The sequence below is a fragment of the Silene latifolia genome, chromosome X, assembly GCF_048544455.1.
Source record: "Silene latifolia isolate original U9 population chromosome X, ASM4854445v1, whole genome shotgun sequence".
NCBI lineage: Eukaryota > Viridiplantae > Streptophyta > Magnoliopsida > Caryophyllales > Caryophyllaceae > Silene > Silene latifolia.
In genome coordinates, this window is record NC_133537.1 from 16432612 (window position 1) to 16504700 (window position 72089).

The 72089-nt window shown below is 42.6% G+C and overlaps 1 non-coding gene across 1 annotated transcript; it reads right to left on the minus strand.

Annotated features, from left to right (window-relative positions):
* Positions 1 to 37543: 37543 nt before the first annotated feature.
* On the minus strand, positions 37544 to 37650 carry LOC141625606 (small nucleolar RNA R71). The gene has a single exon (XR_012535377.1). It is a non-coding gene; the product is annotated as a small nucleolar RNA R71 (small nucleolar RNA).
* Between the last annotated feature and the right edge of the window lie 34439 nt (positions 37651 to 72089).

Here is a 72089-nt window from a genome sequence, read left to right on the forward strand (position 1 = left end):
TTTTCCTACTCAGTATTAGTTACATGATATGTGTGGTGATTTGTGCTGTAGTTAGTGTTTGTGATTGTTTCAGACGATTGTTGAGTTGTATTGTGATTGTTGATTGTCTGTCAGTGTTCTTCGGGGTGTGTCCCTGGCTGAGTGGAGTCACTTGAGGGAGTGGCTTCACGCCCATGATTCGCCTTCTGTGGAACCCGCCACAGAAGGGATGTGCACATTAATGGACGTGGGTTATCGCTCGATGGAGATGAGCGGGAATTTGGTGGGTACGACTGCGGTCCCCCACTGGCGGTGTGGAGTATCTGTTGCGATGGGTACTTTTTGTGGCTACACACTTTAGTGTGTAGTCAGTTATGTGGAGATTGTTCATGGAGACCGGGGTTTGATGTGACGATTGTGCTATTTGGTAATTGTTGTATTGTACCTTGTTTTGTGTAATTAGTACTGACCCCGTTTAATTGTTTTAAAAACTGTGGTGATCCATTCGGGGATGGTGAGCAGTTATTGAGCAGGTTTGACTAGAGGCATTTGGGCTAGCTGGGATGTGTCACCACGAGCTGATTAGAGTCTTCCGCTGTCATACTTTAGTTGTTTGGACCTTTGGTTTTGAGAACATGTATTGTACCTTTTATCAGTTTGGTTTTGGACTTGTAATCGCTTTAAACAGTTTGGCTATTTAAATTATGTTTCTTTATTGTCATTTGATTATCATTGCCTCGGGAAACCGAGATGGTGACGTTCTTATACCTGAGTGGTCCTGGTAAGACACTTGGAGTATGGGGGTGTCACAAAGTGGTATAAGAGCGACGATCCTGAAACCTGTAACCAATGAATCTAATGAACATAGGGAGTCAATTAAAATGAACCCGGGGTAAAGGTTGTAGGAGCTCATGCAAAGGCTTGGGAGACGTCCTAAAGTCGCGAACTCGCCCTGCAATTTTGAACCGGTCACATGGGGATGTGTGTCAGGGTCGTATGTGTTGTCTTTTGGTTTGTATGTGCACATAACGGTATATGTCGTGAATTGTTGGATGTTGGATGTGGAGAATTGAAAGTATGGTTAAAAGTTGAAGAGATATGTTTTATATGTGAATTGAATGAGAAGTATGTTGGGTGATTATAATGTGGCATTTTGGTAACATGAATAGATCTTTTTAATGATTGTATAAGGAGTTGTGCGCATTTGCATGTATAGTTACGTTTATTTGGTTAAACTTATAAAACCTGTATATTATGTTGGGAAGGTGAGATGAACATGCGGGTAGTTTATACGAGTCAGCATGACTCGATCGAGTGGGGGGCACTCGATCGAGTGGGTGAGGTACTCGATCGAGTGAGTGTGACTCGGTCGAGTAGGTAGTTGGTTGTTTTCTGGACAGAATCGTATTTTTGGGTACTCGATCGAGTACATAGGGGCACTCGATTGAGTAGAGGTCACTCGATCGAGTGGCTGATCAGCTCAGTCGAGTATGTTTGAGATCAGAAGGTCTGTTTGGGGTCTGGAGTCGAGGCACTCGATCGAGTATGTTGGGCACTCGATCGAGTAGCCTCAACTCGATCGAGTAGGTTATGGTACTCGATCGAGTGGGGTCTGTGCAGGCTATATACGTGTTCTGGGTTATAGTATGTATGTTTATGTCTACCTTTTCTTATATAGTTTCAAGATGCTGCCTAAGAGAAACGCCTTGTACGCTAGAGCTGAGAGCATGACCACAGATGACATAGTTAAGATGTTGGAGCACCAAGATGCTCTTACGGAAGCTTTAAAGAGAGTGGGGAAAGATAAGGAGGTCGATCACTCAAAGATTAGTCTTTACATAGCAAGGTTCAACCCGAAAGAGTATAAGGGAACTGGGGAGCCAATTCTTCTGGATAATTGGCATAGAGAGATGGAGAACATCCTGGATTTGGTGCACTGCCCGGATGAGATGAAAGTGGAACAAGCTGCGTTCTACTTGAGGGAGGCGGCATGTGAGTGGTGGGACAAGGTAAAGGTGAACGCTAGAGATATGTATGCAAGGCAGGGGTTACCTGCTATTCCTTTGGAAGAGTTTAGAAAGGCTATGAGGCGAGAGTTCGTACCGGAGCATGTGAGGAGTAAGTTGAGAGAGGAGTTCGATGGGTTTAAGATGACAACTGACATGACGGTGGCTGAGTACTACCGACAGTTTAATGAGAAGGTTAGGTATGCTGAGGATATGGGATTGAGTGATGAGAACCTAGCTCTGAGATTTGAGAAGGAGGTTACCCCAGAGATCATGGAGAAGTTACCTGTGGGAGTCCTTACGGATGTTAAGGAAACTTATGAGAGAGCTGGGAGGGCTGAGCGACTAGTAGAGATGGTCCGAGAGAGAGGTGCTGAGAAAGGAAAGGCCGAGAGTGAGGGAGGTGGCCAATCCAACTATAAGAAGGGTAACCACACTCAGGCGAGAGCATATTTATCGGGCTCGGGGTTTAGTGCTGGGGCTTCTTTCGGGAGAGGCCGTGGTAGTAGTGGAGGTAGCTGGGGTTTGACCTGCTACAACTGTGGCGGTACGGGCCACAAGAGATATGAATGCACAGTGCGGTGAGTGGAGGTTTACAGAGGCCGGGATAGGGGAGCTTTTCTCAGGGTCCTGCACAGAGTTATGCGAGCAACAGACCATATGGGTCATGGAACAACAGGGGAGGTCAGAGCAACAACGGTGGGGCAACCGCAATGGCGGTAACTCTTATCAGAAATCTACTACGAACACCAACAACAACCAGGGTCGGTTGCTGACACGTCTGTCGCGTACCTGTCAAAAATACCAACTGGCTCTAACTAATATAGCTAGGGAAGTCGGGTCGAATCCACAGAGAGGTAGGAAATTGTAGCTTAATCTAAGTTCGTCAAGGTAACCAAATGGGGGGTTTTAAATGTGATATTCTAAACTAACAAGAACAAGAAAAAGAAAATAAAAGGAAGGAGTTAATCAGATAAGAGGAAACAACAAAGACAGACGGTTCACCATAATCATTTAGTCAAGTAATCTAGGTCTCAGGTCAATGCAAATACGGTCTGAAGGGTAACGAACGTCACCTTTCGGTCCTTAATTCACCCTAGAGCGTAAATAGCTTAACTTTCGCCCTCACTACAATACCCTATTGTTCGCTACTAGTCTCGCCTTTTCCAACCTTTCGGTCCAGGTCAAGGATCACTGAGAATTAAAGGTCTAATTGCGTCGACTCAATTAGACGGATACAGTTAATTGCAGCATTTAACCAACAAAGACTATACTAGCATTTACCCAATAAATCGATTACTATTACCTCATGATTATGGATCCCCTATAGTCTTAGCTTAAGAGAATTAGCTACTCATTACCATTGAATTAACAATAACAACAAATAGATAATTAAAACTTAACATGATGATAAAACTAATAAAGATTCAATTAAGCAATTATGATAACAATTAAAGGAGGGAAGAAAGAACTAGAGCAATGATTAAGAATTGAGAGATTAAAATAGAATGATAATACCAATCGTATCCCAAATCCGAGTAGCAAAGAGTAAAAGAAGCAAAATCCAAAGAACAGTAGCCAGAACTAGAGTAAAAACGAACGTGGTGAGAAGAGAGGAGTAACGTAGTTCACTCCTTCAGTCTTATATTAAAAATCCATCCTATAACCTAATCTATGGACTAATTACAAAAGCCCATAAATTAATTAGGCGGAAAAAAAGGCTGTAGAAGGGTAAACCACTCGATCGAGTGGAAATAACCCACTCGATCGAGCAACTGTGCATCAATCTCCTCGATCGAGTAGAAATAAACTACTCGATCGAGTATTCCTTGCTTTGCTTCCTCTTGCGTGTACTCAAAGTGGTCGATCGCGTAACTTAGGCAAATAAAAGCATTCGATCGAGCAATAAATCACTCGATCGAGCTGTTTAAGCTCGATAGACCTTGAATTACTTCCCGAACCCAGCTCACGCGTCTTCCGAGTGTTAGATTTCCAAGCTCCGGCTCCTTATTCTCCATGAATGCATGCAATTGGGACAAATTAGGCTCGATTTAGCTCCTCTTCGGTTAATTCCTGCAAATTACATAAAACGAACCAAAGTAGAATATTCGGGGGTATTTGTAGCCAGATGCTACATAAAAAGTACAGAAATGCGTGTAAAAATGAGGTAGAAACCTTATATAAAAGACACGCATCAAATCTCCCCAAACCAGACCTTTGCTTGTCCCCAAGCAAAAATGAATGCAACTAAGAAATAACAGTGGAACGGGACCAACGCATCAGCTACAAATCACCCACTAAAACCAATTTAATGCAACAAAATGACAAAGTGGCAAATGAGAAGTGCAAACGGGTTAAATCAATGTTTCAAACTTACTGAACCGTCGACCTTGCAAGACTCAAAAGATATCGGACTCTCACGGGTCGCTCGTCACTCAAAATTAGGCATAAGGTGAGTATATATGTGAAAGATAGGAAGAAGTAAGACACTCACCTAACTCGACCTATAAGAACATGCATGCAGTTAACATGAATAAAGTCTCTATAACCGTACATATGCATTCCAACCATACTAGTGACCAAGACACATGCCGAGGACTTACATTTGGGCAAGTGAGGTAATGGGTAAGAAGGGGCTAAGATGAATTTGGATATGTGGAGTTAATAGCCAGGCTAGCAACAACGGATCCAAAATTAAACTGCATCCCAACTTCGTACTCAATATAACAAGATGAAACGGTGCAAACTATGCACTAAACTCACTAAACACCAATGCTTGTCAACTCCCCATAAAGTATAGATAGAACATGGGAGTGAAAATCATTATCCAATTCTCATTTTTTTTTCTCATAAATGAATTTTCTTTCTTTTTCTTCTTTTCTTTTTCTTTTCGCTTTTTTTTCATTCTCTCTCTTTTTTTTTTTTCTTTCTTACACGCTTTCAGCCTTCTTTTCTTTTTCATTTTTTTTTTCTTTCCCTTCAATTCTTCCACCATCTTTTGACATCAGATAAAATAACCATATTGCAATGAAACATTCCAAGAACTACTCGTCACTAGCTCAGCTAGGGTAGGAAGTATTATAGGCAGTAGTTAATAGGACAAAAAGGCAATTTGGTTATGTGGGGCTCATGGGTAGAATGAAATAAAGGGAATTGCCTCTCCTAACATGTGTCACCATCCACAGACCGAATGCATACAGGTATTAAGAAGACTAGACCCATGCTTATGCAATTTGATGTTACATGCCTTAAAGAGAGTACTACTCACATCCTAAATGAAACCGGTCATGAATGTCACCAGTTTAAAAAGCTCTAACCTCAGAATGTAATGTAGCTTGCCGACATATTGAATCAAGTCTATTCGTTCAGATAAGAAAGAAACAAAAGCTCGTAGATTATGCACATAATCATGCCAACTAAATGTCAAGAATATGCAGGGCTCGAGTAAAGATTCAATGTAGCGTCAGTGTTCAAACGTTCCGACTCAATTTAAACGTGAAATTTTTTTTTTGAATTTTTATGATTTTTTTTTTGAATTAATAAAGCAACAATGCATGCGGAAATCAATTAAACGTGAAAGCAAAAATGCAAGAAAACAAGCAGACACAGATATGGATGCATAGCTCCCCAAACAAAACCGTACAATGCCCTCATTGTACCAAAAATAGGGAAAGAAATGCAAACTGAAGAGAAAAGGATACGTGGGGTCGGAAAACTTACAAAACGTCATAAGGAGGGACCTCCCCAAACCGACCATGAACATGGGAGGTCAAAGAAAGTCAAACAGTAGCTCCATAGACGGAAAACATCAGCTGGGAGTCAAAACTACTCGATCGAGCACTTAGAACAGCTCGATCAAGTGAACTGATGCATGGAAGGACTCGATCGAGTATAAAACCGCTCGATCGAGTGAACGTGATTTTGGAAATGGTCGATCGAGGACAATTATCACTCGATCGAGTGAAAACTATCCCAAAAAGTGCTCGATCGACCTGAAAATTGCTCGATCGAGTACTTAGACCTGCAAAACACGCAATTAAAACAAGGAAATACATAGGGAGTTCGTAAAACAGCGTATAAAGTTCAACAGTAAGCTAAGGAAAAATAAAATGTTTAACAAAAGTACAAGTAAAAAGTCGGGCTGCCTCCGGAGAGCTGGTTTATGAGGTCCCGCACGACCTTTTTGGCATCAATTAACTGGCGCGTCAAGCTCGTCGAAGCGCAAGACTTCAACACGATTGTCTGCTTCATTCGCCTCGTGGTAATGCTTCACATATTGGCCATTCACCTTGAATCTATGACCCTCGGAATCTTCGAGCTCCACGGATCCAAATTTGTAACAATTTGTCACCGTATAAGGACCACTCCACGGACTTGACTTGCCAGAAATAATCTCAACCGGGCATTAAACAGCAAAGCACCTTTTGCCCAACATGAAACTCCCGAGGTAAAATTCTCTTGTCATGCCATCTCTTCGTCTTTTCTTTGTAAATGCGCGAGCTATCATAGGCATTAAGCCTAAATTCTTCCAACTCATCTAGCTGCAAAAGACGATTCTGACCACACAACTTAGGATCATAATTAAGCTCACGAATTGCCCACCAAGCCTTACATTCCAATTCGACAGGTAAGTGACACGATTTCCCATAAACTAACCTATAAGGTGATGCACCAATTGGTGTCTTAAAGGCAGTTCTGTAAGCCCATAATGTGTCATCTAGCTTAAGACTCCAGTCTTTCCGTGATTTAGAAACTACCGTAGACAAGATCTCTTTCAACTCTCGATTAGAGACTCTACTCGACCACTAGTTTGGGGATGATACCCCAAACCACGCGTGTTGGACACCAACTTTAGACAAAGATGGAAGTTAGTTTCTTTTCTTTAAAATGCATTCCCCCATCACTAATGACGACCCTAGGGACACCAAATCGGGGGAATATGATCTTTTTAAACATCTTTATCATGGTCTTAGCATCACAATGAGGTGAGGCAATTGCCTCAACCCATTTCGACACATAGTCTACAACCACTAAGATATACCTGTTACCTTTACTGGATGGGAACGGTCCTTGGAAATCAATGCCCCAGACATCGAAGACCTCAACCTCTAAGATGCCGTTTTGTGGCATCTCATGTCTATTTGAAATGTTCCCTGATCGTTGGCAAGCATCACAAGCTGAAACAAAAGACCTAGCATCAAAGAAACAAAGAAGGCCAGAAAAACCAGATGAAGTACCTTAGCCACGGTGCGCGATGGACCGTGGTGACCACCATATGAAGAGGAGTGACAGCCCTCCAGGACTATTTTGGTCTCCCACTGCGAAATACACCGTCTGTAGAGACCGTCTGCACATTCCTTAAACAAGTAAGGATCATCCCAGAAGTACCGCTTAGCGTTATACGTAAAACGCTTCTCATTGATGAGAAAGGTCGGGCGGCGACTTGCCACCGACAACGAAGTTAGCTATATCTGCATACCAAGGTTCTTGGTTAACAATAGACGATATAACAACAATTAAAGTATCGTCAGGAAAAGAATCATCTATAGGTAGAGAATCTTCCCCTTCTTGTCGCATCAGTCGCGACAAGTGATCGCCTACAACGTTCTCGGCTCCTTTCTTATCCTTAATCGCAAATCAAACTCCGAAGGAGGAGTATCCATCTCGAAGAGCTGTGGTTTAGCCTCCTTCTTAGCAAGGAGATGCCTCAAAGCCGCATGGTCAGAAAAACAAAGTGACTTCGACCCAACTAAATAAGTACGAAACTTCTCTAAGGCATAAACTACGACTAGCGGCTCTTTTCGGTGGTAGTGTACTTCACTTGAGCCTCATCCAGAGTTCGGCTCGCATAGTAGATAGCACTCAAAGCCTTGTCTTTCCTTTGTCCTAGCACCGCTCCTAGTGCATAGTCACTCGCATCACACATGATCTCAAACGGCAAGTCCCAATCGGGAGGTCGATGATCGGTGCAGAGACTAAAGCCCGCTTTAACTCGTTAAAAGCGAAAGACAATCATCAAGAAACACAAAAGGAGCATCCTTAAGTAGCAACTGTGTAAGTGGTTTAGCAATCTTTGAGAAGTCCTTGATGAACCGGCGATAAAAGCCAGCGTGACCAAGGAAACTCCTCACCCCCTTAACATTAACAGGAGGTGGTAATTGCTGAATCACTTCCATTTTTGCTTTATCAACTTCTATTCCCCTATCAGAAACTAAGTGCCCTAAGACAACTCCCTCGTTGACCATAAAGTGGCACTTCTCCCAGTTCAGTACAAGATTAACCTCAATGCAAAGATCGCAACACTTTCTCAAGGTTAGGCAGACGGTTGGAAAAATCACTTGATACACACCGAAATCGTCCATAAAAACTTCCATGATAGACTCAATATACTCGAAAATATCCCCATCATACACCTTTGAAAGGTGGCGGGGGCATTACACAAACCAAAAGGCATCCTGCGATAAGCAAAAACGCCCTGAGGACAAGTAAATGTAGTCTTAGCCGATCGTGCGGGTGGATAGGGATCCGAAAGAACCACGAATACCCGTCTAAATAGCAGAAAAATTTATGTGAAGCTAACCTTTCTACCATTTGATCAATAAAGGAAGGGGAAAGTGATCTTTCTTGGTGGCGGTATTGAGCTGTCTGTAATCTATGCACATCCGCCAACCAGTCACTACTCGAGTAGGTATTAATTCATTCTTTTCATTCTTAACTACAGTTGTCCCTTCTTTCTTCGGGACCACCTGTACTGGACTTACCCATTTGGAATTACCAACAGAATAAATAATACCTGCATCCAGCAGCTTCATTACCTCAGCCATCACAACATCCTGCATCTTTCGGTTGTTGCGCCGACCCCGCTCGCAAGGTTTGTGATCTTCCTCCGATTCTATCCTGTGCATACAAATATCGGGACTAATCCCCTTGATATCGTCCAGTGAATAGCCCATTGCTTTCTTGTTTTTCTTAAGTATGACTAACAAAGAGGTCGGTGATCATCATTAAGCTTGGCACTAACAATGACTAGATATTGCTCTGTATCGTCTAAGAAAACATATTTAAGATGAGAAGGGAGAGGCTTACGTTCCGGTACCTTTACCTCAATGGAGCAAAGAGTGCTAATCATTTGTTCCACTTGCTCTCCCTCAGCTTCGGTAAGTTCAGGCTCATCTAAATCATCAACAAGCAAATCCAACACAGCGTCATCGTCGTTTGGGCTATCTGCTCACTCATCAAAAAGCATAAGAGCTTCTAGTGGGTCCTTCATAAAAGAACCCGACCAGAAGTCATAAATAGACTCGTCAATAATATCAACTGAATAACAAGTATCCTCTATCATTGGGCGAGCCAAAGTACTAGGCAGATCGAAAGTGATAGCGTCATCCCTATCGCAAGAGTCAGACGCCCTTGTCTGACATCAATAATGGCCCCAGCTGTACAAAGGAATGGTCTTCCTAAGATAATTTGGGTCCGGGTGTCCTCAGCTATATCTAGAACAATGAAATCTACTGGGATATAAAGCTTGCCTATTTTCACAGGCACATCCTCTAAGACACCTAAGGGCTTCCTAATGATCTATCACCATCCGTAGGGTAATGTTAGTCACTTTAAAATGACTCATGTTCAGTTTCTTGCAGACAGGAAGGGGCATGACACTGACACTGGCACCTAAATCGCAAAGGGCCTTATCAATGACCATGTTGCCTATAATACAGGTAATAGAAAAGTTGCCCGGGTCCTTCATTTTAGGCGGACTCTTATTCAAAAGCAAATTACTAGACTCTTCCATAAATGAAATCGTCTCAAATTCACTTAAATTTCTCTTACGCGTCACAATATCTTTCATAAACTTAGCGTAAGTGGGTACCTGAGTAACAAGTTCGGAAAAAGGGACAGTTACCTGGAGGTTCTTCACAACGTCCACAAACTTACCGTACTGTCGCTCGATCTTTGCGTCCTTCAGACGGCCTGGAAAGGGTACCCTAGCGGCAACGAGTGAACCCGCAACTTTTCCTTTACCCTTATCAATGCGTGACGTCTCCACAGCAGGGGAAGATGACACGGTAGCGGTATTAGATAGTAAAATAGGATCTCCGCCATTTAAAGTACTCGATCGAGTACTTATATCACTCGATCGACCATTCTCTTCTTCTGTTTCACTCGATCGACCAATTTTGTCACTCGATCGAGTGATTTCTGCAGCAAAGTCATTCGATCGAGTAATAATATCACTCGATCGACCAACAGTAAATTGTGCACCACTCGATCGACCAGTAATTTCACTCGATCGAGTGATAGGATGAATTGATTCACTCGATCGAGTAGAAAAATCACTCGATCGAGTATCTTGATTACACGCTGCAAGTATTTCGGTCAAGAATTCATCTAGATCGTCCTCCTGGGTATCTTCAGCTATCAAAACCTCGTCTTCTTCATGGGTAAGGTCATTTTGAAAATTCATTGCACTGACTGGATCGCATATTGGAAGAAGCTTGGTTTGGTCTTTCGCGAGTGTTAACTGCGCGACTTGTCCTTTCAATTACGATATGACCGTTTCAGATTGTCGTGATATACTCATCATAATAGATTTTAATTCGGTAATTTCTTCACTTGCAGAAGTAGAGGCCGGCTGCGGTACCGGCGTAGAAGGGGTAGAGACATTCTTTATTTCTTCATATAACTGAGAAAAAGGAACCCCTTGCTTATTGTAGATACCCGTATCCGTCGATATTGGAATTTATAGAGAACCCGACAAACACCCGATGATGATAGGACACATGTATTTATTTAGTTGTCATTGTCATTATTTGGGTTCGTTTTACGATGTAGAATGAGCGTTGCCGACGGAGTATTTTAATTTAAATGATATTTAAATTAAAGTTTTTTCTAGGTGATTTCAATTTATTTTATTTTATTTTGAATTTATTTTCTTGAGTTTATTTTATTGAAAATAAAATAAATATTTGATTTGAAAAATCATTTTATGAGTATATTTGATTTGAAAAATCATTTATTTTAATGTGTTAATTGATTTGAAAAATCGATTTAAAAATCGAGAAAAAACTCGTTTCAACCACGCGTTTTGGAGCGCGATTTTAGCTCGGTTTTTTAGCCCGTTTTCTTTACGAGTTGGCACGAATCTCGAGTACACTAACCAACCTAAGCCTCTACCCATCCAACCCCAGTTCAAACCCCATAACCACGGCCCAAATCATGCCCCAAATCACCCCCAAACAGCCCGCAAAAGCACGAGCAGCCCCCTGTTTTGCGTGCCAAATCCCGAGCCCAAAACCCGCTCCAAATACCACCAAAACCCGTGCCCATTAACCCTAACCCATACCCTAATATCCTACCCATATTACCTTACCTTAACCACCAAGAAAACCCCCCATACGAACCCTAGAAGACCCCCCAAAAGCTGCTGGACAGCAGCTATGCTCAGGGGAGCCCGTCTGCCTCTCCTCCCTTTTACCCTACTTTAACTCCTTATAAATACCCACCCTTCACCATACATTCATGGCTCTAAGTTCTCCACACATCCTACCATCACTTACAAGCTTTAAACTCCAGAAACAAACCCTAATTGCCTCTCAAAAACCCTTCACAAAACCGACTTGCAAACTGGAACAGTTTGTGTGTCCTCTTCGAAATACAATTCGTTCCTCCTTCAAACATCCATTAAAATTCGAGTTTCTTGTTCCTAATTAACCATACAACATCCATCTACACATTAGACAAAGATTTACGAGCCAAATTGCCCTTGAGAGTACACGAATTCCCTCGAAAAACAGAGTGTTATACACTCTGTTTTCGCGGCTTTTTCCTGTCTGTCCAGTTCTGTTTGTGCTCGTTTTTCGTGCCCAATAACTCAAAACGAGCAGGGATTGCTTTAATATTTCTGTTCTCCTCTCTTTCTAGTTTTCAAAACATCTTTTAAATCGAATTTTCACCGTGAAACGAGAGAGAAATCGCTGTTTGAAAGTTGCTGTCCAGATTTGCCAAAAACGTGTTGTTTGCTTTGTTTCTTCGTCGACGACGGCCTCTCGAGATAAAATCTACCATCGATTACGACCCAAGACGGTGTCAACGATACATGTAGGTTGAGGGTGCATCAAATCCTCCTCTTTCTCTCTTTTATTTCGGTTTTTATGTTTGTTTTTTATAGTTTGTTTTTATTTGTTTATCGTTTTTGTTTATCGATTGTTATAATTAACTACGAAACTAGTTTAGTCCGAGTATGAGTTAAAGTACCACCATGAACACCCGCGTTGACTTGAGATGGGAAAGAAACCGCTACATCAGTCGGTCGTACACCCCCGTCTCATTTACATATCCTCGTGTTCAAGGTAGGGCATTAATAAAACGAATTCTGACTTCGCTCTTCGCTTTTGACCTACCCCTGGACCATTTACATGTTAATATGACCTCTTATTGTTAACATACAACTCATTTAGATGACATTAGATCAATTTAATAACCTAATTAGACACTTTAGGGTACATCGACATAGCTTTAAAAATCAACTGACAATTCTGTAACTTAATTGAATGCATCTCTCTCTCTTTCACCTAATTTCTCGCTAGTATAAGAGTGCGTGATTAACACCTTCTTATTAACACTCGATGAGTAGCTTTAATATCGTAACTCCTTGACCTAATTTGACCCCTTTAGGCCGTGTAGAATACGCATTTGCAAGACCTCTTTTCAATCGATCAACGTCGTTTCTAACTTGTTTTCTAGCCCGCTTTCGAACTTGTTTCGCAATCAATCGATCTAACTAATGAACCCGACCTAGGACTTAGGGTTGGACGTGGCTTTAGGCCGTGAGGCTTGGCCGTGTCCTTTGGTTTTTTTCTTGTTTCGTTTGTTTTGCAACGTTCGTTCTTTATTTGTTTTGTCGCTTGTAATTTATCGTTTGTTATCGAGTTGTAATTTTCGAGTTAGCTTTCTTTTATCGAGTCAAAACCTCTTTCAAAACCTTAGTCTTGTTTGGTTAGATGGTTGTGCCCCAATGCATGTAGGAGCGTAGTAAATCGCATGTTGTTTAAAGCAACATGGCCCGATTTATGCTACTGCATGCTTTGGTGTGTGACTCAATGTCTAATTCGATAAGATTAAGTGAAAGCACACATTACGAGGAGTGACCCAAGGCCGTGAGTCATGTAAGCCGTGGGCCACCCCTTTGTGCACGTTTTTTTCTAGGTCGAATGGCCGTGTAATGTGTCATGTACGGTGTTGTATATAGCGATTGTATTTAGATCGAGTTGTATCTTTAATTCCTCGTTGTGTCGGCATGAAATGCCTGGGTTATAATAGGGTAGATCCCAACGGCTCCCCCATTCCCCCTAAGCCTTGTTTGCTTCGTTTATATGTTGTTAGATCAGTCAACCCACATGCTAAATTACAACTTTGACAAAGTTAGTTTAGTTGCATCTAAATCGACATAGAAACTTCACATGCTAGGGTTTTGAAAACGATGTTTGCATATCATATATCGTAGTAGCTATGACCTTGTTTGAAATCCAACACTTGACTTAGTAGAGGCCGTTATTGACGGGCGGGGTTAGGTGTCCTTATGGGCTTCCTAACACGTACCCTCACCCCTTACTCAAGATCTATGGTTTGTGGATCCGTCTAAATACCATTGGATTACGAGAGTCATTCAAATCGAGTGATATAGGGTACAAGTCTTTATCTTTAATCACTCGTAGTCGATTGGCTTTATGCTTTTCGATGAAAGGTGTAAAGTTGACTTGAACGGTTCCAAGTTCCCAAAAAACTTGGTGGTGACTCTAATTTGTCTTAATTCGATTCGAAAGAACCTCGAGTCGATTATGACTAGTGTGGATCCCGCGGACGCAGTTCCCGAGGGCCTTGTCCACACTTATAATCCCGATAAGCAAGGGCACGCTCTACACTCGCCATGCATTCAATAGGACCATGCCCTTCCTCGCCACATCTACCACATGGCTCTATATGCTCAGTAATCGTAGGCATCTTGGCAAATAGACTTACAAAGCAACGAACAATCTGCAAAACTTATCAAAACTTTGCAGAAATTAGATCAGCCTCAAGGAATAAATCCTTGAGACAAGGGACAAACTTAACTAAAGCAACAAAATTACGCCACCTCTCCGGCAACGGCACCAAAATTTGACACGTCTGTCGCGTACCTGTCAAAAATACCAACTGGCTCTAACTAATATAGCTAGGGAAGTCGGGTCGAATCCACAGAGAGGTAGGAAATTGTAGCTTAATCTAAGTTCGTCAAGGTAACCAAATGGGGGGTTTTAAATGTGATATTCTAAACTAACAAGAACAAGAAAAAGAAAATAAAAGGAAGGAGTTAATCAGATAAGAGGAAACAGCTAAGACAGACGGTTCACCATAATCATTTAGTCAAGTAATCTAGGTCTCAGGTCAATGCAAATACGGTCTGAAGGGTAACGAACGTCACCTTTCGGTCCTTAATTCACCCTAGAGCGTAAATAGCTTAACTTTCGCCCTCACTATAATACCCTATTGTTCGCTTCTAGTCTCGCCTTTTCCAACCTTTCGGTCCAGGTCAAGGATCACTGAGAATTAAAGGTCTAATTGCGTCGACTCAATTAGACGGATACAGTTAATTGCAGCATTTAACCAACAAAGACTATACTAGCATTTACCCAATAAATCGATTACTATTCCATCATGATTATGGATCCCCTATAGTCTTAGCTTAAGAGAATTATCTACTCATTACCATTGAATTAACAATAACAACAAATAGATAATTAAAACTTAACATGATGATAAAACTAATAAAGATTCAATTAAGCAATAATGATAACAACTAAAAGAGGGAAGAAAGAACTAGAGCAATGATTAAGAATTGAGAGATTAAAATAGAATGATAATACCAATCGTATCCCAAATCCGAGTAGCAAAGAGTAAAAGAAGCAAAATCCAAAGAACAGTAGCCAGAAGTAGAGTAAAAACGAACGTGGTGAGAAGAGAGGAGTAACGTAGTTCACTCCTTCAGTCTTATACTAAAAATCCATCCTATAACCTAATCTATGGACTAATTACAAAAGCCCATAAATTAATTAGGCGGAAAAAAAGGCTGTAGAAGGGTAAACCACTCGATCGAGTGGAAATAACCCACTCGATCGAGCAACTGTGCATCAATCTCCTCGATCGAGTAGAAATAAACTACTCGATCGAGTAGTTCCTTGCTTTGCTTCCTCTTGCGTGTACTCAAAGTGGTCGATCGCGTAACTTAGGCAAATAAAAGCATTCGATCGAGCAATAAATCACTCGATCGAGCTGTTTAAGCTCGATAGACCTTGAATTACTTCCCGAACCCAGCTCACGCGTCTTCCGAGTGTTAGATTTCCAAGCTCCGGCTCCTTATTCTCCATGAATGCATGCAATTGGGACAAATTAGGCTCGATTTAGCTCCTCTTCGGTTAATTCCTGCAAATTACATAAAACGAACCAAAGTAGAATATTCGGGGGTATTTGTAGCCAGATGCTACATAAAAAGTACAGAAATGCGTGTAAAAATGAGGTAGAAACCTTATATAAAAGACACGCATCAGGTGCTAAACCGGCTACTTCAGCTAGTACTGTCCAGGGAAGTGGGCAGAAGACCAGTGGCAAGCTGTTCATGATGGAGAAGAAAGCAGCTGAGGACGACGCTCATGTTATCACTGGTACTTTTCTTGTTAACGGTGTTTATACCTTTGTTTTGTTTGATTCGGGGCATCACGAATCGTTTGTATCTTCGAGTCATGTTAAACAGTTGGGTCTGAGAGAGTATGAGTCTGTAAGAGAGGAAGTTTTTATACCTTCGGGTGAGTCTGTATCGTGTGGGAGGTTGTATAGAAATGTATCCATGATAGTTGGGCAAGTTGATCTACCTGTAGACTTGCTAGAGTTTCCTTTAGATGGTTTTGAGATGATAGTCGGGATGGATTGGTTAAGAAATTACAAAGCTAAGATAGACTGTCATCAAAAGAAAGTATCTCTGAGAGGTCCTAAGGGCATTAGTGTGTCTTATCGTGGGTTTGTTGTCAAACCCAAAGTTAAGTTGATTGCAGCTGTGACCTTGAAGTCCTATCTAAGAAAGGGGTGTCCGATGATCTTGTGCCATGTGAGAGATGACAGGATGGAGAATCCAACAGTTGATCAGATACCAGTTGTGGGGGAGTTTTCAGATGTCTTTCCAGATGAGATTCCGGGGTTGCCACCGAAGAGGGAGATAGATTTCAGTGTTGAGCTGAAACCGGGGATGGGGCCAATCTCTAAGGCACCTACCGGATGGGTCCTAAGGAGTTGGAGGAGCTCAGGAAGCAGTTAGATGATCTGATAGAGAAGGGATATATTAGACCTAGTCTATCACCGTGGGGAGCACCGGTTCTTTTTGTGAAGAAGAAAGATGGGAGCCTAAGGTTGTGCATAGATTACAGAGAGTTGAATCGAGTGACGGTGAAGAACAAGTATCCTTTGCCAAGGATAGACGACCTGTTTGATCAGTTGAGTGGTGCAACAGTCTTTTCCAAGATTGATCTGAGATCGGGGTACCATCAGGTGAAGATTAGAGAGGAGGACATACCAAAGACAGCTTTCACGTCGAGGTATGGCCATTATGAGTATGTGGTGATGCCGTTTGGGTTATCTAATGCACCTGCTGTGTTTTTGGATTTGATGAACAGAGTCTTCAGTCAGTTTTTGGACAAGTTTGTAGTGGTTTTCATCGATGACATCTTAGTCTATTCTAAGACTAAGGAGGAGCATGAGGAGCATCTCAGGATTGTGTTTCAGACTTTGAGGGAGCATGAGTTGTATGTCAAGTTGTCCAAGTGTGAGTTCTGGTTAGAGAAAGTTGCCATTCTGGGGCATGTGATTTCAAAGGAAGGGGTAGCTGTGGATCCTGCAAAGATTGAGGCAGTTACCATGTTGGAAGCACCAAAGAATGTAGCTGAGATCAGGAGTTTCTTGGGTTTAGCTGGATATTACAGACGGTTTGTGAAAGATTTCTCCAAGATTGCTAGACCTATGACAGCTTTGATGAGGAAAGAGAACAGGTTTTGTTGGGATGAAAGTTGTGAGACGGCGTTCCAGACATTAAAGGAGCGTTTGACCACAGCTCCAATCTTAGCATTGCCTGAAGGGAGTGAGAAGTTTGAGGTTTATACAGATGCCGCAAAGAATGGGTTGGGATGTGTGTTAATGCAGAACGGTAAAGTGATTGCCTATGCTTCTAGGCAATTGAAGCCTTATGAGGAGAACTATCCTACACACGATTTGGAGTTGGGTGCAGTTGTGTTTGCTCTCAAGATTTGGAGACATTACCTTTATGGGGCGACCTTTAAGGTATTTTCTAATCACAAGAGTCTCAAGTACATCTTCACTCAAAAAGAGTTGAACATGAGACAGAGGAGGTGGATGGAGTTGATTGGCGATTATGACATGGATATTATCTACCATGAAGGGAAAGCCAATGTGGTTGCAAATGCTTTGAGCAGGAAGAGTGTACATTCTTTGTGCACAACTATATCCTTGATGAGGTTGAGAGATGAGGTTGGGAAGTTTGGGATACATATGATCCAGAAAGGGGATGCCATGGGAGATTTGACAGTGCAGCCTGATCTATATGATGATATTCGAGGAAAACAGGTGTTAGATCCCAAGATGGTGGAGTGGAGAGCTGGAGTAGAGAAAGGGACAACGTCTAGATTCTCTATTCATACAGACGGTAGTTTGAGGTTTGATGGGAGGTGGTGTGTCCTTAATGATGAGGAGCTGAAAAAGACAATCATGACAGAGGCACATAGTACACCGTATTCGGTACATCCAGGTGGTGACAAGCTGTACAAGGATTTAAAGAAGACTTTCTGGTGGCCTGGGATGAAGAAAGAAACAGCTGAGTTTGTGGCTCGTTGTTTGACATGTCAGAGAGTTAAAGGGGAGCAACGACGACTACAAGGTAAGATTCAATCTTTAGAGGTACCTGAGTGGAAGTGGGAATCCATTTCCATGGATTTTATCGTGGGTTTGCCCAAGAGCCAGCAGGGTAACAACATGATATGGGTTATAGTGGATCGACTGATCGACCAAGTCAGCTCATTTTGTGCCAGTGAAAGATACATGGACTAAGGCATAATTAGCTATGGCTTATCAGAAGAATGTGCTAAGGTTACATGGGGGGCCTTAAGACATAGTATCTGACAGAGATGCGAGGTTTATCTCAAGGTTTTGGAAAGAGTTACAGGAGTCTTTGGGAACAACATTGAAGATGAGTACAGCATTTCATCCTGCAACAGATGGTCAGACAGAGAGAACGATCAAGACTTTTGAGGATATGTTACGAGCTTGTGTGATGAATTTTGGTGGTAGCTGGGAACATAGGTTAGATTTGATTGAGTTTTCCTACAACAACAGCTATCACACTAGTATTGGCATGGCGCCATTTGAGGCCTTATATGGGAGGAGATGTAGGAGCCCGATTTGCTGGGACGACAGTGCTGAGGCAGTGGTTTTAGGACGAGAGATGGTACATGAGATGGTTGAGCAGATTAAGATGATCAGAGAGAGGATGAGAGCAGCTCAGGATAGACAAAAGAGTTATGCAGATCTACATCGCCGGGATATAGAGTTTCAGGTTGGGGACAAGGTTCTTCTGAAAGTGTCTCTAATGCGTGGGGTTATGAGATTTGGGAAGAAAGGCAAGCTGAGTCAGAAGTTCATAGGACCATATGAGATCCTAGACCGGGTTGGAGAGGTTGCTTATCATTTGGCTTTACCGTCTTCTTTGGATAGGGTACATAACGTGTTTTATGTATCTCAGCTGTGCAAGTATGTGAGTAATCCGTCACATGTGTGTGGACGCGGGCCACGGGGGCGCTTGGGAAACAAGCGTTTGCATTTGTGGAGTCGCTACCAATTTATTGTGGAAAATTGAAAACCGTTCGAATACCTCGTGCCATGTCAAGACACAAAGTAGTGACATGAACACCAAGAACTCGTTACCCTTAGGATTCTATGTCTAGAATGACTCTCGTGGATGCCAATGAACACGGATGTTCACAGAGATCTGGATTAAGGGGTGAGGGTACGTATTAGGAAGCTCTTTTGATCGAACACCTAATCCCGCCCGCCTCGATAGCGGCCTCTACTAATGATTAGGGAAGTTATTTATACTCGATGTATCATCGATTATATGCATGCAATGCAACATCCAAGTTTTAATCCTAACATGTGAAGAATTAACTAAGTCGGTGAACACGTAATTTAGCATACAATTGAGTCGAAATAGGGATTTAGATCCAATTACATGTGAAGGCATACAAATGGTACAATAAAAGAAATACAATAATGCAATAATGAAAATTACAATAATTACATCGGATTCAATGATTTATGTCGAAAATACTTTCAAAACGGATAATTTGAGAAAGAATAAACAAACGAATTAACGAACAGGAATCAGGCGATAATACGATTAATAGTTAATTACATACGCAAACTAATTAAACTAGGTCAAAGCAGAACGGAAGTTCAGAGACAGAAGTCAACCTGGAACAGGCGCAGCAGAACTGCGCCCTCTGGAAGAGGCGCAGCAGTTGCTGCGTCTGTTCCAAGGCTGAGTTCTGGCTGTGAAGCCGGAACTGCAAATCGTTAATATTCTTGGGCGAATTTAATGATTGATTATGATATTCGGCTCGGATGGAAGTGATTTAATACATTAATTACATGCGAATGAGTCATAAAAACGATAAAACATGGATGAAACGAACGTGGATGAATTAATTACATGAATGAAAGATTGATTAGTGACATGGGTGAACTAAATAGGTTAAATATGACGAATTAATGGAGAACTAATGATGAACATGACAATAGACAGATGGAAATATACCAAAGATCGAATTCCAGAGACTCAATATGAATGAATCGAATCTCTATAACCCGGATTGATTTTAGTGACGAAAACCCGCAAATATTAGTTATAAAGGATTTAAGTTGGGATTTAATGATGAATTAAATACTAATGATGATAAATAATATGTTAAAGTTATTATACTTAAAATTATCGTGTCAAAGAAACAATGAACAATTGATAACGAAACAAAACAATCGAATTATCAAAAGACGAAGGAAGAAGAAAGGAAGCAGGAACTGCGGCAGTCTCACGAAGAGGCGTAGCAGGTACTGCATCCCTTCGAAGAGGCGCAGCAGTTGCTGCGTCCTTTCTCGACGGTTGTCCTTTGATAATCCGTAAAAAGGGTTTTAAACATGGTTTTGTAAATCGGCTTTAAGAATACTTTCGACATAAATCTTACATTAATGATACAAAAAGTAAATAACAATAAATAAATAGGGATTATACACCCTCAGACTTACATGTTTGACGAAACGAGATGAACTAAGTTTATGATTAGCGATGCTCGACTCGAATGTAACGAAAGTGCCCTCGTAAGAGGAAAACGATTAAGATTAATTAAGTTGATTATGGTGTAGTTGGTCAAATTGGTCGGTCATGCAAAACGAGGCTGGTACTCAGAATGATCCGAGCTTACGTGGTCGAATGTTCAAGCACGTAGACGCCAAAAAGTAAGAACGTGGTCTAGAATGCAAAGGGAGAAGAGAAGGGCGGACACTCGCGTGAGAAATATGAGGAGCGAAGGCTCCTATTTATACTAATCTAGTGAAGGAATTAGGGTTTTCGGAGAAACTTTGGAAGTGAATCTCGAAAAGATATGAAAAGATACAAAAAATACGCAGAAAAGGACTTGGGAAGAGGCGCAGCAGGCACTGCGTCCCTTGGAAGAGGCGTAGCACCTGCTGCGTCTGTTCCCAGGTGGTTTCCTCCTGCGGAAGAAAGATTTCCGTGTTTAGTTTATGGAATAACGGATTAATCTTATTTTCCTTAATATTTTGTGTGAATATTACGGGAAATCCTTTACCAAAGATTAAAAGATTGTGAAATATGGAATAGAAACATCCGGAACATTCCAGAACATTCTGACTCGGGTTTTAGCGGTTATCAGAAAATGAAGACGGTTTTAGGCCCGGACTCCAAATGTACTCTAATTACTGTCAAAACGACCGTATCGGCGCGTAGATGACAACTAAGAGGTAGACATCAGTGTTTGAGCAATCACTTGACGATAAACTTACGAACTGTCACAAATCGTTCCGCGTACCAAACATGCGGCCCAATCATCACCGGGTGGTAGGGGTGAGCAAAACCGGGTACCCGATACGGTTTCGATACGGTTTTCGGGTACCCGGTTTTTTGAACATCAATTTTTTGCTTCCGGATACGATACGGTTTTTAACGTGTATACGGTTTTCGGGTACCCGATTAAACCGTGTACAAAATCCGGGTACCCGAATACGGTTTTCTGAAATTCAACAAAGACCAGAAATTCAACAAAGACCTGCCAATAACCAGAAATTCAACAAAGACCAAAATCATTTAGTGAACACTCTGAAGTCTGAACAGTGAACAGCATCGAATTTTAGAAAAATGAAGGTATAGAATATTACGAAATCAACAGTGAACATTAGAAAATTAAAAAATGAAGGTATAGAATATTACGAAATCAAAAATGAAGGTATAGAATATTAGAAAAAGTGAACAGCATCGAATTTTAGAAAAATGAAGGTATAAAATGAAGGTATCGAATTCAACAGTGAACAGCATCGAAACTATTACGAAATCGAATTGAACATACAAAATCAGCATCGAAACATACAAAATCAACATACAAAACGATTAAACATACAAAATCAGCATCGAAACTATTAGGAAATCGAATTGAACATACAAAATCAGCAGCGAAACTATTACGAAATCGAATTGGGGACATGAATTTTAATTAGGGTTTAAATTGGGAGAAATGGGAAATTGGGGATCTGAAAAAGGAGTGAAGAAATGGGACGTTTGGTGAGTTTCTAAGTGAATGAGTTATGAGACGGCTGCTGACTGAGTTTAGCTTTAGGGTTATTCGTCCTTTTTTTTTCTTTTTTTTTTTTTTTTTTTTTTTTTTTAATAAAACTTAAAACCGGGTCAAACCGGGTATACGCTTTCCCAATACTAGTGACCCGGATACGAAACGGTTTTTAAAAAACCGTTTCGGGTATACGGAAATAAAAACCGTATATACGGAAAACCGTATAATCAAAACCGTATACCGTATCGTATCCGTATTAAAAAACCGTTTCGGAAATTTTTGCTCACCCCTACCGGGTGGTTTGCGGGAGGTGCAGAAATGAGGTATCTACAGAGCCCCCACTTTGACCGAGGCTTGGACAAGGTGAAAGTCAAAGTATAGCCATCAGGTCAATCGAAGATTACAACCTCACGACTATGGCGACGCGAGGCGGCTCAAGGGGTATGAACCAAGGACCTGTCGTCGGGAACATTTTAGAGTCTTTCGACTATCGGGGAGGGTCGTTTAAAGTCTATTAGACTATGTAAGGAGGCTCGCCAGCCATAAGAAGAGATCGTACCTGAGACTTCTTTCTCGAGATGTTTCCGGAGGTGTATAGGAGCTAAGGTTAAGCGTAGGAGCTAAGGGTAAGCATAGGAGCTAAAGGTAAGCATAGGAGCTAAGGGTAAGACCTAAAAGATAAGTAAGGATTATGCTAGGGTGTGGGATCCCAAAGTAAAGCATCAATGGGAAGGAGGCCCAAATATAATTTCGACCTAAGGGGTAACTAAGGCTTGAGTGTAAGAACTCTACCGGTCTGGGAACTTCTGGAGAACGACACCTTTATCGCACTCCGTGGGGAAACAAGAAATATCGTGAGTAGCAGGACACAGGCGGGAACTGCTGGGAGAAATCTGCTTGGGTCGTCTTCAAACAAACTTCAGAAGAACTTGAAAAGGACGATTGTATGTCGTGAACTCTCGTTGGGGAAACCTCATCAGGAATTCATCTCCATGTCTCGAGAGGGATTGTCTATCCGCTTACTCTCACTGGGGGAATTCAATGGAGGCGTGTCGAAACACCTGTCAGAGAATACTTGCTCGTTGTGACAAGCAAGGTCTTGGAAGCAGTAAATAATGTACGATAGTCTGCAGTTGGCTTAGAAACGCGGGTCTGAACGAAGAATAATCGTCAAATGGACCAAAAAAGATAAAATGGCATTGGGGAAGAGGCGCACCAAAGATGGGCCCACAAATAACGAACTCATAACGAATTTTTGAAAATTCGTATGAAGGGAAGCTGAGGAAGAGGCGCAGCAAGAGCTGCGTCTCTTGGAATAGGCGCAGCGGGTGCTGCGCCTGTTCCTGGGGGTGTCTTTCCTGCGTAAAAACGCGATGAAACAGGGGTTTTATTTCATTATTTCGAAACACAATTTCTCAATTTCTCTCTCAAATCTCAACCATTTCCGCCAAAATTTGATCCAAAAGCTTGCATTTGTCATGACTAATCAAGGTATGTATATCATTCTTGCATTAATCTTCTATAATGGACGAATTGGATCGACAAAATTTAGGGTTTTCAACCCTAAAATGTCGAATATTTGGGGCTTTTCCCCCAAATGATCTTGCCTTGTAAAATTGACCTTGTAAATGGCTAATTGGTAGTATAAGAATCATAACCATGTATTTGTTTCGAAGTTTCGTTGAGTTTTGGGCATTTGAGTGAAATTGAGACGATTTCACAGCTAGACCGTAAATTGCTTCGAAAATGGCCTTAGGATTGCCCATTTGCGATGAAACTTGATATTTGGAATCCTTGGATGATGGGTAAACTTTCTACCATCTCGGAATTTTGGTTTGTGACGGCTTTTTCAGGACACTTTTCTAGGGCATAATCGCCGTTATAACGAAATGCTGTCGAAATTTCGACTCGAACCCATGACTAGGCTTCAACTTAGGCTTGACTTAACCCAAATTACCACATGAGTGATCGGGTTTGTAAGAAAATTGCCAATGATGGCGAGAAAAGAGCGACTTCGGGGCTTCTAAAACTCGAAAATCCCCTAACCAAGGTTCGTCGTCACTTGACGCGGCCTAAAATTACTTTAACGTTGCACGTGACGAGGCTTCTACTTCTGGGAGAGCTCCCATGGACATAGACACAGCCGTTGACACTTCTCGTTCTCTCAAGGAGGCTTTCACTGCGGTTAGGGCAGCTGGTGAGGTTGCTGAGGACGAGGTCCTCGAGGAGGAGGAGGAGGAGGCCCCGAGGCGGGCCAACGTTGGGCGAGGCGGTCGTCAGCTGAGGGGAGCACCCGCGTGGGCTGAGACCTGGGACAGCAGGCACTTGCTTTGGGCTGCGGAGGGTCACATGTCCTATAGGACGGTGAAGAGCTTGGTAATCTTGAATTCATTACCCATCACTCACCTTCTTTCATTTCATTTGCTCATATCTTTTCCAATTTCATTCAAACTAAAGATAGCTTTTGTTTCAAATCAAAATAGGAGGCCGGGAACATCAGATCATTCTCGGGCTACACGACAGCGATGGAGTGCTACGAGAGGTTGTCGGCGGAGGAGCAAGCCATGATCGAGCGGGGAACATTCGGCGCCCTGGTGCAGGCTTGGAGGGATATCGCGAAGAGGAAGCTGCGGGCTAACCTTAGCCTGGTCCGCACTTTCTTGGACCGATTTTGGGATACGACTTCCACTTTTCACATGCCTTTTGGTGAGGTGGGAGTCACGCTGGAGGACTACGGCATGATCTCTGGGCTGCCGTGTGGGACTGAGGTGGTGGAGTGGCCGGAGACTGCCATGAGGGTGGACTCGGCCGAGGCTAGGAGGTTGATCGGCTGGAACTTGGCGCCGAAGGCTGTTACAGTGCCTGGTTTGGTGACTAGTTCTTATGTCCGATATTACTTTGCGGGGAAGACCCCGGCGCGGGTGGTGATTGACGGAAGGGAGACGGCTCCTCCTCCCTGTACAGTTGAGCAGAGGGCCCGCTTGTGGCTTTGGTGGTTTCTGTCTTCGATCTACCTCGGAGACAAGGGAGAGAGGCTGTCGACGAAGCTTCTTCCTTTCCTTTCTGACCTGAGCTCCCTAGGACGTTGGGACTGGGTCACTGCTGGTTTTGCGGTCCTCATCCGCTTCATGAGGGCCATGGTTCGTCCGGAGTTGATGGAGAAGGGGACTTCTCCTGGTGCTATCGGCCCTTGACTAATGTTGGAGGTATGAACCTTTATTCAGACTAAAATCACTTCTTTTCTTTACCGAATTACGAAAGATCGTTATTGACCATCTCGCTTCACAGGCATAGGTGTACTCCTACTTTCCGAGCTTCTCGCCCAAGAGGACGGAGCCGCTGGAGAGAGCCTATCCCGTTGTGAGGGATTGGGTGATGTGTCGCACGAGGAGCAAGCGTTCCTCTCACGGTGTCTACCGGCGGGACGTGAACGCTCTTCAGCTGGACAGCGTGAGCATCTCACTTGTATTCGTTTTGCTTCTTTATTACTTTTTTACCGATCTTAAGCATGATTTATTGCTTGTCTTTTCCCAGTGGGTGCCTAGGCCTTGGGCGGAGTACGCTGGCGCTCCTCCTTTTGTGGCTGAGGTCCTTCGACCTAGGAGCTCGAGACGGTTGCTGCTGAGGATGTCGATGGGTCATGTGTGGTACTTGGGCGAGTGCTTGGCTCGTCAGTGCTCTCGGGATGTCTTGACGGTTCCCATCGATCCTCCTAGGAAGATGTTCAGGAAGCCTTCTGAGGTTGAGAGGGAGGCTGACTTGGCTGGCGTTGGTGGTGACGCCCTACTGCTTCCTGGTGAGGACTACTCAGCGTTCCTCTACGGGAGGTTGGCGTACTGGCCGGTTGTGGTGAGCATTTACTCTCTTTATGACCATTTCAAAAGCATGATGAATGATCATCGATTTAATGGCAATCCTTTGTTTTTGTAGGAGGTTGAGGCGGCGGGCATCGAGCCCCCATAGTACCCCGAGACCCTTGAGTACACTGACACGACCGAGAGGAGGACGATCTCCCAGCTGCGTGACTTTGACGTGGCTGTGACGGATGTTGGCTTGGACGATTGGCAGCATCTGATTCGGAGGGTGAGCCTCTAATTTGTATGATTTTTATGTAAGAACACATTTGATTGAACTTATCCAATTATTGAGAACCTCTTTTTGAAAATGCAGGTTGCGCCGTCCCGGTTTGTGGCGTTATGGAGGGTAGCCAACCGGCTGCGAGCTACTGCCATCGAGGCACTTGTCGGCGGTCGAGGTCGTCAGGTATGAACCTTTCGTCTACTTCATTTTCTAGTTTTCTAACTTTTCTTATGATTGGTTGAAGTGATTGACATGAGACAATTTGTTGTTTGCAGAGGGAGCGCGAGCTGGAGCAAGAGCTGGCTTAGTCTCGGGAGGAGCCAACTCGTTTGCTGAGGGAGCTCGAGGTTCGCGACACCGAGGTTGCTGCTCTCGAGGCGAGAGCTGCGGAGTTAGGCGGCGACCGGCAGTAGTTTTGTTGCTGTTTGTTTGTATCTTGCACATTTGTACATTTTAGGACCTACATTTTGGACATTTTGGATTTTGCTTGGGGCTCGAGCCCCCAGTTTGTTGTATATGTCCCTCTTTTGGTCTGATATAATGGCCTGGGTGCCTTTGCTGCTGGGTTGTGTTGTTTGTACCTGCAGGTTAACTTTGAACAGGTCTGGTAGATGACGGTTTACGCCGTCATGCTGCCGAAATTTACATAGAAATCACATAAAACACACATTTGTATATACGGTCTAAATTAGCGCATAACGAATGACTCAAAAGTGCGAAAAAAATGCGAAAATGCAAAAAAATTGCCGGAAATGACCGGACGGTGGGGAGGGTTACCCCAAAAAAAAAATGAAAAAAATAGAAATCTATAAGTTGGAAATGTAATGTAGGACGGGGGTGGAGTGATTCCCCAAAAAAGAAATAAATAAAAGAAATATATAAGTTTGAAATAAATTGCATTAAATTGGAGAAATGATTTCCTAAAAAAGAAGAAAATAGAAAGAAATATATAAGTGTGCTAAAATGACGAAAATGCTGATATTGCCTCGAAATGCGTGCCCGCGGAATTAGGAAACATGGACTATGGTAATTTTGACGTATTTACCAAAATAATAACCCGTACGAATAGGAAATTATTCGCCAAGGAATTTAGGAAAGATCCAAGGCGGAAAATCACAGAAACGTTGCTGAGGAAGAGGTGCAGCAGGAGCTGCGTCCCTTTGAAGAGACGCAGCAGGTGCTGCGCCTGTTCCCCGGTGTATCCGTCCTGGCGGATTTTAGGAAACAGATTTTAGTATAAATAGAAACGTCGATAGAGGTTTTATTCACACAAATCTTCCGTCTCTTCCTTCGTCTTATTACATAAAACTCTCAAAATAATCCTTCATCATGAATACTTTAAAGATTCGTCTAAAAGAGTGGACCAACGAGTTTTCCAACGTGGAGAAACACGACATGGGTGCTTATAATCTTGGATCATTGTTGAGTTTGAAGCTTATCAAGGTGGCCAAACCATTCCTAGTTGCTTGTCTTGATTATTGGGACCCGAATTATCACGTTTTTGCTTTCCCCGGAGGCGACATTTGGCCATTTCCTGAAGAAATTGCTGCGATCGGTGGGTGGGACCCAGAACACTTGCCTACTATTCCTTCTACTTCACAAGGGTATAAGAACAAGTTTAGAGACTTGCTTGGGTTGACCAGAATTGAGGTGGACCGTTTAGTGACCTCGAAAAGAGTGCGAATGTTGGACTTTATTGACCAATTCATTAACAAGGCCGACCCCACCATCTCTTATGTTGCTAGGCGAAGGGCATTCGGATTTTGCTTGTTACATGTATATGTTATTCAAGGGCACGTTGATGAGGATTTGAGAGGTGATCCCCGTCTCCTGGGCCTAGTTGAGCAAATGGAACTGCGCAGGAGCCCAGCCTGTTTATGTTTAGGAGAGATCCTATTGGGTTTGGATAACAGGAAAGCCAATTGTGACCTACCTTATTTGGGAAGTCCCATTATTTTCCAGGTAAAAGAACACTTTTCTCTTTCTTTTTTTTCTTTTCGTTTCTTTTTTTCGTTTCTTCTTTGTTTTTTTTTTCGTTTTTTTTTCTAATACCCGCTTTTGGTAGGTCTGGCTTATGGAGCGTCTTCGATTGATCGAGCCCTCAGTTCATGTTCCTTCTTATCATGCTCGCTCAATTGCAATGAGGACCAGGCTCTACATGGCGGACTTCACTCGAGTGTGCAATTACTGGGAAAACAAATTGAAGAGTGATGATGGCCCCTTGATTAGGTGGGTTGTACCATGATGGCATCTCAAATCTGTCACTGGAGTATCTTCCTTTGATCCTAGCCGATCTGTGAGCATTCCTGGCTTGGAATTTATGGTATGCATCTTCCCGGAGAGGCTGATGAGACAGGTTGGACTGAAGCAGACAATTCCGAAGCTTGACACTATCCCGCAGACTACCGTGGCGCTTACTACTGAGAGCCGAAGGGAGTGGGCCATTAAATGGGCTCAAAGAAATGTATGGTTCTTGAACTCTTCTGTTAGTGCTTTATGGGTGTCGGACTCCTATCTGCGGTGGAGGAAAGCTACTACTCCGGAGGAGCGTGAGAGATTGAGGAAGCGCGAGCCCGTTGACTACAAGGTGCGCGAGGTGGAAAAGGAGAAAGAGAAGCATCTGATTGAGGGAGAGGAGGAAGCCGGGTTTCGAGTTGTTCATCCTTCGAAGAAATCGAAGACCTCTCCTGTCGTGGACAAAGTGATTGACAAGAATGGGAAGGCTAGGCCTCGAGAAAGACCGTTGGTGATTAGGTCCGAAGTGGCGCAAGAGCGTCCGGCTCGAGGTCGTGACAAGAAATATGACAAAAATGACAAGGGCAAAGGGAAAATTGAGGAATAGCCCAAGTCTTTATTATTATTTATTATTATTGTAATAAGAAGGTGGGGTTTTTAGAATCCTAGCCTATTTTTTTTTTTGGTTATTTTTAGCATTATTATTATTATGTAACGTATTATTATTATTATTAGAAAATGAATGAAATAAAGGAGGTTAATTGGTTATGAAACCGTTGTGATTTTCTATTTATTATTCTTGTCGAATTCCAAATGCAACTGCAAATGTCCTTCTGTTTACATTTTGAAGTTAATGGGTTGTATCCTGTGAAGGATTGCCTACGTATTCATTAAAAAATGAAATCAAACCCTTGCGCGTAGTTCGAGTAAATGTAAAAGAACAATTGTTCTAAGCAAGAGCTTGTAATGAACTTAGAAGATAAGCATGAGCTTTTTACTTACTCTTAAGGTGCAATTTCAGTTTATTTGATGATATGAGGATGACAAATTGTCAAAATGCAAGAGCAGAGTGACATTAGCTTATTTCAGCTTGGCCAGGGGCCGTTTATTTAGTGCCACAAGAGCGACACGTGAGGTTACGCGAGGCGCGTTTTTGTTCTTATTCTAGGCATAATACCGCTTTAGTTGGTCAAGGTTTGTCGGGTTGGCAAATTCATTCCCATCTAGGTCTGTGATTCTAACCGCACCCCCTGGAAGTATGGACTTGACTAGAAATGGCCCAGCCCAATTAGGTTTGAATTTTCCCCGTGGATCGACAGGTAAAAGAGCTCTAATAGACTTGAGTACTAAGTCTCCTTCCTTGATGTTCCTTGGCTTGACCCTTTTGTTGAAGGCTCGTTTGATACGTGCTTGATATGTTTGGACATTGTATTGTGCGCGTAGCCTACGTTCATCCAGGAGGATGAGTTCTTCATATCTATCTCTCTTCCAATCGGCTTCCGGGATTTGACTTTCGAGTAAGATACGCAAGGATGGTATTTCTAACTCGACTGGTTGTACAGCTTCCATGCCATAGGTCAAATAGAAAGGGGTGGCCCCAGTGGGCGTCCTAACAGATGTGCGATATCCCCAAAAAGCAAAGGGTATTTTGCTCGACCAATCTCGATAGTTGTCAATCATTTTCTTGAGAATTGTGACAACGTTCTTGTTTGCCGCCTCTACCGCGCCATTAGTCTGCGGTCTATATGGTGAAGAGTGGTGATGCCTAATTTTGTACTTGGCTAGCAATTGCTCAGTCTCAGCTTGGAAATGTGATCCATTATCACTAATGATCTCATGTGGGCAACCGTATCGACAGATGATGTTGTTTTGTATGAACTTTGCCACGTTTTTAGCCGTGAGACTAGTGTAGGAAGCCGCTTCTACCCATTTGGTGAAATAGTCAATTGCCACGAGGATGAAATAGTGACCTCCTGTTCCGGCTGGAGTTATCTTCCCGATTATATCAATTCCCCAGGCAGAAAATGGCCAAGGAGATGTCATCGTATAGAGCAATGAAGGAGGGACATGCTGTACATTCCCGAAGATTTGGCAGTTGTGGCAATGTCTTACGTATATGATGCAGTCGGATTCCATTGTGGTCCAATAATACCCCAATCGTGTGATTTTCTTTGCCATCATGGGCCCACTCATGTGAGGACCGCATTCTCCATCATGAACTTCTTCCATTACTTTCCGCGCCTGTGAATGATCAAGGCAACGTAGGATTACACCAAGAGGTGTTCTTTTGTATAACTCTCCTTGCATGATAACGTATTGGGAAGCTAGCAGGCGTATAGCACGTTGTCCCCTTTTGTCCATATCCTGTGGATAGGTACCGTTGAGCTTGAAATTTAGGATTTCTTGGAACCAAGGTTCCTTTGTGACTTCCTCTTCATCGGTGATTTGGTGGACATAAGCTGGCTCTGATCGTCGTTCGATACATAAAGGCATTTCCACCATGTCATCTGGCATATTGATCAAAGATGCGAGTTTTGCAAGAGCATCTGCAAATTGATTTTCTTCCCGAGGTAGGTGTAGATAGGTCACGTGATCAAAGAATTGAGCAACTTGGTCTATTCTGGCTTGATAAGGTGTTAGGCTTTCGCTTCGGATCTTCCAAGATCTCGTAACTTGATTGATGATCAGGGACGAATCCCCATGCACTCGGAAGTTTTTAATGCCTAAGCTCACTGCCGCTTGTAGTCCAATGAGACAGGCTTCGTATTCTGCAGCGTTATTTGTCACCTCGAAGTCGAGTTTGACAGAGATCGGTGTATGCTCGCCTTCAGGAGAGATGAGCAACACTCCTATTCCATATCCTCTTAAGTTTGATGCTCCATCAAAGTAAAGGTCCCAGGAGTCTACATCGGTTTGAAGTATATCCTTGTCTGGAAATGACCAAGTATCTATTGTTTGTGCATCATTGATGGGATTTTCCGCAAAGAATTCGGCAACGGCGCGCCCTTTTATAACTTTCAGAGGCACGTATTTGAGATCGAACTCTGAGAGCATCAAGGTCCATCTTGCTAGTCGTCCGTTGAGGACGGGTTTCTCGAAGAGGTATTTGACAGGATCCATTTTGGAGTATATTTTGACGGAGTAGCTAAGCATGTAATGACGTAGCTTCTTCGTTTCCCACACAAGAGCGAGGCATGTCTTTTCGAGTTGTGAGTATTTGCACTCGTATTCCAAGAACTTCTTACTAAGTTAGTAGATAGCCCTTTCTTCCTTTCCTACGGTTTGAGCTAGCATGGCGCCCATGGCCGTTTCGGTTACTGTGAGATATAAACCAAGAGGTTGATCTCGTTGAGGTGGCATGAGCACGGGTGGTTTAGCTAATATCTCCTTGATTCGGTCGAATGCCTTCTGACAGTCATCATCCCACATGGTGTGATATGTTTTCTTGAGCTATTTGAAGATAGGTTCACAGATCATGGTGAGTTTCGATATGAATCGACTTATATATTGCACTTTTCCCAGGAATCCTTTGACTTCTTTTTCCGTTTGGGGTTGTGGCATTTCGATTAAAGCTTTGATCTTGGAAGGGTCTATTTCTATACCTCGTTGACTGACGACGTATCCCAGGAGTTTGCCAGATGTTACTCCGAATGCGCACTTCTGAGGATTGAGCCTCATGTTGTATTTTCGTAGCCTTGAGAAGAATTTGCGAAGGTTCGCAATATGCCCCTCTCTATCCTTGGAATTGACGATCATGTCGTCTACGTATACCTCAACTTCTTTATGCATCATGTCATGTAGGAGTGTAGTTGCGGTGCGTTGATATGTAGCTCCGGCGTTGATTAACCCAAACGACATGACCGTATAGCAATAGGTTCCCCATTGAGTGACAAAGGCGGTCTTATGCATGTCTTCTATGGCCATCTTGATTTGGTTATAACCCGCGTACCCATCCATGAAGGATAGTAACGCGTGATCTGCGGTATTGTCCACCAATATGTCGATATGTGGTAGAGGAAAGTCATCTTTAGGACTTGCTTTGTTTAAGTCCCTAAAACCAACACAAACACGGATTCTCCCATCCTTTTTGGGTACGGGTACTATGTTGGCTACCCAGTCAGAGTACTCGGAAACTTTGATGAACCCGGCTTTGAGTTGTTTATCGACTTCTTCCTTAATCTTGAGAGCCCATTCTGTTCTCATTCGACGAAGCTTTTGTTTCACGGGCTTGAAACCTGGCTTAATTGGGATTCTATGTTCGGCGATATCCCTGTCGATCCCTGGCATATCTTTGTAGGACCAAGTGAAAATGTCTTTGAACTCGTGTAGGAGGTCTATGAAACTGGCCCTTTCGGTGGGGCTCAAGGTAGTCCCTATCCTAAGTTCTTGGGGTTCTAGTTCGGTTCCCACATTGATGGGTTCGGTGCTCTCTATTACTGGTCCCCCTTCCCCCTCTTGTAGTATTTCCTTGGCTATGTAGGGAGGTATCTCAATTGAGTCTGGGTTTGGGTCATCCTCAGTATCATCGTAAACAGAATTGCATTCAAGATAACACAAAGAGTAAGCAGAACCTGATTTATTCATATTAAAGTTTGAGAAAAGTTGAAACAAAGAAGTCATCTGATCTGTGGTCAGCGGCGGTAAAGGGACAGTTGTTGGGACATTTCCCGAACTACTGTTACTATTTGAGGCTAAGCTAGGAGAAACAAAGGGAGTGGGGACGATGACAGGAAGAGACTTCCTAGTGACTTCTCTAGACTCCGACTCTGACTCCGACTCTGACTCTGACTCGAATTCATTGTCTTCTGGTTCTCCTTTGAACATCTCTCCTTCTCCAGTGGTGAGTTTCAAGAGTCTTCCCTTATTGTTGGTCCACTTGATTGATTTTCTCCATCCTTTCTGCTGGTTCGCGCTTGTTTCTGTGATTAACGCGGTAGGGTTGAAGTGATCGTCTTGAAGTATCATAGTAATGATCTCATCCCGCGCGGCTCTAACATATCGATCTTCTCCAAATAGTAGACTAACAGCTTGTTCGTCTAAGCAAGGTGCTCGACGAGACTTGACGGTAGGAATCGTTTCTGGAGGAATGAAGTAGCAATCGTGAAAGATCTCGATTCCGGCTAGCTTCCTTCCGAGATAGTGCCAAGGTTCGGGAAATCCGTGAAAGAGTTCTTGACTTCCTTCCCTAACAAAGTATCCATTTAGGGTAGGGAAATATGGTCGCATTCGGACTCCTACGTGCTTACGGCTTTGAACTTGAGCAAGCATCTCGAGAACTTCCTCTTTAGTGGGTTTATATCCTAGTCCAAGTGGTATTCTTTTTTAGTTGCCTTCCTTGTAGGGTGCGAAGGTGTTTCTTCGGGCAGGGTTCAAATGCATTCCTGGGAAGTATCCCTGGGATTTGAGTATGTGGTTGACCACCAAATTGGAGTAGGGATCGTAGTATAGGGGTGCCAACTCGCTTTCTATGACACTTATGCTTTGAAAGCCCCCAAGTTCATATACTGGATCCGCAAGGACTTGATTATTTGACTTCTTTTCAATTATTGCCTTAATGGGCGACGAAGTGATCGTCACCACTTTGCCATTTAGTGGGATTTTGATCTTTTGGTGAAGGGTAGACGTTATCGCTTTAGAATCATGAATCCAAGGTCTTCCTAGAAGTATGTTGAAGGAAGCTTCAATGTCCACTATTTGGACGTTAACCTTTCGCTCAATTGCCCCTGTGGTTATGGTTAGGTTAACGAGTCCTACTACCTTTCGTCGTGTACCATCATATGCGCGAACACCTTGATTGGTAGGGGTCCAATCCGACTCTTTCATGCCTAGTTTGTATGCCGTTTTCAAGGGTATGACGTTGACCGCGGAGCCATCATCTACTAAGGGCATTGGCACGTTCTTCTTTAAGCAAATGACAGTGATGTAAAGAGCCAAGTTGTGATTAGCGCCAAAGGGCGGCAAATCTTCAACTGAGAAAGTAATAGGATTACTTAGCTTCGGTGATTCTTGGAAGACCAAGTTGACTACATCGTCGGGTGTGGAGTCATGTGCTACATTTAGTTTGGCCAAAGCTTGCAGTAAAACTTGGCGATGTGGGAATGGGCTTACTACTAATTGCCAGACCAAAAGATCAGCCTTTGTTTTCTGTAATTGCTTGAGCAAATGATCAGTAGAGTCATCTTCGTTATCATTTGGTGTGATAACGTTGGTTGGACCATTTTGAGTAGTACTTTGATATGGACGTCCCGAACGGGTTAGGTGGTCCACATCTTGGTCTTCACCATCTTGGACTATTTCCTTGACTAGGGAGTGTTCAATGAGATACTCGTCTTCATCATCATCGGTCCATACTCCATTGACTGTAGCTAGTTCCCTCATTCTCATGATCTCGTCCTCTAATTGTGTGATTTGGTCGACTAGTTTATCAACCACGGCAACTATTTCTTGCATAGTAGCATTTTGGGAGAAAATTAGTGGCGCGTGTTCTTTAGGTGTTGCATTGGGGTCATGTAAAGTTGTCACCACATTTTCCAACTCCGAAACTTGCCTATCCACACTCCTTGCCCACGCAATGAAGTCGGTAATGGTAGGGGAGATGGTAGAGTAGAACCCTTCATTCTTGATCGCGTGGATCTCATCTTCGACTGGAGAAATGAGATGTGAACAATCTAAGGTAGATTCTTCACTTGTGATCACTAGAATTCCAAAAGTATTCTGAGTGTTGTTGGGCTTAACTCCCGGCGGTATTGGTAGTCGACCATCCTCAATCATGTCTTGAAGCACATTTTTCAATTTGTAGCATTTTTCTGTGTCATACCCCTTACCCCTATGATATTCGCAGTATGAATTCTCGTCCCAGAACTTGGATTTATTTTCCGGTTCGGGTGTAGGGCCTATGGGTTGGAGTTTGCCTTGTTTCATTAACCTTTTTAGAGCATTGGGGTAAGTGTCCCCAAGATTTGTAAATTTCCTTGGTGGGGTACTCTTCTTGGATGGCTCCAGGAGGTGAACTTCATCGGCCTTACTAGTGGAGCGGTAAGAACGACTTGTTGAGCCTTGATATCTGATGCGTGTCTTAAATATGATGTTTTACACCTCATTTTACACGCATTTCAGAGCTCATTTGTGTAGTTTATGCTACTATTTGCCCCAATTCGTCTACTTTCGTATTTTTATGTAATATTGCAGATTTATGCGGAAATGAGTAGATATTGAGCTAAATCCGTCCCCGAGTACCTCGCATTGCATTTGACATGGAGTGGAGACTCGAGAGATGAACTTGGTGCGCGTTTCGAAGCCTAAAAGACCACTTTATGAGGAATTAGAAGCGGACTACCAGCTATGGTGGTCGATCGACTGCCCCATATGGTCGATCGACCAGACCACGAGTTCCAGTAGCTACTGTTCAGCGAAGAGCAGTCGATCGACTGGTCACAGTGGTCGATCGACCAGACCGTAATTCTGACGTGAATCAAAAGATCGAGAAGTTGGAAGCCCATTATACACTAGGTTTAGGAATAAGAGTTGCGTACTTTTCCTTTATAACGTAACCTAGTTTACAGAAGTTAGGATCCAGTTTTTATCAAGCTTTAATCTAAGTTTTGTCATTAGTTCTATACAAACATTAGTTTAGGTTATTTCGATTAATAAAGTCTCTTTTGCAATCGGGTTTGATCTTTCCTCTACAATTCCTATACGCGGTATTCTTCTGTTCTGATATTTCGTTTATTGTTCTCATTCGTAGTATAGAATTGCTAAGTTAGATCTCCCGAAGCCAATTTATTGTTTTATGTTAATCGTTCATTTAATCGTTTCAAGCATGAATTCAATAGATTATTTAGTCAAATTTATTGTTGTTATCGTTCCTAGTATGAGTAGATAAATTTATCGTGCTAGGATGTAGTGGATATGTAGGTTAGGCGGCATAGAATTATGTAGACCTGAAATCGCGTGTTGGTCGATCGATCGCCTTACCTGGTCGATCGACTGACCTCGTGAGTTTTATTTCGTTTTAATTGTTTTAATTGTTATATTTGACGAATCGAATGCATGCGACTAGTCGAATGCTTAGTATATGACCGACCCATTAGATCGAAATATAGGGAAAGTTGTTAGACTACCAATTAAAATGACTAAACTATGCTTAGATCGAAAGATAAGTAAAGTTTAGATTTTTAGTCACTTTTCAGAACGAAAGTCAGTATTAGTGGTATTAGGGACGTGTAGCGAGATCGAAAGATGCTACCTGTGAGAGTGGACCGAGAGGACCTCTTATTTTCCCGTCTCACGTGATTGTTTTAGACCTACCTAGTCTGCTGCCGCCGAAACTACAGTGAACCGACCATCCTTGCACCCTTTTAATACCTATTTTCATCCGTATATTTAGTTTATTGTCTTTTATTGCCATTAGTATAGACTAAATCAATTCAAAAACCCCACATCATTGTTACCTTAAGACCGAAATTAAGACAGCTAGAAATTACATCTGCCTCCCTGTGGTTCGACCCGACTGCCGCTAGCTATAGTTGTAGTTGGAATTATAAATTTATTTTTGACACCTCACGACGGGTATCAAATTTAAGCGCCGTTGTCGGGGAGGCAATTGTTCTAATTTTTAGTTGTTTTATTTCAGCCTGTTTCTTAGTTTAAGGGACATTCGTTCCTTAAACTATTCTCATATTCTTTTTGTAGTTTCTTCTTATGCGCGGGTCACAGGGTGGTGAATTACTACAGTTCAATCCCGAGATTGAGAAGACCTTGCGTGAGTTGAGACGATCATCTAGAGTACTGCCGACAGAGGAAGAGCTGAGTACTCTGTCTAGTTACTACGAGAACGAGCTATACGAGGAGGATCCACCTTTATCACCCGTTTCTACTTCATCAGCCGAGACCGTCACATCTCCAGATTTTCCAGTCATGGCTGAGGAAGCGAGTATAGCCAGTCACTCAGAACCGACAGCTGCAAATCTATATAAGGGGTTCGAATTACCGGGAGCTGATAGGAAATTCGAACCGAAGCCTTCTTATATCAACTTGGTTGAGAGAAACCAATTCGGGGGTGCTGCAAATGAAGATGCAGCCAACCATATGCAGATATTTATTGATTATTGATGTTCCATACCCCCACCAACCGGTGTGACCCAGGACCAGATAAAGGAGACTATATTTATATTCTCACTCCGCGATGCTACAAGGGAGTGGTACAGAGACCTGGACCGAGCTGCTAATGGGATCACCGACTGGAATTCTTTGGCCTTGGCATTCTACAAGAAATACTTCTCTGCCTCGAAGACAAATGCCATTAGAGCTCAGATCACGAGCTTTAAACAGGGTCCTGATGAGAACTTTCACGAAGCATGGGTCCGTTTTAAGAAGCTGGTGCGAACCATTCCGCATCATGGGTTTGAGAAATGGAGCCTATGCAATCAGTTCTACAATGGGCTCTATGACGATCAGAGGGCTATCCTAGACGCGACAGCTAATGGCAGATTCCAGGAGAATACGGGGGAGACTAAGGGGTGGAAGATCATTGATGATTTGGCCACCCATAAAGCTGAGTATGGAAATTCCAGGGGAAATCAAAGGAGAGCTGCTGAATCTCCTTCTGTAGCTGCATTAGAAGCTCTCACGGCGAGGTTTGATAAATACGAGTTGGGAGGAGCTTCAAAAGGAGGGATTTACCATGTAAATGCTGTTTTAGACGGTCCTTTCGTCTGTAAAAGATGTGGAGCTGAGGGACATGTTTCAGACAATTGTCCTAGTCCCTTTGAGTCTTGTGCTGCCTTTCAACATTATAGGTAGATAAACACATACTACGAGCCGAATGTCCATCCGAATCTGAGGTGGAGCAGCCAAAATGTCTTGAATCCGACTCAACCTCCGCAGCAGCAGCAGCAGCAGAATTATGTGCTCCCTCATAAGCAACAACAGTACCAAAAGCCTCTGTATGTCCCACAGCAGCAGCAACAAGCCCAAGGTTCTGATTTCAATGAGTTGAAGAATTTGTTGCTGAAGGAATCCCAGGCTAGAGAGGCCGGGATGAAGATGCTAGAGAGCCAAATTGGTCAATTGGCGAGCAAGAATACAACTCGAGCTCCGGGACATTTACCGACTCAAACTGATCAAAAGGAGACCTTAAATGCAATCACCTTGAGGAGTGGGTCTACCCTTGATGGGCCCATTATGGTTGAGGACGTCACTGAAAAGGATGAGGCGGAACCAAGCAAGGAGAAGGTTGTGACGAACAAAAATAAGAAAAAGACGATCAGCAGGTATGTCAGTCGATCGACTGACATACCCAGTCGATCGACTGGTCCGCGACAACCAGAAGCTACTGTTCCTGTAGAGGTCAGTCGATCGACTGACCAACCTGGTCGATCGACTGACAGCGCTGCTGAAAGTGATTCTTTTCGTCCTCCAATGCCTAATAACTTGAGGGATCACTTGTTTCGGGGTACTACCGCCCCGAAAATGTTGAGGCAAGACTCAAATGCTGATGGGTCAGTTCCGGTTCCGAAGTACGACCCTTTTTCGATTAATGGTTCACGTTTGAGACGGTCTGAAGAAGGATCAAGCTACAACAAGGAGAAGGTGGTGGATTTTCAGCCTAAATCCACCGATGCCGACATGAGAGATTTAGAGGAGAGGGCTAAGTTGCTACTTTCAGCCCCTTATCCGGAGAGATTAGTGCCGACGAAGGAACAGGTATCATTTAATAAGTTTGAAAATGTTATCCGTAGCTTAAATGTGCAAGTTCCTTTTCTTGAGTTAGTCAATCAAGTGCCTGCTTATATGAAATTCATGAAGCAACTCTTATCTAAAAAGAAGTCACTTGAAACTGTGCATATTGTCGCACTAACTGAGGAGTCATGTTCTTATTTGAGCCATACTGCACCCCTTAAGCTAGAAGACCCAGGTAGTTTTTCAGTCCCATGTAATATTGGCACCTTTCCTATTGAGAAAGCCTTATGTGACCTAGGAGCCAGTATTAGTGTAATGCCTTTGAGTCTTGCTAGGAAGTTAAAGTTGAACAGGTTTGCAGTCACGAACATGACCGTACAGATGGCTGATCGCTCTGCGGTCCAGCCTATAGGAGTCTTAGAGGACATTCCCGTGCAAATAGGGAAGTTCTTCTTCCCTATTGACTTTGTGGTACTAGATATGCCGGAAGATGCCCACATTCCTATCATTCTGGGTAGACCATTTCTGCACACTGTTGGTGCAGTTATTGATGTTGGTTCGGATACTTTGACCTTTAAGGTAGGGAAGCACTCCATTGTCTTTGCCCAGACAGCTAGGAAGAAAGACCCCATGTGGCCTGTAACTTGTAATACGGTTTCTGAAAAGAAATCCTATTTTGTGCTTCCTGATATGCCTGTCTCTAAACCTGTTTCTGCCATAACACCTCCGCCCCAGATTGGGAGCAAAGTGGAGGAAGATTCTTCTATTTTAGATATTGCAGGAGCTGGTTTGGGGAAGGAAGAGCCGCATGTCGCTCCAGTTGTGAAGGAGCCAATAGTTCAAAGAGGCGGTCTAGGATGCCTTAGCTATGGCACGGATGAGGAGCCCGAATATGAGCCAGTCAAAGCAACGGAGTCTGATCTGGATTCCGACGAGTCCGAAGAGGTCATTGAATGGGAAGATGTCCGACATGTTGATCCGTTGAGTTTTGCGGATGCTGGAGCTGAGAAGATGAGCACTATTGAGGCTACCTCTTGTAGCCAGAAGCCGAGCAAGTGGGCCATCCCGTGGCCGTTCTTGATCAACTACTAGTTGATCGAATGTTTTATAAACCATTTATTTTATTGTTTTGTTAGACTATTTATCGTTTTTCGTGTGCGCGAGACTTCGCTCTTTTAAGTTGTTTAGGATTTTTAAACACTTTAGACTATTGCTTTGGGTTTTGCGAAGTTTTGGGCGCGTTATTATATGCTTTTACAGGTTTATAGACCATATTAGCTCAAGTTAGTGAGCTAATTAGACGAAATCAGAAAGTTACAGCAGGTCAGCCAGTCGATCGACTGCCTCCTATGGTCGATCGACTGAGCCGCGATTTCCAGAAGCTCCTGTTGCTGTTCACCTTGGTCGATCGACTGGGTGATGTGGTCGATCGACCGCCTAAGCTGTTGTACCTGTTTTCGATCATTCCCCGGCTGTGTTTGATCGATTTGCGGAGTCAAGGGAGTATTCCCTTCACTTTATTCTCCGCTTAATTTCTGATTTCTTCTGTTTTTCATTTTTGCACATAATTTTACCGTCCCAATTTTGCTTTCTCGAGATTACGCGTGGTATTGTTTGTCTTTTCAGGTACTTATTGGTAGCACTGCTGGCTACTGAAACCTCCTAGCTCACGCTGGTTTGGGGAGGTTTCCTTTTGCTGCGCTTAAAGTCTTGTGAGTTTTCCGAGTCCTTATTTCATGTCATATTTATTTATTTTATCGCAAATTCCCAGTTCCCTTGATTATTTCATTATATGATTTTGCACAATGGGGACATTGTGTGATTTGGTTTGGGGAAGGGTTTTGCGTCGCATTTGCACATGTTTTATTGCATTTCTGTCTCACGTTTAATTTTGTTTGCATTGTTATTTAATTTTTCCATATATACAGAAAATTCAAAAAAAATTGAAAAATTTCAAAAAAAATCAACAAAAATGCACGTTTATTTTAGCATATAGGTCGAGTCGGAACGGTAGTATTTCAATGATGACATTGCATTTGCATCTGTTTTTTCCTAAGCCTTGCTAATTGACATGTTATTAGTAGAATCATATGCATATCTACGAGTTTTCGTTAAATTACTTGCTGGACTTGAAACTTGACTTAGATTTTTGGCAAACTACATCATTTTCCGAGATTTAGAGCCTTATAACTGGTGACATCTATGACCAGTTCATCTAGGATTGTGAGTAGTACTCCTTATGAGACATGTTACATAAATATGCATAAATATGAACTTAATCTGCTTAATACCTATGTGCATTCGGTTTGTGGTTTGTGGACACATGTGGTAGAGGTCCCATTTTTCTCATCTTACCCATAAGCTCCACACTGCCAAAAACAGCCTTTTTGTCCCATTACTACATCCTACATTTAGCCTGCCCTTGTCAAGCTAGTAGTTTAGTTTTTGGGATTGTTACTACGTTTTTGGTGGCATATGCTCATTTTGAGATGTTGTTGGGAAAATGGAAGAGGAAAGAAAGGAACAAAGAAAATTCAAAAGAAGAAAAATGATTCGAAAAAAGAAAAAGAGTGTTGTACTGTTTAATGCAGTCGATCGACTGCTCTACTTGGTCGATCGACCGATGCCCGAAAAAAAAAAAAAAAAAAAAAGAAATCAATTCGCATGATTCAAGTCTTTATTCAAATGGCGATTTTTGCTCCCATGTTTCATTGGTATCTTATGGGGAGTTGATTATTTCGGAGATTGTGAGTTTTGTGCTTGCTATAGCACCGTGTGGATTGAAGTTTGAGCAAGAAGTGGATATTGTCATATGGTTTTGTTACGGTACTAGCTTGATCACCTGTACCCCCACATTCCCATAAATATTTTGCCTTTCCTGCCCATTACCTCACATATCCCATATATACCTCGGCATGTGTCATGGTCATTTGTTCGGTTGGAATGCATAAGTACGGTTGTAGAGGTTACTTTCATATTATATTGCAGGCATGTTCTTATAGGTCGTAGTTAGGTGAGTGTCACTAACAAAATGAATTCTTTCTATCTTTCACATATATTCACCTTGTGCTTATCTGAGTGATTTGAGCGACCCGTGAGAGTCCGATTTGATAAGCCTCTATAGTTGACGGTTTAGCAGTTTTTAACGACTACATAACTCGTTTGCATGATTCATATTACTGATTGATTGTTAATTGTGCATTAAATTGGTTTAGGCTATACGGTTTGCATTTCTCTCTGAGATTGAACTCGTTCCATTAGGTTTTAGGATCGAGTCTAGTTCTTGCTTGGGGACAAGCAAGGGTTTGGTTTGGGGAAGTTTGATGCGTGTCTTAAATATGATGTTTTACACCTCATTTTACAAGCATTTCAGAGCTCATTTGTGTAGTTTATGCTACTATTTGCCCCAATTCGTCTACTTTCGTATTTTTATGTAATATTGCAAATTTATGCGGAAATGAGTAGATATTGAGCTAAATCCGTCCCCGAGTAACTCGCATTGCATTTGACATGGAGTGGAGACTCGAGAGATGAACTTGGTGCGCGTTTCGAAGCCTAAAAGACAACTTTATGAGGAATTAGAAGCGGACTACCAGCTATGGTGGTCGATCGACTGCCCCATATGGTCGATCGACCAGACCACGAGTTCCAGTAGCCATCTTTTCAGTTCGAAGAGCATCGATCGATCGTCACAGTGGTCGATCGACTGATCGCATTCGCGTGAATCAAAAGATCGAGAAGTTGGAAGCCCATTATACACTAGGTTTAGGAATAAGAGTTGCGTACTTTTTCTTTATAACGTAACCTAGTTTACAGAAGTTAGGATCCAGTTTCTATCAAGCTTTAATCTAAGTTTTGTCATTAGTTCTATACAAACATTAGTTTAGGTTATTTCGATTAATAAAGTCTCTTTTGTAATCGGGTTTGATCTTTCCTCTACAATTCCTATACGCGGTATTCTTCTGTTCTGATATTTCGTTTATTGTTCTCATTCGTAGTATAGAATTGCTAAGTTAGATCTCCCGAAGCCAATTTATTGTTTTATGTTAATCGTTCATTTAATCGTTTCAAGCATGAATTCAATAGATTATTTAGTCAAATTTATTGTTGTTATCGTTCCTAGTATGAGTAGCTAAATTTATCGTGCTAGGATGTAGGGGATCTGTAGGTTAGGCGGCATAGAATTATGTAGACCTGAAATCGCGTGTTGGTCGATCGATCGCCTTACCTGGTCGATCGACTGACCTCGTGAGTTTTATTTCGTTTTAATTGTTTTAATTGTTATATTTGACGAATCGAATGCATGCGACTAGTCGAATGCTTAGTATATGACCGACCCATTAGATCGAAAGATAGGGAAAGTTGTTAGACTACCAATTAAAATGACTAAACTATGCTTAGATCGAAAGATAAGTAAAGTTTAGATTTTTAGTCACTTTTCAGGACGAAAGTCAGTATTAGTGGTATTAGGGACCTGTAGCAAGATCGAAAGATGCTACCTGTGAGAGTGGACCAAGAGGACCTCTTATTTTCCCGTCTCACGTGATTGTTTTAGACCTACCTAGTCTGATGCCGCCGAAACTACAGTGAACCGACCATCCTTGCACCCTTTTAATACCTATTTTCATCCATTTATTTAGTTTATTGTCTTTTATTGCCATTAGTATAGACTAAATCAATTCAAAACCCCCACATCATTGTTACCTTAAGACCGAAATTAAGACAGCTAGAAATTACATCTGCCTCCCTGTGGTTCGACCCGACTGCCGCTAGCTATAGTTGTAGTTGGAATTATAAATTTATTTTTGACACCTCACGACGGGTATCAATATCCTCGACCTACCGTTTTGGACAAGAGCCCTTTACGGATGTCATCTTCGATCCTTGTTCCTAGTACGGTTAAGTCTTTGAAAGTTTTGATGTTTTGGTATCTCAAATGATTTGCATAGATGGGCTTTAGGTTGTCCACGAATTTCTCCACGAGGGTAGCCTCATCCGGGCGTTCAACTAGTTGGGTACTAGTCTTCCTCCACCTACTTAGGAAGTCGGTGAAACCTTCTTTGTCATTTTGGGTAAGAACCTCTAAAGTGCGCATGTTAATTTGGATCTCAGCATTATCCGCATATTGCTTAGCAAACTCAATCGCGGCGTCTTCCCAAGTAGCGATTTTCTTGTGTTCTAGAGAGTAGAACCATTGCTTTGGGATGGTGTCAAGAGATGAAGGAAAGATCCTTAAGAACATCTCGGGTTTGATGCCTTTGATAGACATGTAATCCTTGAAGGCACGGATGTGATTCAAAGGGTTTTCATGCCCCTTGAATTTAGGGATATCTGTCATGTTGAAGTTGGTTGGCAACTTGGAACTCACGGCCTCATACTTGCGATTATTCTCCCTATAAATGCCATCCCCTTTAAGATACATCAATTGCTCCTCTAAGTATTGGAGTCGTTTCTCAGCTGCAGTCATACCCATGGGAGGGTTTTCGTCCCTGAAGTCATTTACGAAGTCATCAACGATTTCAATTTCCCGAGGAGGCAACCTCGTTTCTACGGTATAAATCCGGCCCTCGATTGTGTCAAGGCGATCATACACTTGGTCTTGAGTAACTTGGAGCTGAGCTAGCGCGGTTAGGATTCGGTCATTACTATCTTGGAGTTGATTGAAGTTCACGTCGCTTGTTTCAAGCATCTTGGAAACTGGATAAGAGATCGACGACGAATCAAAACACGATCGACCATTCTAACACACTTACTTGAAAAGAAATGTTTTGACTCGTGAAGTGGGTGTGTGCCACTTGTGTCAGTGAGCTTTTGAAGAAATGACAAGATTTGAAAAATTTTGGTCCTGGTCAACTTTAGTGTAGTTGTAGGAGTGGACTCGAAGTGAGGTTTTGAAATGGGCTTGGGCCCGAAATTTGACTCGACAAATGGGCAAAGTTTTGACTCAGTTTTGCGCTAATCATTGGCCTTTTCGAAATTTACACTTTAAAAGGATTTTGATTTTACAAAAATCGTCATGGTTTCGTTTACAAGTGGTGATCACGTAAGGTACAAACATTCATACAAGCATTATAACGGGATGTTGAGTGCATTTAGAAGGGTTTTGGTTTTAAAGGGCGGATTGCCATACCGAACAATCAAACCCGAAGTCTGTGGAGAGGCTCGTACCAAACAAGAGTAAGGCCGGTTTCTAGTCCATTTCCCCAAGTAGTGAAAGTCCTTGATACAAACAAGAGTAAGTATCATGGTATGGATGACGTCAATCGCTATCCATCCTTAGGCCCAAATAAGAATTAGGACCGTTTAGACGGGACGATTGGGCGGATGGGTTGGGTTGGGCCTAGGAAGGCCGAATGAAACAATCTAGGAAGACCAAGTTATGAAAACCGATAATTGTCTTGTACAAACTATTCCCTAACCTTGTTCAAGTTTCACCCTTGGCTACACGTAAGTGTATTATCCCCAGCGGAGACGCCAAACAGTGGACGCGGGCCCACGGGGGCGCTTGGGAAAAAAGCGTTTGCATTTGTGGAGTCACCACCAATTTATTGTGGAAAATTGGAAACCGTTCGAATACCTCGTGCCATGTCAAGACACAAAGTAGTGACATGAACACCAAGAACTCGTTACCCGTAGCATTCTATGTCTAGAATGACTCTCGTGGATGCCAATGAATACGGATGTTCACAGAGATCTGGAGTAAGGGATGAGGGTACGTATTAGGAAGCTCTTTTGATCGAACACCTAATCCCGCCCGCCTCGATAGCGGCCGCTACTAATGATTAGGGAAGTTATCTATACTCGATGTATCGTCGATTATATGCATGCAACGCAACATCCAAGTTTTAATCCTAGCATGTGAAGAATTAACTAAGTCGGTGAACACGTAATTTAGCATACAATTGAGTCGAAGTAGGGATTTAGATCCAATTACATGTGAAGGCATACAAATGGTACAATAAAAGAAATGCAATAATGCAATACTGAAAATTACAATAATTACATCGGATTCAATGATTTATGTCGAAAATACTTTCAAAACGGATAATTTGAGAAAGAATAAACAAACGAATTAACGAACAGGAATCAGGCGATAATACGATTAATAGTTAATTACATATGCAAACTAATGAAACTAGGTCAAAGCAGAACGGAAGTTCAGAGACATAAGTAAACCTGGAACAGGCGCAGCAGAACTGCGCCCTCTGGAAGAGGCGCAGCAGTTGCTGCGTCTTTTCCAAGGCTGAGTTCTGGCTGTGAAGCCGGAACTGCAAATCGTTAATATTCTTGGGTGAAATTAATGATTGATTATGATATTCGACTTGGATGAAAGTGATTTAATACATTAATTACATGCGAATGAGTCATAAAAACGATAAAACATGGATGAAACGAACGTGGATGAATTAATTACATGAATGAAAGATTGATTAGTGACATGGGTGAACTAAATAGGTTAAATATGACGAATTAATGAAGAACTAATGATGAACATGACAATAGACAGATGGAAATATACCAAAGATCGAATTCCAGAGACTCAATATGAATGAATCGAATCTCTACAACCCGGATTGATTTTAGTGACGAAAACCCGCAAATATTAGTTATAAAGGATTTAAGTCGGGATTTAATGATGGATTAAATACTAATGATGATAAATAATATGTTAAAGTAATTATACTTAAAATTATCGTGTCAAAGAAACAATGAACAATTGATAACGAAACAAAACAATCGAATTATCAAAAGACGAAGGAAGAAGAAATGAAGCAGGAACTGCGGCAGCCTCACGAAGAGGTGCAGCAGGTACTGCGTCCCTTCGAAGAGGCGCAGCAGTTGCTGCGTCTTTTCTCGACGGTTGTCCTCTGATAATCCGTAAAAAGGGTTTTAAACATGGTTTTGTAATTCGGCTTTAAGAATACTTTCGACATAAATCTTACATTAATGATACAAAAAGTAAATAACAATAAATAAATAGGGATTATACACCCTCAGACTTACATGTTTGACGAAACGAGATGAACTAAGTTTATGATTAGCGATGCTCGACTCGAATGTAATGAAAGTGCCCTCGTAAGAGGAAAACGATTAAGATTAATTAAGTTGATTATGGTGTAGTTGGTCAAATTAGTCGGTCATGCAAAACGAGGCTGGTACTCAGAAGGATCCGAGCTTACGTGGTCGAATGTTCAAGCACGTAGACGCCAAAAAGTAAGAACGTGGTCTAGAATGCAAAGGGAGAAGAGAAGGGCGGACACTCGCGTGAGAAATATGAGGAGCGAAGGCTCCTATTTATACTAATCACGTGAAGGAATTAGGGTTTTCGGAGAAACTTTGGAAGTGAATCTCGAAAAGATATGAAAAGATACAAAAAATACGCAGAAGAGGACTTGGGAAGAGGCGCAGCACCTGCTGCGTCTGTTCCCAGGTGGTTTCCTCCTGCGGAAGAAAGATTTCCGTGTTTAGTTTATGGAATAACAGATTAATCTTATTTTCCTTAATATTTTGTGTGAATATTACGGGAAATCCTTTACCAAAGATTAAAAGATTGTGAAATATGGAATAGAAACATCCGGAACATTCCAGAACATTCTGACTCGGGTTTTAGCGGTTATCAGAAAATGAAGACGGATTTAGGCCCGGACTCCAAATGTACTCTAATTACTGTCAAAACGACCGTATCGGCGCGTAGATGACAACTAAGAGGTAGACATCAGTGTTTGAGCAATCACTTGACGATAAACTTACGAACTGTCACAAATCGTTCCGCGTACCAAACATGCGGCCCAATCATCACCGGGTGGTTTGCGGGAGGTGCGAAAATGAGGTATCTACAGAGCCCCCACTTTGACTGAGGCTTGGACAAGGCAAAAGTCAAAGTGTAGCCATCAGGTCAATCGAAGATTACAACCTCACGACTATGGCGACGCGAGGCGGCTCAAGGGGTCTGAACCAAGGACCTGTCGTCGGGAACATTTTAGAGTCTGTCGACTATCGGGGCGGGTCGTTTAAAGTCCATTAGACTACGTAAGGAGGCTCGCCAGCTAGAAGAAGAGATCATACCTGAGACTTCTTTCTCGAGATGTTTCCGGAGGTGCATAGGAGCTAAGGTTAAGCGTAGGAGCTAAGGGTAAGCATAGGAGCTAAGGGTAAGCATAGGAGCTAAGGGTAAGACCTAAAAGATAAGTAAGGATTGTGCTAGGGTTTGGGATCCCAAAGGAAAGCATCAATGAGAAGGAGGCCCAAATATAATTTCGACCTAAGGGGTAACTAAGGCTTGAGTGTAAGAACTCTACCGATCTAGGAACTTCTGGAGAGCGACATCTTTATCGCACTCCGTGGGGAAACAAGAAATATCGTGAGTAGCAGGACACAGGCGGGAACTGCTGGGAGAAATCTGCTTGGGTCGTCTTCAAACAAACTTCAGAAGAACTTGAAAGGACGATTGTATGTCGTGAACTCTCGTTCGGGAAACCTCATCAGGAATTCATCTCCATGTCTCGAGAGGGATTGTCTATCCGCTTACTCTCGCTGGGGGAATATAATGGAGGCGTGTCGAAACACCTGTCAAAGAATACTTGCTCGTTGTGACAAGGAAGGTCTTGGAAGCAGTAAATAATGTACGATAGTCTGCAGTTGGCTTAGAAACGCGGGTCTGAACGAAGAATAATCGTCAAACAGACCAAAAAAGATAAAATGGCATTGGGGAAGAGGCGCACCAAAGATGGGCCCACAAATAACGAACTCATAACGAATTTTTGAAAAATCGTATGAAGGGAAGCTGAGGAAGAGGCGCAGCGGGTGTTGCGCCTGTTCCTGGGGGTGTCTTTCCTGCGTAAAAACGTGATGAAACAGGGGTTTCATTTCATTATTTCGAAACACAATTTCTCAATTTCTCTCTCAAATCTCAACCATTTCCGCCAAAATTTGATCCAAAAGCTTGCATTTGCCATGACTAATCGAGGTATGTATGTCATTCTTGCATTAATCTTCTATAATAGACGAATTGGATCGACAAAATTTCGGGTTTTCAACCCTAAAATGTCGAAAATTTGGGGCTTTTCCCCCAAATGATCTTGCCTTGTAAAATTGACCTTGTAAATGGCTAATTGGTAGCATAAGGTCATAACCATGTATTTGTTTCGAATTTTCGTTGAGTTTTGGGCATTTGAGTGAAATTGAGACAGTTTCACAACTAGACCGTAAATTGCTTTGAAAATGGCCTTAGGATTGCCCATTTGCGATGAAACTTGATATTTGGAATCCTTGGATGATGGGTAAAATTCCTACCATCTAATAATTTTGGTTTGTGATGGCTTTTTCAGGACACTTTTCTAGGGCATAATCGTCGTTATAACGAAATGCTGTCGAAATTTTGACTCGAACCTATGACTAGGCTTCAATTTAGGCTTGACTTAACCCAAATTAACACATGAGTGATCGGGTTTGTGGGAAAATTGCCAATGATGGCAAGAAAAGAGCGACTTCGGGGATTCTAAAACTCGAAAATCCCCTAACCAAGGTTCGTCGTCACTTGACGCGGCCTAAAATTACTTTAACGTTGCAGGTGATGAGGCTTCTACTTCTGGGAGAGCTCTCATGGACATAAACACAGCCGTTGACACTTCTTGTGCTCTCGAGGAGGCTTTCACTGCGGTTAAGGCAGCTGGTGAGGTTGCTGAGGACGAGGTCCTCGAGGAGGAGGAGGAGGAGGCCCCGAGGCGGGCCAACGTTGGGCGAGGCGATCGTCAGCTGAGGGGAGCACCCGCGTGGGCTGAGACCTGGGACAGCAGGTACTTGTTTTGGGCTGCAGAGGGTCACATGTCCTATAGGACGGTGAAGAGCTTGGTAATCTTGAATTCATTACCCATCACTCACCTTCTTTCATTTCATTTGCTCATATCTTTTCCAATTTCATTCAAACTAAAGATAGCTTTTGTTTCAAATCACAATAGGAGGCCGGGAACATCAGATCGTTCTCGGACTACACGACAGCGATGGAGTGCTACGAGAGGCTGTCGGCGGAGGAGCGAGCCATGATCGAGCGGGGAGCATTCGGCGCCCTGGTGCAGGCTTGGAGGGATATCGCGAAAAGAAAGCTGCGGGCTAACCTTAGCCTGGTCCGCGCTTTCTAAGACCGATTCTGGGATACGACTTCCACTTTTCACATGCCTTTTGGTGAGGTGGGAGTCACGCTGGAGGACTAAGGCATGATCTCTGGGCTGCCGTGTGGGACTGAGGTGGTGGAGTGGCCGGAGACTGCCATGAAGGTGGACTCGGCCGAGGCTAGGAGGTTGATCGGCTGGAACTTGGCGCCGAAGGCTGTTACAGTGCCTGGTTTGGTGCCTAGTTCTTATGTCCGAGATTACTTTGCGGGGAAGACCCCGACGCGGGTGGTGATTGACGGGAGGGAGACGGCTCCTCCTCCCTGTACAGCTGAGCAGAGGGCCCGCTTGTGGCTTTGGTGGTTTCTGTCTTCGATCTACCTTGGAGACAAGGGAGAGAGGCTGTCGACGAAGCTTCTTCCTTTCCTTTCTGACCTGAGCTCCCTAGGACGTTGGGACTGGGTCACTGCTGGTTTTGCGGTCCTCATCCGCTTCACGAGGGCCATGGTTCGTCCGGAGTTGATGGAGAAGGGGACTTCTCCTGGTGCTGTCGGTCCTGGAGTAATGTTGGAGGTATGAACCTTCATTCAGACTAAAATCACTTCTTTTCTTTACCGAATTATGAAAGATCGTTATTGACCATCTCGCTTCACAGGCGTAGGTGTACTCCTACTTTTCGAGCTTCTCGTCCAAGAGGACGGAGCCGCTGGAGAGAGCCTATCCCGTTGTGAGGGATTGGGTGATGTGTCGCACGAGGAGCAAGCGTTCCTCTCACGGTGTCTACCGGCGGGACGTGAACGCTCTTCAGCTGGACAGCGTGAGCATCTCACTTATATTCGTTTTGCTTCTTTATTACTTTTTTACCGATCATAAGCATGATTTCTTGCTTGTCTTTTCCCAGTGGGTGCCTAGGCCTTGGGCGGAGTATGCTGGCGCTCCTCCTTTTGTGGCTGAGGTCCTTCGACCTAGGAGCTCGAGCCGGTTGCTGCTGAGGACGTCGATGGGTCCTGTGTGGTACTTGGGCGAGCGCTTGGCTCGTCAGTGCTCTCGGGATGTCTTAACGGTTCCCATCGATCCTCCTAGGACGATGTTCAAGGAGCCTTCTGAGGCTGAGAGGGAGGCTGACTTGGCTGGCGTTGGTGGTGACACCCTACTGCTTCCTGGTGAGGACTACTCGGCGTTCCTCTACGGGAGGTTGGCGTACTGGCCGGTTGTGGTGAGCATTTACTCTCTTTATGACCATTTCGAAAGCATGATGAATGATCATCGATTTAATGGCAATCCTTTGTTTTTGCAGGAGGTTAAGGCGGCGGGCATCGAGCCCCCAGAGTTCCCCGAGACCCTTGAGTACACTGACGCGACCGAGAGGACGACGATCTCCTAGCTGCGTGACTTTGACGTGGGCGTGACGGATCCGGCTTGGACGATTCGCGGATCTCGATTCGGTGGGTGAGCCTCTAATTTGTATGATTTTTGTGTAAGAACACATTTGATTGAACTTATCCAATTATTGAGAACCTCTTTTTGAAAATGCAGTTCGCGTCGTCCCGGTTTGTGGCGTTATGGAGGGTAGCCAACCAGGCCGCGAGCTACTGCCGTCGAGGCACTTGTCGGCGGTCGAGGTCGTCAGGTATGAACCTTTCGTCTACTTCATTTTCTAGTTTTCTAACTTTTCTTATGATTGGTTGAAGTGATTGACATGAGCCAATTTGTTGTTTGTAGAGGGAGCGCGAGCTGGAGTGAGAGCTGGCTCAGTCTCGGGAGGAGACAGCTCGTTTGCTGATGGAGCTCGAGGTTCGCGACACCGAGGTTGCTGCTCTCGAGGCGAGAGTTGCGGAGTTAGGTGGCGACCGGCAGTAGTTTTGTTGTTGTTTGTTTGTATCTTGCACATTTGTACATTTTAGGACCTACATTTTGGACATTTTGGTTTTGCTTGGGGCTCGAGCCCCCAGTTTGTTGTATATGTCCCTCTTTTGGTTGGATATAATGGCCTGGGTGCCTTTGCTGCTGGGTTGTGTTGTTTGTACCTGCAGGTTAGCTTTGAACAGGTTTTGTAGATGACGGTTTACGCCGTCATGCTGCCGAAATTTACATAGAAATCACATAAAACACACATTTGTATATACGGTCTAAATTAGCGCATAACGAATGACTCAAAAGTGCGAAAAAAATGCGAAAATCCAAAAAATACAAAAAATCTGCCGGAAATGACCGGACGGTAGGGAGGGTTACCCCCAAAAAAAATGAAAAAAATAGAAATCTATAAGTTGGAAATGTAATGTAGGACGGGGGTGGAGTGATTTCCCAAAAAAGAAATAAATAAAAGAAATATATAAGTTTGAAATAAATTGCATTAAATTAGAGAAATGATTTCCTAAAAAGGAAGAAAATAGAAAGAAATATATAAGTGTGCTAAAATGATGAAAATGCTGATATTGCCTCGAAATGCGTGCCCGCGGAATTAGGAAACATGGACTATGGTAATTTTGACGTATTTACCAAAATAATAACCCGTACGAATAGGAAATTATTCGCCAAGGAATTTAGGAAAGATCCAACGCGGAAAATCAAAGAAACGTTGCTGAGGAAGAGGCGCAGCAGGTGCTGCGCCTGTTCCCCGGTGTATCCATCCTGGCGGATTTTAGGAAACGGATTTTAGTATAAATAGAAACGTCGATAGAGGTTTTATTCACACAAATCTTCCGTCTCTTCCTTCGTCTTATTACATAAAACTCTCAAAATAATCCTTCATCATGAATACTTTAGAGATTCGTCTAAAAGAGTGGACCAACGAGTTTTCCAACGTGGAGAAACACGACATGGGTGCTTATAATCTTGGATCATTGTTGAGTTCGAAGCTTATCAAGGTGGTCAAACCATTCCTAGATGCTTGTCTTGATTATTGGGACCCGAATTATCACGTTTTTGCTTTTCCCGGAGGTGACATTTGCCCATTTCCTGAAGAAATTGCTGCGATCGGTGGGTGGGACCCAGAACACTTGTCTGCTATTCCTTCTACTTCACAAGGGTATAAGAACAAGTTTAGAGACTTGCTTGGGTTGACCAGAATTGAGGTGGACCATTTAGTGACCTCGAAAGGAGTGCAAATGTTGGACTTTATTGACCGATTCATTAACAAGGCCGACCCCACCATCTCTTATGTTGCTAGACGAAGGGCATTCGGATTTTGCTTGTTACATGTATATGCCCTTCAAGGGCACGTTGATGAGGATTTGAGAGGTGATCCTCATCTTCTGGGTCTAGTTGAGCAAATGGAACTGCGCAGGAGCCCCGCCTATTTATGTTTAGGAGAGATCCTATTGGGTTTGGATAACAGGAAAGCCAATTGTGACCTACCTTATTTGGGAAGTCCCATTATTTTGCAGGTAAAAGAACACTTTTCTCTTTCTTTTTTTTTCTTTTCGTTTCTTTTTTTCGTTTCTTCTTCGTTTTTTTTTTCCTTTTTTTCTTTTTTTTTTTCTAATACCCGCTTTTGGTAGGTCTGGCTTATGGAGCGTCTTCGATTGATCGAGCCCTCAGTTCATGTTCCTTCTTATCATGCTCGCTCAATTGCAATGAGGACCAGGCTCTACATGGTGGACTTCACTCGAGTGTGCAATTACTGGGAAAACAAATTGAAGAGTGATGATGGCCCCTTGATTAGGTGGGTTGTACCATGATGGCATCTCAAATCTGTCACTTGAGTATCTTCGTTGGATCCTACCCGATCTGTGCGCATTCCTGGCTTGGAATTTATGGTATGCATCCTCCCGGAGAGGCTGATGAGACAGGTTTGACTGAAGTAGACAATCCTGAAGCTTGACACTGTCCCGCAGACTGCCGTGGCGCTTACTACTAAGAGCCGAAGGGAGTGGGCCATTAAATGGGCTCAAAGAAATGTATGGTTCTTGAACTCTTCTGTTAGTGCTTTATGGGTGACGGACTCCTATCTGCGGTGGAGGAAAGCTACTACTCCGGTGGAGCGTGAGAGATTGAGGAAGCGCGAGCCCGTTGACTACAAGGTGCGCGAGGTGGAAAAGGAGAAAGAGAAGCATCTGACTGAGGGAGAGGAGGAAGCCGGGTTTCGAGTTGTTCATCCTTCGAAAAAATCGAAGACCTCTCCTGTCGTGGACAAAGTGATTGACAAGAATGGGAAGGCTAGGCCTCGAGAAAGACCGTTGGTGATTAGGTCCGAAGTGGCGCAAGAGCGTCCGGCTCGAGGTCGTGACAAGAAATATGACAAAAATGACAAGGGCAAAGGGAAAATGGAGGAATAGCCAAGTCTTTATTATTATTTATTATTATTATTGTAATAAGAAGGTGGGGTTTTTAGAATCCTAGCCTATTTTTTTTTTGTTATTTTTAGCATTATTATTATTATATAACGTATTATTATTATTATTATTAGAAAATGAATGAAATAAAGGAGGTTAATTGGTTATGAAACCGTTGTGATTTTCTATTTATTATTCTTGTCGAATTCCAAATGCAACTGCAAATGTCCTTCTATTTACATTTTGAAGTTAATGGGTTGTATCCTGTGAAGGATTGCCTACGTATTCATTAAAAAATGAAATCAAACCCTTGCGCGTAATTCGAGTAAATGTAAAAGAACAATTGTTCTAAGCAAGAGCATGTAATGAACTTAGAAGATAAGCATGAGCTTTTTACTTACTCTTAAGGTGCAATTTCAGTTTATTTGATGATATGAGGATGACAAATTGTCAAAATGCAAGAGCAGAGTGACATTAGCTTATTTCAGCTTGGCCAGGGGCCGTTTATTTAGTGCCACAAGAGCGACACGTGAGGTTACGCGAGGCGCGTTTTTGTTCTTATTCTAGGCATAATACCGCTTTAGTTGGTCAAGGTTTGTCGGGTTGGCAAATTCATTCCCATCTAGGTCTGTGATTCTAACCGCACCCCCTGGAAGTATGGACTTGACTAGAAATGGCCCGGCCCAATTAGGTTTGAATTTTCCTCGTGGATCGACAGGTAAAAGAGCTTTAATCGACTTGAGTACTAAGTCTCCTTCCTTGATGTTCCTTGGCTTGACCCTTTTGTTGAAGGCTCGTTTGATACGTGCTTGATATGTTTGGACATTATGTAATGCGCGTAGCCTACGTTCATCCAGGAGGATGAGTTCTTCGTATCTATCCCTCTTCCAGTCGGTTTCCGGGATTTGACTTTCGAGTAAGATACGCAAGGATGGTATTTCTAACTCGACCGGTCGACATGCCTTCCATGCCATAGGTCAAATAGAAAGGGGTGGCCCCAGTGGGCGTCCTAACAGATGTGCGATATCCCCACAAAGCAAAGGGTATTTTGCTCGGCCAATCTCGATAGTTGTCAATCATTTTCTTGAGAATTGTGACAACGTTCTTGTTTGCCGCCTCTACCGCGCCATTAGTCTGCGGTCTATATGGCGAAGAGTGGTGATGCCTAATTTTGTACTTGGCTAGCAATTGCTCAGTCTCAGCTTAGAAATGTGATCCATTATCACTAATGAACTCATGTGGGCAACCGTATCGACAGATGATGTTGTTTTGTATGAACTTTGCCACGTTTTTAACCGTGAGACTAGTGTAGGAAGTCGCTTCTACCCATTTGGTGAAATAGTTAATTGCCACGAGGATGAAAAAAGTGACCTCTGTTCCTACTGAGTTATCTTCCCGATTATATCAATTCCCCAGGCAGAAAATGGCCAAGGAGATGTCATCGTATAGAGCAATGAAGGAGGGACATGCTGTACATTCCCGAAGATTTGGCAGTTGTGGCAATGTCTTACGTATTTGATGCAATCGGATTCCATTGTGGTCCAATAATACCCCAATCGTGTGATTTTCTTTGCCATCATGGGCCCACTCATGTGAGGACCGCATTCTCCATCATGAACTTCTTCCATTACTTTCCGCGCTTGTGAATGATCAAGGCAACGTAGGATTACACCAAGAGGTGTTCTTTTGTATAACTCTCCTTGCATGAGAACGTATTGGGAAGCTAGTAGGCATATAGCACGTTGTCCCCTTTTGTCCATATCTTGTGGATAGGTACCGTTGAGCTTGAAATTTAGGATTGCTTGGAACCAAGGTTCCTCTGTGACTTCCTCTTCATCGGTGATTTGGTGGACATAAGCTGGCTCTGATCATCGTTCGATACATAAAGGCATTTCCACCATGTCATCTGGCATATTGATCAAAGATGCGAGTTTTGCAAGAGCATCTGCAAATTGATTTTCTTCCCGAGGTAGGTGTAGATCGGTCACGTGATCAAAGAATTGAGCAACTTGGTCTATTCTGGCTTGATAAGGTGCAAGGCTTTCGCTTCGGATCTTCCAAGATCCCGTAACTTGATTGATGATCAGGGACGAATCCCCATGCACTCGGAGGTTTTTAATGCCTAACCTCACTGTCGCTTGTAGTCCAATGAGACAGGGTTCGTATTTTGCAGCGTTATTTGTCACCTCGAAGTCGAGTTTGACAGAGATCGGTGTATGCTCGCCATCAGGAGATATGAGCAACACTCCTATTCCATATCCTCTTAAGTTTGATGCTCCATCAAAGTAAAGGTCCCAGGAGTCTACATCGGTTTGAAGTATATCCTTGTCTGGAAATGACCAATTATCTATTGTTTGTGCATCATTGATGGGATTTTCCACAAAGAATTCGGCAACGGCGTGCCCTTTTATAACTTTCAGAGGCATGTATTTGAGATCGAACTCTGAGAGCATCAAGGTCCATCTTGCTAGTCGTCCGTTGAGGACGGGTTTCTCGAAGAGGTATTTGACAGGATCCATTTTGGAGTATATTTTGACGGAGTAGCTAAGCATGTAATGACGTAGCTTTTTCGTTGCTCACACAAGAGCGAGGCATGTCTTTTCGAGTTGCGAGTATTTGCACTCGTATTCCAAGAACTTCTTACTAAGTTAGTAGATAGCCCTTTCTTCCTTTCCTACGGTTTGAGCTAGCATGGCGCCCATGGCCGTTTCGGTTACTGTGAGATATAAACCAAGAGGTTGATCTCATTGAGGTGGGATGAGCACGGGTGGTTTAGCTAATATCTCCTTGATTCGGTCGAATGCCTTCTGACAGTCATCATCCCACATGGTGTGATATGTTTTCTTGAGCTTTTTTAAGATAGGTTCACAGATCATGGTGAGTTTCGATATGAATCGACTTATATATTGCACTTTTCCCAGGAATCCTCTGACTTCTTTTTCCGTTTGGGATTGTGGCATTTCGATCAAAGCTTTGATCTTGGAAGGGTCTATTTCTATACCTCGTTGGCTGACGACGTATCCCAGGAGTTTGCCAGATGTTACTCCGAATGCGCACTTCTGAGGATTAACCTCATGTTGTATTTTCGTAGCCTTGAGAAGAATTTGCGAAGGTTCGCAATATGCCCTCTCTATCCTTGGACTTGACGATCATGTCGTCTACGTATACCTCAACTTCTTTATGCATCATGTCATATAGGAGTGTAGTTGCGGTGCGTTGATATGTAGCTCCGGCGTTGATTAACCCAAACGGCATGTCCGTATAGAAATAGGTTCCCCATTGAGTGACAAAGGCGGTCTTATGCATGTCTTCTATGGCCATCTTGATTTGGTTATAACCCGCGTACCCATCCATGAAGGATAGTAACGCGTGATCTGCGGTATTGTCCACCAATATGTCGATATGTGGTAGAGGAAAGTCATCTTTAGGACTTGCTTTGTTTAAGTCCCTAAAATCAACACAAACACGGATTCTCCCATACTTTTTGGATACGGGTACTATGTTGGCTACCCAGTCAGAGTACTCGGAAACTTTGATGAACCCGGCTTTGAATTGTTTATCGACTTCTTCCTTAATCTTGAGAGCTCATTCTGTTCTCATTCGACGAAGCTTTTGTTTCACGGGCTTGAAACCTGGCTTAATTGGGATTCTATGTTCGGCGATATCCCTGTCGATCCCTGGCATATCTTTGTAGGACCAAGTGAAAATGTCTTTAAACTCGTGTAGGAGGTCTATGAAACTGGCATTTTCGGTGGGGCTCAAGGTACTCCCTATCCTAAGTTCTTGGGGTTCTAGTTCGGCTCCTACATTGATGGGTTCGGTGTTCTCTATTACTGGTCCCCCTTCCCCCTCTTGTAGCATTTCCTTGGCTATGTAGGGAGGTATCTCAATTGAGTCTGGGTCTGGGTCATCCTCAGTATCATCGTAAACAGAATTGCATTCAAGATAACACAAAGAGTAAGCAGAACCTGATTTATTCATATTAAAGTTTGAGAAAAGTTGAAACAAAGAAGTCATCTGATCTGTGGTCAGCGGCGGTAAAGGGACATTTGTTGGGACATTTCCCGAACTACTGTTACTATTTGAGGCTAAGCTAGGAGAAACAAAGGGAGTGGGGACGACGACAGGAAGAGACTTCCTAGTGACTTCTCTAGACTCCGACTCTGACTCCGACTCTGACTCTGACTCGAATTCATTGTCTTCTGGTTCTCCTTGAACATCTCTCCTTCTCCAGTGGTGAGTTTGAAGAGTCTTCCCTTATTGTTGGTCCACTTGATTGATTTTCTCCATCCTTTCTGCTGGTTCGCGCTTGTTTCTGTGATTAATGCGGTAGGGTTGAAGTGATCGTCTTGAAGTATCATAGTAATGATCTCATCCCGCGCGGCTCTAACAAATCCATCTTCTCTAAATAGTAGACTAACAGCTTGTTCGTCTAAGCAAGGTGCTTGACGAGCCTTGACGGTAGGAATCGTTTCTGGAGGAATGAAGTAGCAATCGTGAAAGATCTCGATTCCGGCTAGCTTCCTTCCGAGATAGTGCCAAGGTTCGGGAAATCCGTGAAAGAGTTCTTGACTTCCTTCCCTAACAAAGTATCCATTTAGGGTAGGGAAATATGGTCGCATTCGGACTCCTACGTGCTTACGACTTTGAACTTGAGCAAGCATCTCGAGAACTTCCTCTTTAGTGGGTTTATATCCTAGTCCAAGTGGTATTCTTTTTTAGTTGCCTTCCTTGTAGAGTGCGAAGGTGTTTCTTCGGGCAGGGTTTAAATGCATTCCTGGGAAGTATCCCTGGGATTTGACTATGTGGTTGACCACCAAATTGGAGTAGGGATCGTAGTATAGGGGTGCCAACTCGCTTTCTATGACACTTATGCTTTGAAAGCCCCCAAGTTCATATACTGGATCCACAAGGACTTGATTATTTGACTTCTTTTCGATTATTGCCTTAATGGGCGACGAAGTGATCGTCACCACTTTGTCATTTAGTGGGATTTTGATCTTTTGGTGAAGGGTAGACGTTATCGCTTTAGAAGCATGAATCCAAGGTCTTCCCAGAAGTATGTTGAAGGAAGCTTCAATGTCCACTATTTGGAAGTTAACCTTTCGCTCAATTGGCCCTGTGGCTATGGTTAGGTTAACGAGTCCTACTACCTTTCGTCGTGTACCATCATATGCGCGAACACCTTGATTGGTAGGGGTCCAATCCGACTCTTTCATGCCTAGTTTGTATGCCGTTTTCAAGGGTATGACGTTGACCGCGGAGCCATCATCTACTAAGGTCATTGGCACGTTCTTCTTTAAGCAAATGACAGTGATGTAAAGAGCCAAGTTGTGATTAGCGCCAAAGGGCGGCAAATCTTCATCTGAGAAAGTAATAGGATTACTTAGCTTCGGTGATTCTTGGAAGACCAAGTTGACTACATCGCCGGGTGTGGAGTCATGTGCTACATTTAGTTTGGCCAAAGCTTGCAGTAAAGCTTGGCGATGTGGGAATGGGCTTGCTACTAATTGCCAGACCGAAAGATCAGCCTTTGTTTTCTGTAATTGCTTGAGCAAATGATCAGTAGAGTCATCTTCGTTATCATTTGGTGTGATAACGTTGGTTGGACCATTTTGAGTAGTACTTTGATATGGACGCCCCAAATGGGTTAGGTGGTCCACATCTTGGTCTTCACCATCTTGGACTATTTCCTTGACTAGGGAGTGTTCAATGAGATATTCGTCTTCATCATCATCGGCCCATACTCCATTGACTGTAGCTAGTTCCCTCATTCTCATGATCTCGTCCTCTAATTGTGTGATTTGGTCGACTAGTTTATCAACCACGGCAACTATTTCTTGCATAGTAGCATTTTGGGAGAAAATTAGTGGCGCGTGTTCTTTAGGTGTTGCATTGGGGTCATGTAAAGTTGTCACCACATTTTCCAACTCCGAAACTTGCCTATCCACACTCCTTGCCCACGCGATGAAGTCGGTAATGGTAGGGGAGATGGTAGAGTAGAACCCTTCATTCTCGATCGCGTGGATCTCATCTTCGACTGGAGAAATGAGATGTGAACAATCTAAGGTAAATTCTTCACTTGTGATCATTAGAATTCCAAGAAGATTCTGAGTGTTGTTGGGCTTAACTCCCGGCGGTATTGGTAGTCGACCATCCTCAATCATGTCTTGAAGCACATTTTTCAATTTGTAGCATTTTTCTGTGTCATGCCCCTTACCCTTATGATATTCGCAGTATGAATTCTCGTCTCAGAACTTAGATTTCTTTTCCGGTTCGGGTGTAGGGCCTATGGGTTGGAGTTTGCCTTGTTTCATTAACCTTTTTAGAGCATTGGAGTAAGTGTCCCCAAGATTTGTAAATTTCCTTGGTGGGGTACTCTTCTTGGATGGCTCGAGGAGGTTAACTTCATCGGTCTTGCTAGTGGAGCCGTAAGAACGACTTGTTGAGCCTTGATATCCTCGGCCTACCATTTTGGACAAGAGCCCTTTACGGATGTCATCTTCGATCCTTGTTCCTAGTACGGTTAAGTCTTTGAAAGTTTTTATGTTTTGGTATCTCAAATGATTTGCATAGATGGGCTTTAGGTTGTCCACGAATTTCTCCACGAGGGTAGCCTCATCCGGGCGTTCAACTAGTTGGGTACTAGTTTTCCTCCGCCTACTTAGGAAGTCGGTGAAACCTTCTTTGTCATTTTGGGTAAGAACCTCTAAAGTGCGCATGTTAATTTGGATCTCAGCATTATCCGCATATTGCTTAGCAAACTCGATCGCGGCGTCTTCCAAGTAGCGATTTTCTTGTGTTCTATAGAGTAGAACCATTGCTTTGGGATGGTGTCAAGAGATGAAGGAAAGATCCTTAAGAACATCTCGGGTTTGATGCCTTTGATAGACATGTAATCCTTGAAGGCACGGATGTGATTCAAAGGGTTTTCATGCCCCTTGAATTTAGGGATATCCGTCATGTTGAAGTTGGTTGGCAACTTGGAACTCACGGCCTCATACTTGCGATTATTCTCCCTATAAATGTCATCCCCTTTAAGATACATCAATTGCTCCTCTAAGTATTGGAGTCGTTTCTCAGCTGCAGTCATACCCATGGGAGGGTTTTCGTCCCTGAAGTCATTTACGAAGTCATCAACGATTTCAATTTCCCGAGGAGGCAACCTCGTTTCTACGGTATAAATCCGGCCCTCGATTGTGTCAAGGCGATCATACACTTGGTCTTGAGTAACTTGGAGCTGAGCTAGCGCGGTTAGGATTCGATCATTACTATCTTGGAGTTGATTGAAGTTCACGTCGCTTGTTTCAGGCATCTTGGAAACTGGATAAGAGATCGACGACGAATCAAAACACGATCGACCATTCTAACACACTTACTTGAAAAGAAATGTTTTGACTCGTGAAGTGGGTGTGTGCCACTTGTGTCAGTGAGCTTTTGAAGAAATGACAAGATTTGAAAAATGTTGGTCCTAGTCAACTTTAGTGTAGTTGTAGGAGTGGACTCGAAGTGAGGTTTTGAAATGGGCTTGGGCCCGAAATTTGACTCGACAAATGGGCAAAGTTTTGACTCGGTTTTGCGCTAATCATTGGCCTTTTCGAAATTTACACTTTAAAAGGATTTTGATTTTACAAAAATCGTCATGGTTTCGTTTACAAGTGGTGATCACGTAAGGTACAAACATTCATACAAGCATTATAACGGGATGTTGAGTGCATTTAGAAGGGTTTTGGTTTTAAAGGGCGGGTTGCCATACCGAACAATCAAACCCGAAGTCTGTGGAGAGGCTCGTACCAAACAAAAGTAAGGCCGATTCCTAGTCCATTTCCTCAAGTAGTGAAAGTCCTTGATACAAACAAGAGTAAGTACCATTGTATGGATGACGTCAATCGCTATCCATCCTTAGGCCCAAATAAGAATTAGGACCGTTTAGACGGGACGATTGGTCGGATGGGTTGGGTTGGGCCTAGGAAGGCCGAATGAAACGATCTAGGAAGACCGAGTTATGAAAACCGATAATTGTCTTGTACAAACTATTCCCTAACCTTGTTCAAGTTTCACCCTTGGCTACACGTAAGTGTATTATCCCCAGCGGAGTTGCCAAACTGTGGACGCGGGCCCACGGGGGCGCTTGGGAAACAAGCGTTTGCATTTGTGGAGTCGTCACCAATTTATTGTGGAAAATTGGAAACCGTTCGAATACCTCGTGCCATGTCAAGACACAAAGTAGTGACATGAACACCAAGAACTCGTTACCCTTAGCATTCTATGTCTAGAATGAATCTCGTGGAGGCCAATGAACACGGATGTTCACAGAGATCTGGAGTAAGGGGTGAGGGTACGTATTAGGAAGCTCTTTTGATCGAACACCTAATCCCGCCCGCCTCGATAGCGGCCTCTACTAATGATTAGGGAAGTTATCTATACTCGATGTATCGTCGATTATATGCATGCAATGCAACATCCAAGTTTTAATCCTAGCATGTGAAGAATAAACTAAGTCGGTGAACACGTAATTTAGCATACAATTGAGTCGAAGTAGGGATTTAGATCCAATTACATGTGAAGGCATGCAAATGGTACAATAAAAGAAATGCAATAATGCAATAATGAAAATTACAATAATTACATCGGATTCAATGATTTATGTCGAAAATACTTTCAAAACGGATAATTTGAGAAAGAATAAACAAACGAATTAACGAACAGGAATCAGGCGATAATACGATTAATAGTTAATTACATACGCAAACTAATTAAACTAGGTCAAAGCAGAACGGAAGTTCAGAGACAGAAGTCAACCTGGAACAGGCGCAGCAGAATGCGCGCCCTCGGAAGAAGCAGGCGATTGTTTGTCTGTTCAAGGCTGAGTTCTGGCTGTGAAGCCGGAACTGCAAATCGTTAATATTCTTGGGTGAATTTAATGATTGATTATGATATTCGACTCGGATGAAAGTGATTTAATACATTAATTACATGCGAATGAGTCATAAAAACGATAAAACATGGATGAAACGAACGTGGATGAATTAATTACATGAATGAAAGATTGATTAGTGACATGGGTGAACTAAATAGGTTAAATATGACGAATTAATGAAGAACTAATGATGAACATGACAATAGACAGATGGAAATATACCAAAGATCGAATTCCAGAGACTCAATATGAATGAATCGAATCTCTACAACCCGGATTGATTTTAGTGACGAAAACCCACAAATATTAGTTATAAAGGATTTAAGTCGCGATTTAATGCTGAAGTAAATACTAATGATGATAAATAATATGTTAAAGTTATTATACTTAAAATTATCGTGTCAAAGAAACAATGAACAATTGATAACGAAAAAAAACAATCGAATTATCAAAAGACGAAGGAAGAAGAAAGAAGCAGGAACTGCGGCAGCCTCACGAAGAGGCGCCGCAGGTACTGCGTCCCTTCGAAGAGGCGCGGCAGTTGCTGCGTCCTTTCTCGACGGTTGTCCTCTGATAACCCGTAAAAAGGGTTTTAAACATGGTTTTGTAAATCGGCTTTTAGAATACTTTCGACATAAATCTTACAATAATGATACAAAAAGTAAATAACAATAAATAAATAGGGATTATACACCCTCAGACTTACATGTTTGACGAAACGAGATGAACTAAGTTTAAGATTAGCGATGCTCGACTCGAATGTAACGAAAGTGCCCTCGTAAGAGGAAAACGATTAAGCTTAATTAAGTTGATTATGGTGTAGTTGGTCAAATTGGTCGGTCATGCAAAACGAGGCTGGTACTCAGAAGTATCCGAGCTTACGTGGTCGAATGTTCAAGCACGTAGACGCCAAAAAGTAAGAACGTGGTCTAGAATGCAAAGGGAGAAGAGAAGGGCGGACACTCGCGTGAGAAATATGAGGAGCGAAGGCTCCTATTTATACTAATCACGTGAAGGAATTAGGGTTTTCGGAGAAACTTTGGAAGTGAATCTCGAAAAGATATGAAAAGATAAGAAAAATACGCAGAAAAGGACTTGGGAAGAGGCGCAGCAGGCACTGCGTCCCTTGGAAGAGGCGCAAAGACTGCTGCGTCTGTTCCTGTGTGGTTTCCTCTGCGGAAGAAAGATTTCCGTGTTTAGTTTATGGAATAACGGATTAATCTTATTTTCCTTAATATTTTGTGTGAATATTACGGGAAATCCTTTACCAAAGATTAAAATATTGTGAAATATGGAATAGAAACATCCGGAACATTCCAGAACATTCTGACTCGGGTTTTAGCGGTTATCAGAAAATGAAGATGGTTTTAGGCCCGGACTCCAAATGTACTCTAATTACTGTCAAAACGACCGTATCGGCGCGTAGATGACAACTAAGAAGTAGACATCAGTGTTTGAGCAATCACTTGACGATAAACTTACGAACTGTCACAAATCGTTCCGCGTACCAAACATGCGGCCCAATCATCACCGGGTGGTTTGCGGGAGGTGCAGAAATGAGGTATCTACAATGTGTTAGAGGCAGAGAGCATAGAGCTAGATGAGTCCTTGTCTTACCTTGAGGTGCCTAAGCAGATTCTTGACCGGAAGGTTAGGAAGACTAGACATGGTGAGACAGTTTTGCTTAAGATCCTTTGGTCCAATCATGAGGTTGAGGAAGCTACATGGGAGGCAGAGGAGGCCATGAGAGAGCGTTACCCGTTCCTTTTTTATCAGGTATGTATGGTTACGGGGACGTAACCTTGTTTCTTTTAGGGGGGTAGGAGATGATCGCGAAGTGTTTTTACACCTTTTTATGTTGTTTTTGGTATAGTTGGTAGTGAGTTGTGTCGGGTTGAGTTTGGGTTGGTAGCATGTGTCGGACTTTTTGTGTTGAGTTTTGTTTTGGTTGTTGTGTCGGGAGTGTGGTAGTATGTTTTTATTTTGGTTGTGGTTTGAACTTCGGGGACGAAGTTATTTTTAAGGAGGGAAGACTGTAATACTACGGTTTTATGAGTCTCTAGGTACTCTATCGAGTGGGCCTTACTCTGTCGAGTAGGGTGTTTTGATTATAGAAACAGTCTTCTGTCTGTAGGGTACTCGATCGAGTAGCCTGGGTACTCGATCGAGTAAGTGGCACTCGATCGAGTACGTCAGTTACTCGATCGAGTAGCTCGGTTAGCGGGTATTAATTCGACGGGTTATGTTAATAACACGGATTAATATATAATTATTTCCGTCATCTTCATAAATCACTTTTACAAACCTAATAACTTTAAAAAGGAGATTCAACCTACGTTCTTCGCAGCATCCGTGTTATCGACAAATCCCGGAGCTTGAGTGGTCGGATTTCATCGTTCTTTACATCCTTTTGATCCTTGCGTCGAGGGTAAGATCTACGTACCAATTTTATAGTAATTAGTTAAGTTTGTTTAAACCCTAGTTTGGGGTATTGGGGGGGGGGGGGGAGGGGTTGATGGTTATTATGATTGTTAGTAATTATATGATTATGTGAATAGGAGGAGGATTCGTAGAAGAGCGTTTTTGAGACAAGGTGTTAGATCGTCTACGCTTGTGATTGCATTTCAGGTAGGGTTTTCCCTACTCAGTATTAGTTACATGATATGTGTGGTGATTTGTCTTTGTAGTTAGTGTTGTTGATTGTTTTGACGATTGTTGAGTTGTATTGTGATTCTTGGTTGTCTGTCTGTGTTCTCGGGCGTGTCCCTCGGCCGAGTGGAGTCACTTGCGGGAGTGGCTTCACGCCCATGATTCGCCTTCTGTGGAACCCGCCACAGAAGGGATGTGTACATTAATGGACGTGGGTTATCGCTCGATGGAGATGAGCGGGGATTTGGTGGGTACGGTTGCGGTCCCCCACTGGCAGTGTGGAGTATCTGTTGCGATGGGTACTCTGGCAGGGCTACACACTTTAGTGTGTAGTCAGTTACGTGGAGATTGTTCATGGAAACCGGGGTTTGATGTGACGATTGTGATGTTTGGTAATTGTTGTATTGTACCTTATTTTGTGTAATTAGTACTGACCCCGTTTAATTGTTTTAAAAACTGTGGTGATCCATTCGGGGATGGTGAGCAGTTATTGAGCAGGTTTGACTAGAGGCATTTGGGCTAGCTGGGATGTGTCACCACGAGCTGATTAGAGTCTTCCGCTGTCATACTTTAGTTGTTTGGACCTTTGGTTTTGAGAACATGTATTGTACCTTTTATCAGTTTGGTTTCGGACTTGTAATCACTTTAAAAAGTTTGGCTATTTAAATTATGTTTCTTTATTGTCATTTGATTATCATTGCCTCGGGAAACCGAGATGGTGACGTTCTTATACCTGAGTGATCCTGGTAAGGCACTTGGAGTATGGGGGTGTCACATTGGCCCTTAAAGAGAAGTTATGAAGCAAGTAGAGTCGTCCCTATAGCCATCCCTATGGGACAATGACCGGTATGGAAGAAGGGAAGCAAGAGATGGTTGCTGGAAGTCGTCCCTAACCTCGTCCCACCGGGACAGACACCCGTACCGGTCGGGACAGATTTCGTCCCTAAGGGACGGTTCATTTCGCCCCTTTTCTCTTCTGGTTCACCTCCATTTATTTTGCAAACACTATATATACCCCCACTTTGTAATTTTTGAGACACACAACCCTAGATCTAGTTCTCCCATATTACCAAGTTTCAAACTTTGTTAATCTTTCCCTAATTACTCTCTAATCCTTCAATAATTAGCATAATTTTAGTCTAGGAATTGGGTTGTAATTGAATTGAAGATTCTTCCATTCTTGTTCAATCCAAGTTTCCTTCTTTTGCAATTAAGTTGGTACAATTCTTTTCTTTATGTTCATTGGTTTATATTTACTTTCTCTTAAGCTTTATATCAATTGTTTGCATTTGAATCTCTCTTATTAGTTGTTAGATTATAATTTTCTCTTTCTTGTTCATCTTCTTCATATTTGTAGTTGATATTTTTCATAAAAGTTTGAATCTTTTGAGTTGTTGTGTCAATGTTTGTCCCTTTTTGCATTAATCCTCTTCCATCCTAGTTTAATTTGTCTCTTCTCATAGTTTAGTTGGTTTATTGCATGTTTAATTGTAGAAATCAATTTCATATCATGTCCATGGTTAAAGTATCCATCTTTATCAATTATTTTGTCTTAATAACCATGATTAGTGAGTAGTCCTTTTACTAAGACTCGATTATCCCCGACATGAGTTTCCTACTTTGTTAAGACCAATTTAATTGGTCATTTTAGGTGGTGGTAAAAGAGAATTAAGGGGATTGATTTGTATTATTGACTTGTTGGAATTTTCTTCTTGTTCTTGACCCATGACCATTGGTGAAAATCAATTAGGTGGAGGATGATGTGATTTTAGCTTGTCTTTCGTTAACCTTGATTGAGGCCGAAAGGGAGAACCTTGGGAGAACACCCCTAATTTTGTGTTTGAAATCGACCCTTGAGAGAGGGAGTGGGATGACCCGAATTTGAGACGCGAGCTTAATGAACTTAAGTCTAGTTGGAACCACCCTTGAGATAATGCATGATTTTGGGGGAGTTGAAACTCGGAATTAGGTACCCGACCTTCGAACCCGAGAGGGGGGTTGGAAAGGTTTACTAGTGTCCACGCACGAGACCAAAAGGGAGGTGTTTGGCGACCTAGAGCCGTCATCCTCTTTAACACTACCTAATCGACCGCTTAACGGGAAATTAAGCTTGTAGGAGCAATTGTCGGAGGAGAAGTCGGGTCCTAGGCCTTCATTAATATTGATTATATCTTTTGCAATCTCACTTGCTCAATCTTCATAATTAGTTTATTTGCACTTTAGTTTGATTAGTTTAGTTGTTTAGTCTAAAATCCAACTCAATTTGCGCCGACTTAGCTAAACAAGAGACAAAAAACGATTAATAATCTCTCATGCTCCTTCTGGATTCGACCCTCATATTGTGCAATGACAACCGTGCACTTGCGAGGTTAAACTTTGAACCATCATTTACACTTACTTTATTTTCTACTCACAAAATAAAGCAAGTGTAAACTATTCATGAGACAGAGGGAGTAATAAATATTTTTGTTTCCTTATTTAAAATATAGGTGATTTGAATGCATTGATTCACGTATGTGTTTATAATTAGAGACCGCTAATAATCGGTCCTTAATCCCCTTTGAATTCGACCCTCAAAATATTACAACAACACTGCGTACTTGCGAGTTATATTATACTCTCTCCTATTCTATATTTTCTCCTCCTTTTCTTTTTGCACAAAAAATTAAAAAAATGAATTTGGACCACACAAAATACACTACCCCTAATGCTATTGAATTTGGACCACATAAATCATCCCAAAAAAGAAAACAGGGAAGAAAACCCGAATAAGCGAATAAGAAAATAGAGAAGTAATAGGAGGGAGTAAAACGTAACAAACAGCTTGAAGGAGGACATGAACCTAAGCATGGTAATCTTGAACCTCATGACCAAAGAAAGAATAGAGGGAAATTAGGAAATACTTGCTCAGCAATAGTTTACACTTAGGGGGGAGTTTGGTTAGAGAAAGGGAAAGAGAAAGGAAATTAGAAAGGGTAAGAGGGGGGAAAGGTAAGGAATTACCTAAAACTTAACTAGTTGTTTGGTTACATCAAGAAAATGAAGTGTGGTGGGTTGTAGTTTATTTTGCTGTGCGGGTGGTGGTTTAGGTGGGGTGGTTGTGGTGGTGGTGATGGTGGCGGTGGCAACGTGGTGGTGGTGATGGTGGTGGCAGTGGGGTGGATGTGGTGGTGGTGATGGTGGTGATGGTGGTGATGGCGTCATGGTAGTTGTGACGGTGGTTTGTGTGGGGTGACTGTGGTGGTAGTTTTGGTGGTGGTGATGGTAGTAGCGGCGATGGCGTTTTGATGGTGACGGGTGTGGTGGGAGTCGTATGTATGGTGGTAGGTAAATAAGGTGGTTAAAGGGTAACAAGGGTAATAAAATCTCATACCTTGGGGGTGGGGGTGGGGGTGGGGGTGGGGGTGGGGGGTAAGGAATTATATGGATTGAGGGGTAAGGAAGGGAATTTCATTCTCTTTGTTTGTGTCAACAAACACCAACAAAGGAAATTAATAACTTTGTTTCCCTTTCCCTTTCCTATATAATTCTCCAACCAAACGCCCCCTTATACATTATTTTATAAGGGAAAATAAAGTAAATGTAAAGTATTAACTGGTACGGAGTACATCTGTACATGGGTATATAATGCCAAATAATTGCCAATTGACATGACCTATTAACGACTTAATTAATGGCCTAAAATTCTCACGCCAAATCGTCACTCCACTAAAGTCAGTGAGGTAACTCTAATTAAAAAGGTTAGCACCAAACAAAAGGGGTTGATATATAAATCACTAGGCAAAAAAGGCTGCACTATCAGCCCCCAAAAAAGTTTATCAACACCGAATACAACCATCTCTCGCTTAAGAATGGTGTCGAGGGTCAATCTGTAATGAGTAGGAATTGAAAGTAATAAGAAGCAAGAGCTGTCAACAGCTAGAAACAGAATTCTTAGAATTCTGTTAGAGAGTTTTGGCGGGAAAAGTTGTTAGAACTGTCTTTAAATAAGCTGTTGTGGTTGTTAGATTCATTCATCATTTTTGTTGTAATCTCTCTCTTACTTCTCTCTAAACATTCCTCTGTAATTCTCACTTACCAGAATTAATAAGACAAAACATTCGATTCTTTTCTCGTCATAAGAATCCTATTATTGTCTCAGTTTTCCTCGATTATTCCTGGAATTCATATCAGTTTGGCAGGTTCATTGCAAGTGGTATCAAACTTCCTTCCTAGGCAAAAGCTTCAACAGTGCAACAATGGTGAACAAGGTTACGCGTAGTTCTGACAATCAACTTGAAGATTCCTTTCAATCATTGGAGGGCAAATTGAAGCAGGTTCAAGAAGATATGGTCAGTATTCAAGCAACTTTAGGAGTGATTACACAGAAACAGCAACAAGATCGGGTTGATTGGCAAACTGCATTAAAGGTGCAAGGGCAGGGGTTAGAGCAGTCTAATGCTCGCATGGAGGAAATGTTGCGACAATTGAATCAATTGGCTGCAAATTCCCAGAATCACAATGGCAGGGGATTTCTTAATGGAGGTACTCAAGTAAACCCTAACCCTAATTCTAATTTTGGGCGTTTTTCTAAGATTGAATTTCCTAAATTTTGGGGGGACGATATTCAGGGATGGTTGTACAAAGTAGAGCAGTTCTTTGAAGTAGATGCAACTTCTGAAAATGTTAGAGTCAAAATGGTGTCAATTCATTTAGAGGGTAAAGCCTTGTTGTGGCATCAGTCATTAATGAAAACTAGGGCTATTGGTGATTGGCCATCATGGTCAGATTATAGGACTGCTATGATGCTTAGGTTTGGAACATCACCTTATGATGATCCTACTGCTGAAATCATGACTTTAAGACAGAAAGGATCTGTGGAAGCTTATCAAGATCAGTTCGATAATATTCTTAATAGAACAGACCTAACAGAAAAGCAGGCAATTAGTTGTTTTCTCAAAGGTCTTGATGCTGACAGTACTGTAAGGATGTTCAAACCTCAATCCTTTGCAGAAACATATTCTTTAGTCTGATTACATGAAAGTACCCTTGCTTCAATTCACAAGAAAAAACAATTTTCTAAACCAAACCTTGAGAAACCCAACTCTAAACCTTTTGTTCCTTTTCAACAAAAATCAATGCCTCAAGGCCCCCAATCACAGACCTTTAATCAAAGGAACTCTCAATATACACCACAGTTCAGCAATTTCAGGAAAAATGCATATCAGAAAATTAAGTCAGCAGAATTGAGTGAGAAAGAGGTACAGGATAGGTGAGCTAAAAACTTGTGCTTTACATGTAATGAGGCTTGGACTCCTAACCATAAGTGTAAGGCACAATTGCATAGCATCCAAGTGTTCACACTGGAAGAAGAAGGGGAAGATAACTATGAGTTTGGGAGTAGTTCACGGGATACTTCAGACCAACTAATGCAAGGGCAACAGTGGCAGGAGGAGGATATTCCACCATTAATCTCCCTTAATGCTTTACATGGGAATGCCAATTATCAAACTATGAGGGTGACTGGTAAAATTAGAAGAAATTCAATTCATATTCTTATTGACTCTGGCAGTACTCACAATTTTCTAGACACTTCAACTGCTCAAAAATTTAGGTGTCCAGTTAAGAGTACCTGCCCATTTATGGTGACAGTGGCAAATGGGGAGACTATTATCTCAAAATCCATGTGTCAAGGATTTAAATGGCAGCTGTAAGGGCATGAGTTTACCACTGATGTCAAGTTAGTTCCACTTGGAGGGTGTGAAATGGTGTTGGGAATTCAGTGGCTTGAATCTTTGGGGCCAGTTCTCTGGGACTTCAAAAATCTTAAAATGGAGTTTACAGTACAGGGTAGAAGGCATGTGTTGCGAGGTTGTAAGGGTGTTACTTTGCATTAGGTGTCTGGCAAACAAATGCAGAACACCCTGTCAAAACAGCATACATCAGAAGCTCAATTGTTTGCTGTAAAGGCTTATCATATGTTGGAATGCAATACCATGGAAGCATCTACTAGTAACCCTGATATTCAATCACTGATTCAAGAGTTTGGAGATATCTTTGAGGAACCAACTGCCTTACCACCACATAGGTCACATGACCACAGAATTCATCTGAAAGAAGGAATGACACCAGTCAATATTAGACCTTACAGATATCCTGTAATTCAGAAAGATGCAATTGAAAAAATTATACAAGAAATGTTGGAGGAAGGAGTGGTAAGGCCTAGTCAAAGC